General features: G+C 39.3%; 2 protein-coding genes across 2 annotated transcripts; one reads left to right on the top strand and one right to left on the bottom strand.

Moving 5' to 3' along the window:
• The first annotated feature begins 4,316 nt into the window (after nucleotides 1-4,316).
• LOC109039889 (NFX1-type zinc finger-containing protein 1-like) lies at nucleotides 4,317-8,030 on the top strand. Its single transcript, XM_019055599.2, has one exon. It carries the CDS (start codon nucleotides 4,317-4,319, stop codon nucleotides 8,028-8,030), a length of 3,714 nt encoding a protein of 1,237 aa, XP_018911144.2.
• Nucleotides 8,031-10,162: 2,132 nt separating this feature from the next.
• LOC109039890 (serine palmitoyltransferase 2) lies at nucleotides 10,163-55,140 on the bottom strand. Its single transcript, XM_019055600.2, has 12 exons — nucleotides 54,434-55,140; nucleotides 37,968-38,068; nucleotides 32,354-32,512; nucleotides 29,330-29,527; nucleotides 28,420-28,580; nucleotides 27,768-27,913; nucleotides 24,382-24,600; nucleotides 19,239-19,402; nucleotides 16,862-17,023; nucleotides 16,252-16,378; nucleotides 13,301-13,566; nucleotides 10,163-11,738 (listed from the first exon to the last, which is right to left on the bottom strand). Exons 2-12 carry the CDS (start codon nucleotides 38,016-38,018, stop codon nucleotides 11,634-11,636), a joined length of 1,758 nt encoding a protein of 585 aa, XP_018911145.2. The 5' UTR covers nucleotides 38,019-38,068; nucleotides 54,434-55,140; the 3' UTR covers nucleotides 10,163-11,633.
• Between the last annotated feature and the right edge of the window lie 16,949 nt (nucleotides 55,141-72,089).

Raw genomic sequence — 72,089 nt, forward strand, 5'->3', positions numbered from 1 at the left:
TTACTTGTCGGACAACCTACATAGATAATACTTCTCTTGTTGGCAGAAATGAACTCTCTTTGTCACTGCTTCTTTAGTTTTAAAACCTCTGTACCAGTCTCAATATTGCCAATTCATAACTCAAGTATTGAATTATTTTTTTGAATGAAACAAGAAATCTTATGGTGTGATTACACCAATTGAATTTTTAGCTTTGAATCTGAAAATGGTATCCGTCATTTTTCCGCCCTCTCACAAAGATTTCCCAGAAGGGTTCTCCCAGAAGCACGAGATTTTCCTAAACATTATAGTGTACGTCAAGGAACGATGGATAGGTAGCGTTTTGAAAGTCAGCAGCCAAATATACCATACGGCAACACTGCACCTATGGCGTGCGTAAAAACTTTTTCGCGCTCTTTTCGATACGGAAATTCTCTCGGTTAAACGACGAAATCCGCTTCTTCATGAAATGTGAATCCTAGGCGTTCGTTTTCCGTCCAATAGAAAAGGTCAAACTTTTTTCAAAAGGCATTATTGTGATAGTTTCATAGTTTTAGCTACTGAATATGACAGTGACCTTGGTTTTCTCCATCAATCATTTTTCCTTCTTCCCCCTTTTTTTCAAGATCAAGTTTTTCCAAACGCTTTAAACTGCTTTTAATAGAAAATTTGATTTTCCGGAAAAAAGGTTATTCATAGATAAAAAAGAAAGCATGGTCATCTTTGAGTTCAGTAGCCAAAATATATCAGGGTAAATTCCATCAGATATTTAGAGCAAGATTTTTGTTCTCGTTCCGTTTTGGCGTCAGACGCAAAAAAAAAAAAAAAAAAAAAAAAAAAAATCAAGCACCTATGATTTCCATTGGTGGGTTTAGGGGCGGATTTTATCGTTTGCCCGAAGAAACTTTCGTAACTGGGAAATAGTGTTTTGGCAGGCTAAGTGTGTGTCTTCTTCCGTATTTTTGGCTGCTAAATTCCAACAAGACATGCATTTTTTCGCTGCGCACGCTGGTTTTCAGAAAATTTCATTTTTACTCATTACATTTTCATTACTCTTTATACTTTCTTGTTGACTCAACTTTCCAAGAAAGAATGTACTTTGACAGGATTTTTTTTTTTTTTTTTTTTTTTTTTTTTTTTTTTTTTTTTTTTTATCGCACAAAGACGTGAGATAGTATCAAATAATTTCATCTCAAGAAACAAAATTCCATCATAAGTAGAATGTGTCATCATAACTAGGTAACATTTTATTTTGCACGTGGACCGCATCCTTGACGCAACGAATATTGCCCTCGAGGCGATGAAAAATTTTCGAGGAACCAATGATTCATAAGCGGATCCAAGAGGGAGTCGCGGGGGGCGTATGCCCCTCCCCTTCCCCATTGCCCACAAAAAAGAAAGAAGAAAAAGGGAAAGAAAGAACGGAAGAAAGGAGGACGCTTATATCTGATAATTTTCCATGACAAATTGACTCAAATTGCAAATTAGATGCTTCGAAATTTTGAATTTTCTCTGGGGAAAGCCCACTAGACGCCCTTTCTTTTCGTCTTCCTCCTGTTCTAAGCGTCTGGATCCGCCTATCCAATAATTAAGAGAAGGCAGGAAGGAACTGAGGAATGAAGAAAGGGGGACGATTATAATTGATAATTATTCTTGACTTAATTTATTCGAATTGCATGTAAGATACTTCAAAATTTTTAATTTCTCCTGGAGGAAGCCAACCAGACCCTTTTTTTGCCTCCCTTCTGTTCGAAGTGTCTGGATCCTTCTATGCAATGCTTGTGATGTAATGAATCTACATATAATTTTTAAATCAAACTCTCTACAGCCGAAGTGTAGCTTCATGCAGGGTCGGACTGGCTCACATCTCAGGGCGTAGACCCTTAGCCAGTTAAACGGGCGTGAAGTGATATTTTGCTGTAGGGGGGGGGGGGGGCACCTAGACGTGATAGGCGGTCCAGAAATTTCTGGCAAATCAGCACAATTTTACGCTACTTTCAGGTTCGAAGTTTATTAAGTAATCGCACAGAGCAAAAATTGCAAAATCGAAAATTTTTAAGTAACCGGGAGACTTGCAAAATGAAAAAAAAAAATTAAGAATCGAGCCAGAGCTTGCAACATATAATACTGCTTTTAAAAACTAAAAATCAGAAAATGATGCATCATTTATGGGTTTTCGGGTTCATGAACCCGAAAATATGCACGCCAAAAAGATACTTTTAACCTCATCGAAAAATAAAACATTCAATGCCGAAAGTATCATGTAAAATTTTGAGGGAGAGACAAGGTGTTCAGTAAGAAAAGTAAAATACAGAGTTAGGAACACATGTGTATTAAATGCACCAGAGACCTAAAGCAGGCTGCAGGAGGTTCCATTCAACAATCATGTCGGTGGCAATGACAATTTTTTGGGACGTCACCGAACAATTGGAGCCTAATCTTGCAAGATTAAACATAATAAAATTTTATTAAAATTCACTGACTGATTGTGAATGGCTTCTTTTGGCTCCCCTCTTGAATCCCGAGTTTTTGGCGAACAAGGTGCAGGCATATTTTAATGATATTTTCATTAACCCTTAGATGCTGAAGCCCGGTCAAATTGACCGGAGACTTGTTTAAAAACCTAGCCGCGCGAGTTGTGAGGGACCGCGGTACATACGAGCCGTATACGTAGGTCTGTAAATATTTGTGCATTAAAAAAAGAATCAAACCTCAAATTGAAAAAAGAAGAAAAAATTGAGGAACAAGAGAGTCGAGACGTAGTCGGGCATTTTAAATGTTTCTCTCGAATCTGAGCGACACCTCACCGGCAGCATAGAAAGGAGCATTGCGAGTTCACGCATAGCGCCATCGCGCCTTCAATTTTGCAGATGCAACACGGACATCCATCATGTACGTTTAGTTGTATCTCTGCGCCGTCATCAATGCGCCTCCTTTTACCTTGCTCTATTTCCATACCGTGTTTGTTTCAGTTTGTCATATTTGTATTTTTAGCGGTGCTTTAAAAACTGTATGAGCAACTCCGTTGTAAATAGGAGAGCCGTAATAATCGAGCCTCGTTTCTTAACTTTTCTCGCGACACCTCATTGGCAGCTATAAAGCGGACCTGCGAAACATCGCGAATTCACAGCTCGCACCATCGCGCCTTCAATTTTTCAGATGCAACACAGACATCCATTAAGCACGAATCGTTGTATTTCTGCGCCGTCTTTCCATTTGCTTCATTTGCTTCCATTTGCTTGCTGTCAGTTTCGTTTGTCTCGTTTGTAGTGGTGCTTCAAGAGGCTACGTGAGCAACCCAGCCGAAAATAGGATGTGCCCTAATCAGTTATCAATTGATTATTTAAAGGGAATATTGAATATTTTTAAAAGGAAAGGCACTTACTAAAAGGTGAGAATTGACGATAACCGTCCCAAGTTTCCCAATAGTTACCATCATAAATGTGTCTGCATAAAAATGACTGCGAGGATCCCGGAGACTCAAACGAGCGGATAAGAAAGCAAAACGATGCAACTATTCGTACTCAGTGGTTGTCCGTATTGCATCCTAAAAATTAAGGCACTCTACCGGTGATGTTTTCCTCCTGTTATCCTTTCTCTCCCTTCGTGCTTTTAAGAGGCACGTCATTGCAATTCGCTGGCAAGGATTCAATATTTTTTAAGGGCACCTGAATAACCACAAAGAGTAAATCTTTACAAAAAAGTCGCGGTTAGTGACCATTCGATCAGTGGCGTGGCGTGCTTTGCGATGTATCGATTGATCCGGCACTTAAACCTATACAAAAGGATCCATAAACAGGATTTTCGCAACGAACACCTCAATAATAGATTCTTTATCACGGCTTTAAATGAGGAGATATCGAATCGACCGTTCACGCCTCGTCTTTGCATTCGATTTAATAGGCATGGGCGTTGCGCAGACTGATGCTTAAAAATGTATTAGTGATAGATTTTTTGAAAAGTCATTTGAAATCTCGCGGAGTATCATCGCATATAATCGTTATATTTTTTAAACTCGTGTATTATTCAACGTCTGACTGTGCCTTATCTTTGCAATTATAGGTAATTCTTCTTTTATCTCGGAAATCTTGCCATTACCTTTACCCTTTTTTTTCACTTCCAGGATTTAGTCCAGAAATTCCTGTATGTCACTGTGAAATAGCCCGTAAGGAATTTTAGCATGCAATACGTATCTAGTTGAAGTATGTCACTCCTACATTCATGTTCAAGAAATTGATTGGACGGTCTTTTAATTGCTAGCAAGTGCAAGTCTCTACTGCACTGTTCTAAATGCACGAACATCTGATTTTAACAGTGATACTACGTTCCAATTAAGCATGAGTGAATTACGAGCTCAGCGTTTGAAAAATTTGTTCGATGCAGTTCTGGAAGGTAAGAAAACTATTACTCCCATAACTTCAAAACTTTTTCTAGAGGCCATTTGCGAACAGTCACCGGCAGTAACTACCATCTCGTCTTTAGTGTCCAGCCCACATGGTCTTGAGGCTTTACTGTTAGCATTTAGCAGTGATACTTCAATTGATTTTCTCAATGGAAAGCTTACCATGTTTTTGGAGCACATCAAAGCACCAGATTTGCAGACTATTCAAGATGGTAAAGCGGTTCAGGAGATCATTGCAAAGCTGATGGAAGCCCCTCTAACGTGGAAAAGTCTCGTGAAAGCGGCACACGATCGGGCTTTGAACGAACGTGCTCTTGGCGTATTTGCATGGCTTCTTGTGCAGTTGCTATCGTTGCCGAGTAAGGACGCCACTCAGTACTTGACCGTTGCTCAGGATCCCTTCATTCAGAAAGTTCTTCTCGAGTCTTCATCGTACGATATCAAGAGCCAAGGAGAACTAATCAAGCAAATCGCCGATAAAATAGCTGGGAGCTCAGGCTCGGAGGAGCTAGTTCTGAAGATTACACAACGTGACCCTGGTGGACGACATGACAATGATTTTCCTGAGATTCACAGGATCTCCATCTATCCGACCCCCGATGAGCTGAAAGCAACGGCTAGATACTTGCCCAGGCCTTGCGATGCCGAAGACAGAGCTCAGGAATCGGATGCTCTTGCTAGTCACATTGACTGTCAATTCCGTCTGCTCCGTGAGGATATGCTTTGCGAATTGCGTGAGGACCTTGCAGCGGTTACGCAGCCCAAAAATAGAGGCAGAAAACCCTTGGAGATCTTGAACCTCGAGTTAGAAGGTGTGTATTGCGACCGACGCTTACCCTGGTCCGTGCAACTTCATTGCACAAAAGGCTTGCCGCAATTACGTGGTTTGAGATCTAATCAACGAAAGAATTATTTTAAAAGTAAACAAAATTTTTTAAGGACTGGTACTTTTGTTTGCCTTTGCGTTGGCCATGAGTTTGTTACTCTCGGCACTCTATTTCGAGATGAGGAACTTCTGATGGAATCTGTTTTGTGCGTGCAGCTTCCCGCCAAGAATTTAAAATCGGTGTTGGTGCAACTCAAAGATGCTCGTTCAAACATACGCCTTGTACTGATCAATAGCGCCATTTTCGCTTATGAACCAGTTTTAAAGCAGCTGCAAAATATAACAGTACTCTCTCTTAGCCAAGAGATTATATCGTGGCGAGTTGGAACTGCTATCTTGCCCCCAGAATACAGCTTAGGCTCTTTAAGTACACGATTAAAGCGGCGATCAGAAAGCCTTGAGTGCAATGATAATTCGGCTAACCCATTACCTTCTATCAGACTGAGAGGGTCAAATGTTTCTCTCGATGAGGCTCAAACTAAATGTTTCCTCGCAGCCCTCCTGCAGAAAGTGGCCCTAATCCAGGGACCTCCGGGAACCGGTAAGTCCTTCATAGGAGCACTTATTGGTAAAACCATATACCAATACAGCACGGAGACAATACTTGTTGTTTGTTATACCCACCATGCTTTGGATGATTTTGTAAAAGATCTCTTGCAGCTCGGAATTCCGAAATGTGATATTGTTCGTTTAGGCTCAAGTCAAAAGGCAACCCCCATCACTAAACCCCTGGCTCTGCGAGAACAGAAAGCTTTCCTCTCTCATTCGCAGAGGGATTTGGTTCGTGACCTGAAATGCCTTCTCGCAAATAAAGAAAAGTCTCTTGAAATTGCTTTCAACCAATTCGCTGCTTTCAGATTTTCCTATCAAGATGTCCTCCACTTCTTGAAATGGGAGGAGGAATATCTCACATTCTACAATGCCTTTAAGGTTCCTGAGGAAGAAGATGGCATGATTCGAGTAGCGGAAGGTGGGAACACAGTACAATATGACTACTTGTTACACCGTTGGATCCGTGGCATGGATGCGGGTATTTACAGATATAGTGTCGTAGATAAATACCGAGCTATTTGGGATATGAGTATTGAGCTTCGAAGGAAAACATGGCAACAGTGGAATTATGAGATGTCAAAAGAAAGGGCAGCTCTAGTAAGGGACGCAGGGAACTCATACAATCACATAATCAAAGATTTAGATTATTTATTTTTGCAGAGAGATCTCTCGGTCATGCGTTCAAAGCGAATCATCGCCTGTACTACCACGGCTGCCGCCAAATACAGTGAAGCTCTCAGTCGCATCTCAGCTGGAGTCGTATTAGTTGAGGAAGCAGGAGAAATCCTTGAAAGTCACGTGTTGACAGCCCTTGGTCCAAGTACGAAGCATTTAATTTTAATCGGCGATCATAAACAACTACGACCAAGGGTTAGTTACGAATTGAGTGTAGAGAAAGGTACAGGGTATGATTTGAACCGTTCTCTATTCGAAAGGCTTATTCTTAAAGGCTTCCCGCACCACACGCTCTTCACACAACACAGGATGAGACCTGAGATCTCTTCTTTGATCCGGAAAATGACGTACTCGGAACTAAAAGACGCTGATAATACCTTAAACAGGCCAAACCTCCGCGGTTTCTTGGACAACATAATATTCGTGAACCACAAAGAACCCGAAACCGAGCTCTCAGTCGCTCGTGAGTTTGGAGACTCGAAAGCCGCTACTTCGAAGCAAAATCGGTTCGAGGCACATATGACCCTAAAATGTGTCCGTTACCTCGGTCAGCAAGGGTACACAACCGAAGATATTGTTGTTTTGACACCGTACCTTGGTCAACTGCGTCTGTTGCTCGACGAGTTGAGTGTCGACCATTCCCTTCAGTTGAATGACCTCGATGCGTATGACCTAGCTCGTGCGGGTTTAACGAGAGAACGAGAGGATACCGAAGACGCCGAAAAGCCTCGTCTCCGAGTGTCCACGATCGATAACTTCCAAGGAGAAGAGGCGAATATCGTCGTCGCATCCTTGACCAGAAGCAATGCGACTGGTGATGTCGGTTTCATGAGTGCCCCAGAGCGTCTCAATGTTCTTGTTTCGCGTGCTCGTAATGCACTTATCCTAATCGGTAATGCCGAACACTTCATGGGCTCTCGCAAAGGTAGTGATCTTTGGACACGATTCATCGGGTTGCTAAAAGATGGCATGCATGTATACAATGGATTTCCAATCCGTTGCGAGCGACATCCCGACCGTACTAGCATCATACAGAAACCGGCCGACTTTGACACTGAATCCCCAGCTGGGGGCTGTAAAGAGCCTTGCGGGAAGATGTTGCATTGCGGTGATCACAAGTGTCCATCCACCTGTCACTCGTCGTCTGATCATAGAAAGTTGAAATGTAAGGTTCTTATTCAAGCCGAGTGCATCGAAGGACACGCCTATACGGCCGAATGTCACGAAGCAAGAATGAGTGATGAATTTCGTAGAACATTCGGCTTTGAAGGAAACTGTCCCATGTGCAAATCGGAAGATAAAGCGACACGTGAAGAGGCCAGGCGAAAGCATGACACCAAGGAAGAGAAAGAAAAACATTCTTTAAAGATGATCGAACTCGATAGAGAAATCGAACAAATAATGAAAAATTCATTAAAGACAATTAAACTTGAACTTGATAGGAACATTGAACCCACCGAAAACCTATTATCAACTTGTGACAAGGCTGGAGAGGAAGATGAAATGACCGCCTTAGATTCGAACAATAAAACATAGCTCCGCAAAACTGAGCGAGGAAACCTTGGCTTCCAACGGAGGCAGAGTTCAAAGGAAGATGCAGAATTTCTTAAGAAATCTTCCGATTAAATTTCATAGAATTCGTAAGTTATTTTGGAAAATGGGACAGATCGATCTCGTGGAATTTGTCCTAAGTCCAAAATCCATTCTCCCCCTCCCCTTAATTCCGTTAAAACTTAAAAATCCTGAACTTTTGCTTCAGCGTAGTAGACATCGTAAATATATCTTGAATTGACTGTTTCTAATATTTTCTTCATATTGACGCATATTTTAAATTATACATTTTAACTTTTAAAAAAGTTTTACTGAAAACAGACTTTTTTGAGTAATGAATCTAAATATTAAAGTATTTGAAATTATGATCTCTGAATTGTTTACGACCGACATTTATCAAAATTTTGGAATACTACACTGCGAAAAGTGCGTTTAAATTATGTCCTTTCCGCTTGAATTCAAGTTTTATCCGCTTAACATTCAACGCAAACTAAGCTAGCATATTCATAATGTATATATGTATATTAATGGCCCTAAGTATTTCGATGGTGAAAGCGGAAAACATGTCTCTCAATCGCAGCGTTCCATATTATCCAGTGGCGTGGCTTGAATTGCGATGTATCGATTGATATGCCATTTAAACCCGTGGTAAAGAATCGATTATTAAGGTGTTTGCTGCGAACATCCTATTAATCGATCTTTCCTACAGGTTTAAACGGCATAACAATCGATTTTTCGCAATTCACGCCACGCCACTGATATTATCATGTTTTGCGTTATTTTTCAAAAAATATCGAATGAGTGTAATCGTTGAAATTCTCCCAGACTTTTCGACGTAAATGAAGGAAAAGTAAATGCCCCAAGATGTTACGTTCGATGTAGCATTTCTTGCAGAAAAAAGATACTAAACAATGAAAATATGTAAAAACGTGACAAAATACAGGTGCCAAAAGTCCGTACCCCCTCGTAACTTTTGAACGGTTAGAGATAGAAAAACGAAACTTTGGGAATGTTTCTATCTTAAAGGGGTCCATCTTCTGGGGGGGTCAAAATTTTTGTCCCCCCCTCAAGGGGGGCGCGGGGGCCCCCAACTTTTTTTTTTCAAATGGTAACCCCTATCTTGTGATACATCATTAGAAAGAGCATAAAAAACTAAGAATTTTGGCGCAAACCGCAAATCAATATCTTAATTTTTGACCGAGTTATGATAGGTCAAAGGTCAAATTTGACCTATTTTCAAAAAATCATATCTCCGGTTCAAATTATCGTAAAGAAAAAAATAAAACGGGAAAATTTACCAAATTGTAAGCACTTTCAAGTAAAAATCACAGAAATTACTTCAAACTAATTTTAAGGGGGGTTTCGGACCCCCAAATACGTCATTTTAAAGGTCATACGATATTCTCGCGAAATGAGCCAATTTCTCCTTACTTTTCCTCAACATTATCTTAGTAAGTTCAAAATTAGTTCAAAATTGCGTTTTCAAGTCCCCAAATTTCGAACAAAGTTTTAAAAAACGAAATTTAAGGTAATTCAATTCAACCATTTAAATTTCATTTTTTTTTAAAACTTTGTTCGAAATTTGGGGACTTGAAAACGCAATTTTGAACTAATTTTGAACTTATTAAGATAATGTTGAGGAAAAGTAAGGAGAAATTGGCTCATTTCGCGAGAATATCGTATGACCTTTAAAATGACGTATTTGGGGGTCCGAAACCCCCCTTAAAATTAGTTTGAAGTAATTTCTGTGATTTTTACTTGAAAGTGCTTACAATTTGGTAAATTTTCCCGTTTTATTTTTTTCTTTACGATAATTTGAACCGGAGATATGATTTTTTGAAAATAGGTCAAATTTGACCTTTGACCTATCATAACTCGGTCAAAAATTAAGATATTGATTTGCGGTTTGCGCCAAAATTCTTAGTTTTTTATGCTCTTTCTAATGATGTATCACAAGATAGGGGTTACCATTTGAAAAAAAAAAGTTGGGGGCCCCCGCGCCCCCCTTGAGGGGGGGACAAAAATTTTGACCCCCCTAGAAGATGGACCCCTTTAAGATAGAAACATTCCCAAAGTTTCGTTTTTCTATCTCTAACCGTTCAAAAGTTACGTGCAACATCGCTATAAGCGTGGTGCGCGTCTTTCGATTTTCACCACCGACCTGCAATGCAGCTTCAGCTATAAGTAAGTGCATCTTTTTGATAGTCAATTACAAACAATGATATCAGCCAATTTTAATTGTTGGCTGAATAGGTATTCCATTCCCACCTTTTTGCAATCTTATGTCACTTACCTCACGACTCCCAGCAGTCAGGTTATTTGAAACCTTGAATTTTAAGTGTCCTAGTGGAAGTATTAATGTGTTTTCAGTTTTAAGAACTAAAGGATTCAAAGCATTCCCTTACGTTTCTCTAACTTTCTTTTAGAATTAGCAGGACTTATTTTTCATCATTCATCTTTTTTTCTTCTTTTTTTTTATTCCTTCCCTTTCATTTGTTACTTGCTGCTTGCTGTTTCTTGCAAACACCAATTTTGTCCTCAAAATGGTTTTATGTATCGTAACGCTACAGTATTTAATTGTTATCAAGTAATTTTTAAATATATTTAAACTTTTAATTTTTTCAAAATAACAATAAAGACTAATTAACTTCTTTAACACTCAATTCATCAGAAATACCTGAATATATTTTCTCACTTAAATCTGGTAACAAATCCATGTTCTCAAATTTTTTACTGAAAATTCTTGATTTCTGATTATTTACGGCTTTATCACGAGTCCCCTTACGAACAACTTCTAAGCTTGTAAAATTTATCATTTTTTTTTCTACATGTAATTTTACGGGCTGTGCTATCAGAAACAATACTAGCAGACTACAGGAAATTGCAAGTATTCTCATGTCAGGAAGTGAGCGAGGTGCTGACAAAACTCTTAAAGGTTAGTCGATGTAACGTACATGACTGGTGAAAAAAAAATTTATTATACAAAATATTTACATTACAAAGATGGCTCACTTGTTTCAGACAACCCACGTGGGCGTTTGAATAGGATACAAATACTACTCAGGAAGCTATCATACACTTCATTCACATCTAATAACAGAAGAGTGTCATAGAGATTTCAAAGAACGATATTCTCGTATTTTTTTCAGAGGAAAATATTAATTTCAAATGTTGGTTAAAAAGTGCAGCTAAAGAGAGGCCAAAGACAGCCCATTACGCACAGTCAAAAAATCAAATTTGAATTGAAATGAAAGTATTTTCTCAAAATTTCGTGAAGCAAAAAATTTTAATGAATTTTTTAGAGATTTAATCCTTAGAGAGAAAAGAAAAACTCATTTCAACAATGAATTTTAACGTAAGTCGGTTTGTTATCCGATTCACTAAAAATTTTTGCATTTTGTCTCTGAACTTCAACACGCTATACGCGCCTTAAAGACTGCCATCGTCTTCTTCTTTATTTTTTGAGCGTTCACCAGTTCAGTAAGCGGTTTCAAAATACCATGTACGTAAAGGTTATGGTTGGAATAGTGGCCGCTCTGAAGTTAGAAGGATTGGTACGCTGAGGTCATCACATACTTATCACAATGATTAAAATTTAATTACGTTTTCGTAATGTATTCTCCTTTTTACGCGTGCTTTCGGATTATATCTCAGTCCCAGCTCGTCTGCAGATTCATCGATGATATTTATGATCTGAAATTAATAACAAATGACATTAATAACAAGCATAGTGTATTCCAGGAGCTATACACGTACAATATACATGTAGTAGCAGTATATACATATATTTTTTTTCTCTTTTTTTTCTTTTTTTTTAACAATTTTCTATTCTCTAATTTTTAAGATGAATTACTTCTAAAAATGTAACTCGGAACTATAGCGATTTTTGCAGATTGAAAAAACTGATTCTGAGGAAAAGCTATTTGACATACTTATGTGCTATACTCTGCCGTGCTAAGGAAGAACGCCGTATGAACATTTGAGTGTAAACAAATTTCCTTTGATAAAACATATATTTTTGACGACATTCATGCACATTTTTCTTTGAAAAATTCAGATTGAATTGCGTACAAAATTGTCTGAAAATTTTGGGAAAACATATTCACAATTTTCCCAGTAAATTCGGGTTTTATCGAAGAAAATTTGGCAACGTCTGAAGGTTCGTACGGCATTTTTCCTTAGCACGGCAGTACTCAAGTCACGCCGTCAAATTTCGGCTAGCGAAGAACGCACGCAAGCGTATAGATGCATTTTGAGCTCACAGTATTTTGTGATTTTTGACACAAAGGACCTACCTTAAACTTTCTACGACCTGTGATCTTTTGTTTTTATTTTCTTGGGTGTGGTAAATCATTATTATTCTTCCTTTAAAAGGATCTATTTCCAAAGTGAAATTTTAAAACTTTGCTCGTGGTTTGCAAAAGTTTTCCTCCTCATGATAAAGCGGTAAAGGCGTCCTCGAACCTTCCCTATTCGAAACGGAAGACATATCTTTGGCCAAGTTGCCAAGTACACAATTACGTACTTGAGACACTGCAGATCTTCTGTCATGCTTCATTTTTTATTGAGAAAATTACACGGAGAAAAAAACTTCGTGCATGGGACCCGAAGTTGAAGTCATATTGGATATCTGAAGTTTTCTGATCACGCAACCGAAAACTTTAGATCGAGCTGCCAAAGTTTGGGTCAGACATCGAGGCACTTCGGGATGTACCAGAGTACTTCAGGTGTGTGACCCGAACTTCGGCAGCTGGACCTCAAGTTTTTAGATACGTGATCTGAAAACTTCAGAGATCCATAGGACCTCAACTACGGGTCCCACGCACGAAGTTTTTTTCTCCGTGCAGTCGACGTAATTTCTTGAACATTTCCTTGATTTTTTTTTTTTTTTTCCAAAACGCTCTTTATAAATTTTAAATCATGAAGGTCCGGGAAAACCCGCAAAAATCGGGAAACGTCAGGGAATTTCAAAAAGTCAGGGAAAACCGGGAAATGTCAGGGAAAATGTGTTAAATTAACTTCATTTGCTTTCTAGAATGGGTTTGAGATTTCGAACTACAAATTTTGCCTGAAAACTATTTTCCATGGTGCCCTCTTAACCATCCGTCACATCTTCAATTGTCAGGGAATTCCATCAAAATGTGTCAGGGAATATAATTTTCTGAATTCTGTGGCAATCCTGCTTCGAGTATTTTGATTTCCCGTATTGAGGTAATATGTAGAGTCTAGGTCTCAAGAGAGGACAGAGGTGGTACCTTGTCTAAGTGCTCCTTGGTGTGGTGGGCGGAGAGGCAGAAGCGAAGTCTCGGCGAGAGGCTGGAGGTGACCGGGAAGGCGACCATGACGACGGCGATGTTGTTCTGGAGGAGCCGCTGGTTGAGGAGGTAGAGCTTGCTCACGGAGTAGACGATGAGCGGCACCACCGGCGAGTTGTCGCTCCCGAACACGACCAGGCCCAGCTCCTTCAACCGACGTCGAAAGTAGTTCGTGTTGATCCGCAGCTGGTGCACCCGTCGCAACCCTGAAGCCAAAAACCAAAATTCAGGAGCCTCATCGCTGAGATGCCGTCTTTGTCGACCGGATGAGACGAGATTGAGGAGAGTTGAGTTCCGAGATTGCTCAGCTGCATCCTTTGTCCTCTTTGTCGTGTCGATCAAGGATGGATCCAACCAGATTGTTGAAATTGATAGACAAGGCGATAGACAAAGAAGATACAAGGAGTATGGAGCTATCCTATCGGTCGAAATGGGTGGTTCCTATTGAACTAAGAGAGAATATGATGGACTAACCATAGGGTCTTTTATGGGTTGCTGTTAGTTAGTCTATTAATTACCTCCATTGTCCATTGCAACCACCCGCCTCTACCAATAGGGTCCCTCCATATCCTGTCTGTCCTCTTTGTCTATCGCTTTGTCCACCAATTTCAAGAATCAGCCCGCCGGATTTGACGACATCGTACTCAAGTACTCGTATTATCGGCAACTCGTATTATCATCTCTTACGATCTCTCACATTGAGGAGTAATTGTACATTCTCAAAAAAATTAATATGAATCATTCTAGATATTAGATTTTTGACAGTTTTGAATCAAAATTAGTGCTAGTATGAAAGTGCCGGGACCTCCATATGATGATTTGAAGGATAAATTATAAGATGAAAATGAGTTCTATCATAGAAGAACCATTGTAAGGACAGAAAGCACCTGTGAAAATGATTCATTTTGATGGGTTCCTTCCTAACCCATGGTCCACATCTCAAAGTGAGGCACTTCACTACGAAATTCGTAAGAAAACCACATATCTCACTTTTACGAGGCTTCAAAATGTGCCTCACAGCGTAATTTCATGGTGCCAGAGGGCCACTTTTAAAGCCCCACCCCGGGGCCGCATGGACTCAAATTTGTCTGTCAAAGTAAATCATGGCATAAATATGTCTATACTCAAGGATAATGCACGAAGAGATTGTTAGATAACGGATTAAACACTTTTGCAAGACTTTAAAGTGACCCTCCCATCCGCTTTCAAATTATTTTTTTTATCCCTCTTTCGAGGGCGTAGGGGCCAAAGAAACAGGTTGCGTGACCGAATATCACCCAATTGGTACTAAATGGGTCAGAGCTGTTGGAAAAATACAATTTCAGTCGTTAGTATCGACATAATTTTTCCCATTCATGTTTGTGAAAATCGCTCAAAAGTCCATCTTTAAAGTCAAAAATTTCAATTTCCTCAGTTTTCCTCAGTCTGTCACCCCTGAATCCTGAAAATACCCACTTCGGACTATAACATCCCGCCTCAAACTGCTTGAGAACAGTTGAGAGAAAAAAGATATCGGCCTCTGAATTTCGAAAAAAACGTTTACTTTTACATCACTTTTCAACCTCCTGTGAAAATCACTAAAAAAAGAAATTTCGAAAATACTGTGGTTAGTTGTGTAGAATATACCCCTAAGAATGTGTTGCATATCGCCGAACTTCCCTCTTATGATCGCACAGTTGAAGTAAACTGATCGACCGGCACAACAAGGAGGACGACGAATAAAGCTGACCAATCATAGAACTCAATTCTCCTGAATCTTGTCTTATTCGGTTGTCAAACATAAAATTTCAACAATCGGGCTGCTCAGTCGGGCACACTCGGATTAGACCCACATTCTTAACAAAAGCGGGGTGACAAGTTCTGGCATAGTCACGGGAAACCTGAGAAGTCCGGGAATTTTGCACTCAGCCCTGAAAAGTCACGGAAAAGTCCGTGATTTTGTTTCGGAATCTTGACATTCTTCTTCCTGCCCAAACATTGCATTCGTCAACTTGAAGACTTTTATCCTGAAATTTTGTGTAACATTCAGATAAATGTGCCCCTCCCCTTAAAAAAGAACACCAAAAAAACATTGGAAAGTCTAGGAATTTTATATTCAAAATCCCCGAAAAGTCCAGGAAAAGTCAGGTAATTTTTGAATCCACGGAAAAATTACTTTGATTTAAGGAAAAATAGGAAGGTGGTCAAATATTTTCTAGAGCTCGGAGTGCGTTTAAAATTGCAACGAGATAGTGAACTAAATTTGCCCGTATTAAAAAAAAGTAAGTCGAGTGTAATGAAGCACAGGACAGATTCGTGACGAAGAATACAAGTCTGTGTTTTGTTGCATTATATTCTAGTGACTTTTCTTCAAATTGCGCATACCCAACTATGTGACAGCAATTTTACACCAACTCGAAGATTTCGAAAATACTCGTTTTTGAGCCAGTTCCCGTGTATACGTAGTTTGATATTTTTAACAGTGCAAGTAGCGCAATGCAATTCAAACATTGAGATAAAATTGCGATTTAATGTAATGAAGTTCCAATGTTCGTAACATAAAATTGCCTTTATTTACATGGTTTGGTGTAAGAATGCCACTTTCAAACGACCAGTTAAGTGAACTCACTGCACATGACTCATATGCCATCAGCTATACTTCGAAAAAAATTGGAACCTATTTCAGTTTTATTACAGTAAGTATGCATAGGAGGAGCCCCTTCAATTAGTAGAGAGGCAACATAGTACACAACACACCACTGCAGGTATCAATAATTTTACCGCATGTAATCTCAATTTATTCCAAACTGTCCTACTTGAGCTGCGAATTTTATTCCATTTGCGAGCCATCGTAGCTAAGGGTGACTAAATCCCTAAATGTAGTTTGTGACAAAAATGACTGGAATACCTACCTCCTGCAGGGTTTGTTGGATCCATCAAAATCTTCATGACCGACGAAATGTAACGTGCTGTTGGCACAGGCATCGAGAAAGAGTAATGAGTATCGTGACTAACTCGTCGTATATGTTCGATTATTTTCTGTAAAATAGAAATAAAGCAACGTTTTACATTATCATGTATTTCAACGAAGAAAAGAGGTTCTTAGTATCATGCACAAATCGTTAAGAACTGACCATCGTGTATAAAATTCAGTTGTAAATGACAATCCATATAAGATTGACTAGAAATAGCGATAATTTAACAATTTTAAAGACATTTTTTTCGATGGAAAAATTTTCCTCAAGAAAATTGCAACAGTTTGAACCATTATTTTAAAGCTGTTTTATTACAGACACTCGCTATCTTATCTTCATAATATCCGTGGAATTTGTTTTAAATACCCAGAGAGGTTTCAATTAATGAAACTGATCGCAGCCTCACCCATAGCGTTAATATTTGTTCGGATTTTTTCAACGACGTCGCAGAGTGTAAAATATTCTGATTACACCATCAATGTTCATCCAAAATGTTGCTTGACTGTATACAAAGGGCAAATGAAAAATAAAAACAGTGCTCCGTTACCTTTGAACCTGCTATGTAACCTCCGCCCGCAGCGAAAGACTTGCTAAACGTGCCCATGAGGAGATCAACCTTTTTAGGGTCGATTCCATAGTAATCGGCCACACCTCGGCCTCGGGGTCCTATAGCTCCTATACTATGAGCCTCATCTATGTAAATGTAAAACTAAAAAAGAAGAAAAAAATGCTCTTAATTTGGAACGAAGAAAATAAAATAATATCGAAATACTAATTATATTGAATCGGCGCGATTTCCTCCAATATCAGCATTGTTAATAACATTGTTAATTGATGAATGACGTAGAAACAAAAACTGCATCGGGTGATTTTTAATCTGTACTTCATGAACGGTAACTAAAAGTATTTAAAAAATACCAGAAAAGTGTCATAGAAGTTATTATTAGAGGTTTGAAAAAATTCATCAAGTAGGCAACCACTTTTTTTCAGATCGAATGATACAGGATGGAGGATTTGTAGGTGTCTGAAATTTTTTGAAATTCATGTTTAAGAAGACACATTCACAAAGAAGACATCAATCAAGAAACATCGTGTGAACTGAGCACGAGAGTACGTATTCTTGGTTTCTAAAATGGTCAATTTTTGGAGGAGATATGACCAAATTCCCTAATCTGCTAGAATATATCCCTAGTAGCAGAACAAATTTTTGTTTTTCTAAAAAAAGTATAAAAAAAAAACACATCTGTTATCTAAATGATCGTTTTATATAAAAAACGTTTAACGCTTATATAAAAAAAAATCAAAGTTCAGACCTGACCGTAATCTATGAAAAATGATAAAAGCTAGATAAGGTATTTTTTTTTTATACACACATTTTTTATTTTTTTATATAACGCATGCATACGAAAGTGTTAAAAGTGAACATTTTTATGTAACGATTATATAAAAAAATAGGTCATCATTTTCGTGAGCTTTTCGCGAATTAGAAGAATTTTTAGTATGTTCGCGAAAAGCTCACGAAAATTATAACATTTTTTTATATAATGGTTACATAAAAATGTTCACTTTTAACACTTTTGTATGCATGCATTATATAAAAAAAATTAACTTTCGTACATAATATTTATCTTTTTCTTCTGTGGTTCTGCTACTAGGGATGTGTTTAAATGGGAAATAACGCCCGATGATGTCACAAGGCAGCAGATTTTCTCACTTTTAAATTTATTTCATCCATACAAGTTCCCATATCGGGAAAAAATCATGAAAAATACTGCGAATGCAGCTCATCGGGTGCAGCAACAACATTTTTTCATACAAATTCTCCATTGCTGATTATCCGAAGTGTTTTTCTCTTAAAAATGTCGTCATCATTGACGGAGTTTCCTCAGAATATGTTTGAAGTGCAACAAACTTACGAGCTTCATCATGATTACGTCATGTAGAAAAGGGAATTTGATAAGTTGGAATCGACTCTAGGCATTCTTTTTCAAATTCATGTTTCCAGTCTACTTTTCTACTCCCGCGTTTAAGTCGCCGTTGTGCGTGTAGATATTAAGAGCATATGGACCGTTCTCAAAGGGCAAAAACATCAGAACTCGGGCTAACTTATAGTCATTTCACGTAGGTCATTCATAGTCTCCCAAAGAAATGTGATGCCAGTAACTACAAAATGACTGGACTTATTCTGGAAAGAGAGAATACTTTTACATTGAAGAGCGCCTTAGAATCCTGGCAATGTCAGACATAGTAACAACGGACGACGACTGACTTTCTCTCTTGAATAAATATTAGCAAGCATATGGATAAGATTGAAGTAAGTCAAGCGACATTACATGTAGGTGCAATGATAATTCGGACGTATCCCAAGTAGCACCGTGCAACGAAAATATTGAAATTATATCGCAATTTGATTTCAATACAATTGTAATTTTTTTACCATTGAATTGCAATATTTTTATATAATTTAGTCGATTTATGCAGATTTTTAACAATCAACAAAATGAGTTCCACAAGTCAGAAAGATATAGGCAATATGCAATGCATTGAAAAATTGCAAAGTATTTCAATTTTATTGCAATAAGTTTCAGTAAACGGGGCCCCTTCAAATAGGAGCTAGGCAACATACACAACACTCAGCGGAATTGCAATATTGTTGTAATTGCTACTTATTGCAATCTGTGCTACTTAGGATGATTCTAAAAGGCAAACTATCTGAATATTAATTGAATCAAATCGAATTACGAGCATACGGTTCACGTGCCACATATAATTTCTTTCCATCAAATTCATTTAAACATAGCCCTTTTTTGTATAAATTCGTCCACTTCCGATTTATGCAAATAACGAGGTGGATTCTTGAATTTTCGAGGTGGAATAATAATCGAAATTTTTAGTTGCGCGAGGCAAATGATTTGAGTACTCACGTTGTATTTTTCTTTCAAAGCTATTATTCCGGGCAAATTTACAATGGTACCGTCCATGCTGTAGATGCCCTCAACAACGACGTACATTTTCCTCCACGGTTTACCAGTCTTTGGCTGTCCATCAACAATGGCTCTCCTGATTTTCTTCTCAAGGTCATCAATGTCTGAAAAATAAAATGATCCATCAATGTGATAAAATTTATCACTAAAAACCACGTAAACATAGTGAATGATCATGCAGATAAAAATAATCGACGTATTGAGAATAGAATAATGCATGATTTCTTGATGTTTAGTAAGAATGTAGCAAGAAAAATTCGCCCCTTTCTAGCGAAAACGAACAGCTTCCTAATCAACTCTTAAGCTATACATTTGGCAAAACGTCCGAATAAAAGTACACCCTTCCCTCTCTGGAAAGAGAGATAGTAACGGAAGTAAACTAACCAGAACAATTGATCACCAAGCCCTAGCTGACGTAGAGTTTTCTCTTTTTGTCTCTCTGGCTTCATCTGAGAGATTGTCGAAAATTCCAGAGAAATATCTTGAAATGATGGGGGGGGGGGGGGGGTGTGGCGCAGGGCTAGTGCGAAGGTTGCGTGATTTTGGATTCCTTGCTCCACACTGGCCTTCCCGCTTGCTAGAAATACGCTCAGTGCACATGCCATGAAAACGATGAGTATGAACCACTCCGGTAAGTATGTCTACACAGTATTTCCATTCATAAAAATCCCAACCATCCACTCGGCTATGCCACCCACTTCCGATCGTTTTACGCCAGCGCTCTCGCGCGCGCCTGGGAGCATTGTTGGTAGTTTTTCTCCACTTTTACAACTTATTACCTATATAAATGCTACTCCACTAATGCAATAAAAGCAACCTTCGTTTTACGCCTTTTCTTGAGTTTAGATTCTCACGCGCTCTCTGCACGCAACAATAAATTCAATTAGATTTAAAATCTTGTTTATTCGGAACATATCATACGATGCTTTTTGAAGAGAGCTCGAAACATTCTTTCATAAAATCTAGTCAATTTTATTGTCCCAACGAAGGGGACGAGGACTGTCCTCTAAAGAAGTTATGCTCTAAGGGAGAGAAAGCGGGGTCCAGGACCACCCGACAAAGTACGTAGTGTCAATAATTTGTGGTTCCAAAGGGATCAAGCGCCGAAATGTGTCGAGCCGTGGTAGTCGTGAAAGATGAGACAAATCAAGGATCAAACTTTTTTGACAGTTGGACCCTGCCATGGATTATCGGATCAAGCAACTGTTTCAAACCGTGAATCCGATTGCGTGCGAACTTCTTGCAGATAAGTTTCCTCTTTTTTTGAACGGTAAAATTTGGTGGCCCCATAGTCGCCTGTTCCACCATAAAAACTTGTTCACGGCGTCGACGTTGTTATAAGATCCCGCAAGATGGCAGCATTGCAGGGGGATAACCCGGAACAGTGGCGGTGCGAGTAGCGCGGACGTATTTAGTTATAATTGCGCATGCGCCGAGCCGAGATTTTATCCCAGACGGGAGTGAGGACGAAGGCGTTGCAGGATAACGTGCGTATTATGATTAGGTTCGAGGATATCATTAGAATCTCTGCATTTTTCCGCCGAGCCATGCAGATGTTCCCTCTAACTCTTCTCTGTCGCTCCATGGCCTCGGGCATGCCGTATCCGTAGTAACTCATTTTCCTCCGCTCAGAGAACGCCATGGACCATCCACAGATGAGTCGGAACGCTAACTATTGAACTGGACTCGTTATGGTTAAATAACACCAAAATGTGGAAAATCTTGCCAAACGCATCGGGATTTTTGCTGTTTTCCATAGAATTTTAAGATCGCCCTACAGTCAAAGAGCACTTTATAAAGACTAAATTTGAAAACCACATATCTCAATCACAGAAAGGAGCAGTTAGAAATGTTTTAAAGGGGGCCACCCCCCCCCCCACTGCACAATCCGTTGAGTGATTGAATATTACCTACCGAATAGAACCTCAAGAAATATACGCATGATCCCAGAGATGGAAAGGAACCCAAGTAGCACATTGCAGCGAATATATTTAATTACAATTGCGATCTATTGAATAAAATTACTATTTTTACCACGAAATTGCAATATGTTTACATTATTTGGTGAATAATTGCCGATTTCAAAACAAAATAAGCTCCATGTGTCAGAAAGGTAGGCAACATATAATGCTATGAATAGTTACAACTTATATAAATTGTATTGCAATATATTTAAATATATTTAATGTCTTTAATATATTTAATTAGAAGTGTCCCTTCGATCAGCAGACAGGCAACATACACAACATTCCGATGTAACAGCGATAATATTACCATGTAATTGCAATTTATTGCAATTTGTGCTTACTTAAGAATGGCACAACATCAACATCAAGGATGATATTTACCGATGATGGGCTCACGTCATTATTTACCGGTTGAATGGAAGCTATGGTGCGATATATATAAATGTAAGTTTTGCGAATAGATTATTTCCGCGCTCTCTTAAGTACGTCTCTTGCCCATGGCAAAATGGAAGGCGATCTTAAAAGGGCTGGTGTCTATCAATAAGTTTGCGCATAGTCTACCCGTTTAGCTACGGTCAGGGAGCGAAACTAATTTGTGTTTTTTGTATGATTGTTGCCTATGTGGCGAAATTGAAGGCGAACTTCAAGTGAACAATATCTCACGGAGAAAAAAAATTCGTGCGTGGGACCCGAAGTTGAGGTCATATGGATCTCTGAAGTTTTCGGATCACGTATCTAGAAACTTCTGGTCCAGCTGCCGAAGTTCGGGTCAGACATCTGAAGTACTTCGATGTATACCGAAGGGTTCGGGTCACACATCTGAAGTACTCCGGTACATGTACCGCGGTGCCTCGATGTCTGACCCGAACTTCGACAGCTCGACCTCAAGTTTTTGGATGCGTGATCAGAAAACTTCAGAGATCCATATGACCTCAACTTCGGGTCCCATGCACGAAGTTTTTTTCTCCGTGTGTTGTGCGTATGCGAAGATGCGATATCAGAAGCGCATTGACACCCCTCAATCATAGGTAACGTTATACAGTCCCATTAACTTGGCTGCTACCCAGGGCTTGCCGCAACATTGTAGCAGTCAAATACCGGAAAACCTTGTTAGTCCTTGTCTTCTCGTTGATTTTCCTATCCATACAGGCAAGCCCAAGGGGCCTCACCACAAAAGTTTTTCCCTTTCCCCTTCAGTATAAACTTTTGACTTTTTTTTCGACCATAATATTTTCCCATTGTATCTTATGGACCTACATGTAGATAAGTCTGTAAGGGACCCTATCCTTTTCTATATGCCCTCACAATACGTTTCATAAACGCCTCAAATCGCGTTTCAAACCGTAAATACCTCAACTTTTATCGAGGGAGACCCTGACCCCCTCTTTACGGGGTTAATTTACCACGAAACTTAGGAGAAGAAGCAATTTAGAGGAACCCGCGAGACTGTGCCCATTGGTTGACAATTTTTAATCAGGCCCTGTTCCGCCCGGTATCAATGTAGGTCTGGTTTTGATACCAGGGGGTTAGCAGCAAAACTGCGAAAAGTAGGAAGGTGGATTTAATGACCTAGAAGCAAATCAATGTGTGTATAATCTTGTTGCAATGTCCATGCGACATTACACCAATACAGCTGCAGGTCATACGGCAGTAGGTATTGCTTAAATGTTGAGGCAAGTCTTATTAGGTGGTAACCACATGAATGGAAATGCACTGTTGTGATCGAAGTTGGTTCTTTGAAAATCAAAGTTGTATTTAGCTACTTTGCGGAATATGAGTCAAACTTTTCCTATAATCAGGCAAAGGATATTCCCGAGTGATGAGCTTATCTATTCTCTTGGTTTTATCATTTAGCTCTATTTTGTCTCCGCTGGCAGTTCTATACGCCCATATTTTTCTCGTTTAGGGCGGTTACGCTCGGGACAAGATTTACGCACGAGTGAACTGAGGCGCCAACGTTTAGGGGCCTAAGACTTGGGATTTTGCCAGAAATGAGAAAAGTTTTTTAAGGAAAAAGGAATTTTCTCGCTTAAAGTGTGAAGGAAAAGTGGAGAGTGAAAAAACTACTGCTTCCTCACGTGAGCGATAAGAAACGCTGGCAATCTTATCTCGCTGTTCTCTGCCCCTTTTTCTGAGCTGACCATAGATTGCATACAATAGAGTCGCAATGTTCTGGAGCGATGAAGTCATTTTATGAGGCTGTTTTGTCCAGTTCTCCTGAGACTAGTGTGCGGCAATGCCGTATGTCCGGTCCTAGCTTCGGTCTCCGCTCAGAAAATACAGGTATAAAACGTATTTCATAAAAACCGGGAGTGTTGTACATTTTTGAATTTGTGATGACTCCGCACAATTAGCCAAAATTTGCGGAAATAATGATTGATTTCAATGAATAAATCCCGAAAACCACTCGCAGCCCGAGATTCTCCCAAGCCGCTGTGTTAAAAAATGTCAAATGGTTCCCACTCTCCGGCGAACAAGGGGCTCGGAATGGCCCGTTCATGGATTGACATAATCGGCGCTCCAGTACATTGCGACTCTGTTGTACTCTATGGGGCTGACGAGACAATTTCGAAGAAAACCCATTGGCAATGAACGCATAGACGTATCTAGACATTGAGAACTGGGGACCGGGAGAGGAAGGGGGCCCGGGTCCGGGGGCTCACCCAGAGAATTTGCCAACTTTTAAAGCAACTAATATGCATTTGGAGTCAATTTTGTCCTGAATATAAAGTCCAAACAAGTCTCTGCGTCTTTTCTTCTTTTTTCCTCCGTTCCTTTCTTCTTTCTTTCATTGTTTTCACTTTCTGCTTTTTAAAACATCCTCCCGCGATCGGAAAGGGGGGCGCACGCCCCTTACGCCCCCCTCGGATCCGTCTACGAGTGATCGTGTCATGGTATTTCTCCTCTCCTGGTAAAAGGAACATGAGCCAGGAAGGGGGTTTTTGAGGACGTAACAATGCAGAGTGTCTATAGTGATGCCATTCCCTGTCCCGCGTTAATTCCGGTTACGTTAGCCTTTTCTTCAAGTTTCTCGGACTTAGGTCCCTTTTCCTGTTGACAATCGCATTTCGAGCTCTAGACACGGTTCCTAGAATTGAAATTATATGATTACCTACCGTCATGCTTAAAGACAATGCAGGAGGCATTAGAGACACGGATGCTGAGGACTAGGGAGGCGTGGTTCTTCTGGTCGCTGAAGACAACCGACTCCTCGGAGAGGATGCAGGGCAGGTTGAAGAAGTTGGTGCCGAAGCCCATGCCAAACACAGCAGCGTCTTCCGTCTGCAGGAACCGAGCCGTGATCTTCTCCAACTCCAAGTGCACCGGCGTCAACCCTGCGTCAAAAACATCCAAACATGTTTTATGAAGTTGTGTCTCCACGGGACGTTTCATGGGATTTGTTCCAGGGAAAAATCTCATTTCCGAAGTTGGGGAAAAAATTGAGTTAGTCAATGCTAATCAGAGTACCACGAAGAGTCCTTGTGGAGTCCTAAAGCCTTGTCTCCACGGGATGTTTTCATGGGATTTGTCCCAAGTTCGAATCGCAGGAATGAAACTTATGAGATTTTTCCCAGTTACCGTCTCCATGGGACGAGGCTCATACGGTCGAGCGACAAGTTTGCGTGGAACGATAAGTTAGTAAAAATCGAGTGTTTAAGCGGGATTAAAAATAATAATTGAACACGATTGACAATTAGACTCGTTATTTCAACGAAACAAACAGGGCCGGATTTACCTACTTGCCGCCCATGGGCCGCCTGTATTTTGCCGCCCCCTTCTCCCCCTTCTCATTCGTTTTGAAACATCAATAAAAACCATCAAGTGAACGTGCCGGAGGGGGAGGGGTGCATAAGACGCGTTTACCTACTCGTAATGGATACATTTTTTGCGAAAGCCCTGTCAACACTACAAGCAAAATTTTCACGGAACTTGACGCGAAAGTTAAGTTCCGTAAACCTATCTCTGTGTGTAAAGGCCCTCATAAATAAGAAATGAACCAAAAAATTATGAGAGAACAAACATAAATGTGGTTTAATAATTTTAACTTCCGCCGCTGCGCCGCGCTGATCGCACTATGTTTGGCGCAATGCGTGAAGTATTCCAGCAGTCTTGTAGGCGCTATGCGTTTCACGCCAACGCAACCGCTCCTGACCGCACTGTGTTTGGCGCAGTGGGTGAAGTGTTCATGCTGTCTTGTAGGCGCTAATATGTGTTACATGCCGACCGCCACGCTGAGGGCTCGTCTTTTTCATCTCAAGTCCTCGTCATCATTCCTCTCTGCGCTGAGCTCTAGGCCAAATTACGTGTTTAGTTCCTCTCTTAACTCGACTGATTAAAGATGCTGTCTCTTGTATCACCGAAAAACGACAAAATTAAAAAGCACTATACTTTCAGGAAAGAGAAATTTTGTCCCCTTTTCTCATAGATAATCCGATCTTTTTTACACCTACATTGAAAAAAATTGCAAAATTTGCCGCCCTCTAAATTTGCTGCCATGGGCCGCGGCCCATGTGGCCACCCCCTTAATCCGGCCCTGGAAACAAACACACAGTGGAGTAACCAACAAAATATTGTATGGTTCGCTTCCACTTCTTCTTCTCTCGGTTCGTTCTAGGGGTAAGGACCGTACTTGGTACTGGGAAAAATATTGATTAACTCAATATTTTTTCCGACCTCGTACCTAATTGGGATTTTTCCCTGGGACAAATCCCGTGAAACGGCCCGTGGAGACAAGGCCTAAGGGAGATTCAGAGAGAGTGGGAAGAAATTTTGTTGTTTTGTTTAACGGGATCAATAAAGCCAAGAAGTTTCATTCTTGCGATTCGAACTTGGGACAAATCCCTTGAAAAGTCCCGTGGAGGCATGAAAAATAAGCATTATTCGAGTATGTGATCGAGGCCTTTTTGTCAACAGATGGACGCACTCGACTATCAGTTTTATTGGACGGATTTAAATGACTTCAGCCTGATCGCTATTTACTACGATTAATTCGACTATATTTTGAAATTTGGAACTACAATTTCTAGCGTTTTATGGATACAACGTATGTGTCATCAATTTCCCTATGTAGATAGGTGTTTTCATGTATGGGTCAGAAATCGAAGTACCGAATTACAAAATGCAATCCAACTGTCTCTTATGTTTGCTTTTTCAGCAGTTGTCAAAATTACTACATGACGGTTTGAAAATTCTTTTGAATTTTAGGTACATATGTTTAAAAAAATATACTCTTATAATTTCAAATTAGAATACTTTTAGGGACCGCTCATAAAAAACATAATTTGAAGAATTGATTCTTTAACTCCCTCCTCCCCGTTGTAATGCACTCGTAACACAGGTCTACCAGTTTAAACAACTTAAAGACTTAAATCCGCAGGTGTTTGCAGAAATGAATCAATACGGTGAGTTTAACGCATAGATAGAAAGGTAGACTATACTTATATTGCGTATGGTTATCGATGACGTCACGGACTTTCATAATCGAGGACATCATAAAGTTTTTCTCGATAACATTATTCAGAGTGACATATGAAAACGATCACTTCTCTGACATACATTTTTACTTTTGCCTCGTCTTTTTCTCGATTTCTCCTGTTGTCCACGAATTCTATAATCTCTCCAACCGCTGTATCACTCTCATTACGTATGTAAGAATTGCTGCCGTGGTAAAATTATCTCTCCTTTTTTGTCACACGCTCTTCAAAATTCCAAACTCCTCGCTCTTATTTCCCATCTCTGAAATGACTGGTACAGTAAGGTGGGGGGGGGGGGGGAGGAGATACCCAGGGAGTTGAAGCACTTACCCTCCTCTTCATCAAAGATCTGAAATTATTTTCAAAATGGGTCGATTTTTGTTGCGTTTAACAAATTTTCACCCTTTTAATTGAGACCTATTTTCGCCCTGCGGGAATTTTAATCATGAGATCTCCAATTATAACTTCAGAAAGGGCACCTTTTTTACACGATTACCTACTGAAGACAGATGTAGAGGAGCAGTAACTGAAAGCATATTATCGACTGCATTAGATTGGTGGTCCCTCAAGATCAAAAGGCTCCATAAAAATTATTGCTTTAAATTTTAGCTTTGCACGATTTAGTTCACTCCCATATTTTTGTTTAAAATAAAGTCGGCCGAAATTGATTCAATGATAATCAGAGGACTTTCGTAACAGGCATTATCTATAGCTATTTCAAGCTTATTAAGTTGCTTTCATCGGAGCTTATTATCATTGATCACTGATTGATCGAAACGTCGCTTGAATTAAGTATGATTCAACGTTTCACTATTCTATGGCATTTTATTGATCATATCCTGCATATTGTAGGATGCAGTTGAAGCGAACGGAATGGCGCAAAAATCACAGTCGGAGCAGGTTGTCTCAGCTTATAATGAGCGATTATTACATCTGAAATGCTGCTTGTCAGCTTCCTCAACTTCAACTCGAACCCTTGCACAAAAGCCTCTCAAGCGCTAATATGAATTAATTGCTGTCAATCTCACCGTATTGTTTTGCGGAACTGCAAGTGGATACTCCGTACTGTTTCACAGCTCTCTCGCAGTCTCGGATATTAGGACCATCCGTCTCGGCAAAGCCAAGGTAATTGAAAGACCCTAAGTTGATGCATCTAGATGTGGTCCCCTTGAGGCTGCAATCAAAACACGCGACAAATTTTAAATAAGTGTACACATCGGGATTTGACGCTGATCTGCAGTTTCAGAGAGTAAACTTTTGAGAGCAAATAGTGTGAAAACCTCCAATATTTGGCCATGCAAGCAGCGTTAACTCTCTCGTTTGGCTGTTAAACAATTTACGATGTTGCGGAATTTGTCTCGACTTTAATCAAACGAAGTAACAAAATTTCTCAAAATTTCTCATGGTTATGATTTATATTTTTATAGAATATCCTGTAAAAATCGTAAATATTTCAGTTGACACAGCGACTTCACAAAAAAATTTAAAAAAGGACGAAATTTTCAAAACATTACCATTAGGCCGCGTGATTTTTGAGTTATCATTTCCTCGATACCTGGTGTTTAGGTTTTGAGGTTTTTTTTTCATCCATAGGAAAAAATCCCATACTGTCCCAACGGTTAAAAGTTTGTAAACACGAATAATTGCAAACTCTAGTTGAATAAAAGGAAGATTACTTACTTTCCATGGCAAGTTGACCAGAAGTCATTGTACGTTTCCATCAACGTGATTTCCGAGCCTGGTGCACTACATATTGGCCGGTGAAACACGTCTTTGAAACGTCTGAGGTAGTAATTGTAGATTAGGAAAACTTTTTCTTCCAACAACACTCCAGGATAATCCTACAGATATCACACAAGTATGTCACGGGGATATCAAACCTTCAGCAATCTTTATAAATATCAAAAACATAGTGGTTCAAAAGAAACATTTCCATTGGGTTGAGGATAAACAGCTCCATCCAAATAGCCTAAAGAATTCTAATAATGCTTTTTATGTCGATCTCGACAGTAATTTGCTTTGTTACTTCGTTAGGGCAGAAGAACCCAGAACGCCTTCAATTTTTGGTTACGCAACACAGACATCCATGAGGCACGAATAGTTGCATTCAGGAGTTAACATTGGCAACGTTGCGTAATGCGTTGTGTCCATCAGGAGAATTGGATTCCATTTTGCAATAAGTATATAGTGGTACCAGTATTTCTGGCTCATCCACAAAATACCTATACCTATCTGCATAAGGCACTTGTGTTGTTTCTGAAATAAGTCAACAATATAAGTCTCTTATTGTTAAATTTCGTCCAATGAGGGCTAAAGCCAGGTCCTTACTCTTAATTCCAACATGGCAAAAAAAAAATCTTATTTTTTAGGTTTTTCGGTTTTTCAATACACGTGGTCACGATGAGCCGCCGTTCTTTGTATAGTGTGCATTGATTATGAAAGCCAGTATCAGATTTTGTGGAACATGTGATTACCTATTTAGTAGATAAAGGCAGATTTTGATGCAGTTTAATTTTCTGCACAATGCACGATTCGTTCATATAAAAGAAGAAATGATGGAGGATTTTTAAATGTAACGAGGAATTCTTACCAGCCTGTGGTCTCTCTCCTCGTGATGTTTCGGTTTGAAGAGGAACCTGTTGATGAAACCTAGAAGAATCATGACGTAAAATCCGAGAAGACACACAGCAGCAGGTATGACATGCACTTGCGCGGTACCCCTCTCCTTCTTATCCTCGGGGAGGATGGCGTATCTGACGTTATCATTGTGGTCCGCCTCCGCGCAAAACTGAAAAATTACGACGAGTACAAAAGACATCTTACCGTAAATCTTAAGACAATCATTCTTCACACCCCTGAATCCAGAATTTAAGTGTTCGCACTATCTTGGTATGGAAGTGCACCAGTATATTGGCGTGACAAAGATATTTTATGTGGACCATTTGATTTTAAATTCTGACACTAAACGTCTGTAGGATCCATAAAATGCAAGAGTAATAGGATGAAATTGAAACGTGAATGTGTAAAAAACGAGGATAAGCGTGGAGCTGGGCCACAAGATGTGACCGAGCCAACATAAAAGTTGATATTTGCTTTTAGTCTCTTCTTATGCATTCTCTTCTTATTCTATCTTCATATGCATTTTGCTTTTTCCCAGCGGGTAAAGTAGTGTTTTTTTTCTTATTATTGTTTTTGTAACCGCCATTTGAATAATGTAGATATAAATACATCCAGGAAAAGCAAGTGAATGATATCTTGTGTCAATGATTTCCACAAATTTTTATAGACATTTTTCTGAACTATCAAGAAAAAATTCAATGGAAAATAGTTCAAAAATAAAGACAGTCATAGAAATTGCACATTTGAAGCCATATTTCTGAAGACTTTTTAACTATTATGAAAATACAAGTTTCTCTCATCTTTCTCTATAAATCAACACTTCTGGAGTTACGGTCTTAATTTAATTTAATTAATTTTTGGCAACTTTTTTCAGAGCACTCCGAAAAGTACTTATATCTGCAGGCCACACCTTCAGCGCAAAAGCTCTATAATACTCACTGTGAAGTTTTTATTACTCAAAACTGATCCATTATTATCAAATTACGACTGCTGCAACAGCGACTCTAATTGTAGGCAGTTAGAGATGGCCGCCAGTCTCTGAGATCGCCGACGCGAGTTATGCACATTTTTCTCTCTTTGAGTTGCCTATTTGCTAATCATGATTTTTTCTAAGTTCAAGTTTTTTTCTTCCAAACAATTCAAAAACATAACACATACTCCAAAGTTTCGAGTCAACCTGGATTCATAATATTTTTGCTGTTCTGGATATATAATGTAAGATGGAAAGATATTTAAAGATTTAATTCACTCGTACCTCCCCCACGACTTGAAAGTTTCGTCATAAAATGCGTCAAAATGGCATACAAATGAATTTAACCGTTCCTAAATTAAAATTCTGATTACGATTAGGGCACATTTCTCACTGAAATCTCGAATTTCGATTCGCCGATCTGACTGAAAATAAATTGCTTTCCTGGAAAATTTGTATTTGCGAGGAGTCTACATTGCTGCAGACACTCATGTACAATGAGCTTCATCATAGAATCTCAAACTTTAAATGATAGGTGGTACTTTATTGAAGATTTCCTTGCATACGAAAAAGAGAAGAGTATAGGTTACATTTTCTCGGCGAAAAAATCGGGGGAGATCTTTTTTTCTCGCGAAACCGGAACTAACAATAAGTTGGGAGCCTTGAGGAGCAGCGTTGCCAGAGAGTCTCCGGAAATTCCCTCGATGACTCCATTTAACTGTTAAGAATCACTATTTAGAATTTGACAACAACGGAAGAAGAGCACCGATCCCACGTTGATCATTTAAATGCATAATAATAATTACGAGCCAGCGCTGTCGAGTTGGAACAGATTTAATGTATTTAATCATAATATCCTATCCGCGTTTTTCATTAAATAAAACTCCCTGTAAAAAGATCGGACACCAACGCATAGTACTTGCTCTGTCCGTGAAATTTTATTCACTAAGACCAAAGTCTAAAAGAATCACCCTTTCACAAATGACCCCATACCTTTTTGGTAACTCAAAGCCTCAGCTATATTATAATGCAAAACAACCATGAATGTTTTGAACGTATATTTACATCAACTTATCTCTGTAAGTACATGTAAACGAATATATTAACGGAGACATAGAAATTTACGAGTCCTTTGAAATTTATAATTTGACTTTAATGGTCTTCGCAGTAGTTCAGAAGGCAGTGCCGAATTTGATAGAAAAACTGTTTAACAAGAACAACCCCCCAAACATTATTTATTGATGATAGTTAATTTTACGAAACGGTCATTTTGTGCAAAGTTTATTAACCTCGATTTTTTTCTTTTAGGTATTCGAAAAGTCAGATGAGGAAATTGATGTTTTTTACCCCTCCCCTTCGCGGGAGTAATTGTTTGAAAAGACTTAGTTTTTGAAATATTATATGATTGAATGTAAAAGCCTCTTTGGAAGTACCTATATCGCCAACCATGGCTATGATTGCCCATCAACGACGATTTATGTGATCAACACGGCTGTCAAATTAGTGATACGATGCCAAGCTCTGAACCCTGTAATTGTCTAAATAATTGCTTTTCAGGTCTCTAATGATGATCTTCTTGATGTTTAACAATGTTTGTTTTTGAGAGGGCTGAGGAAAATGCATTTCTTTCCTTTAAGTGTGTGTGTGTGTGTGTAAATGACTCTGTGAAGTAAAATGATAATTTCTTCTCAATATCTGAGCAAAAAACCTATTGAGGTTATATTTGCCGGTCACTTAAATGGATTAAGCATAAAAGATGTTAAAAATTGTAGTGACAGTCGACTAGGTGGATATTTTTGCGCGCTAATAGGCTCCAATAGTCCCCGCAAAGTCTCTTAATTCTGAAAGACTTTAACGCAGCATAAGAAAAGTAGCGACGGTAATCACTCAGTAGTAACCGACAATTTAACTGATCATGGCTTAAGCAATCCGAATATTCTAAAAAAAACTCAAATCGATCCCAAAAAAATTGTTTTAAAGTATTTATTTTTGAATTCGAGATATTTTGTTCTTTTCATGACTTACCTTATCTGTTGCGAAGTATTTATTCCAGTATTTTTGAAAAATAATGACTAATTTATCTATCACATCCTGGATTACGGATTGCTGTTTCAGAGCAGGACGAGTCACTGTCCTGTGAACTCTAGTTTTTTTAACTGGGATGTAGTAGTTCTGAGGCAGAAACTGAAAAATAAAAATTACAATTATTGCTGGAAGTAAAACAGTTCTTCTAGTTTGAATGTCACAAACGAGGAGGGGCCCAACAAAAACCGGAATTTTTCTGTAACTTGGCAACAATGGAAAATATTCGGGGATTAAAAATTAATAAATAAGGAAAAAAACTACTTTCAACTTGAAGAGCTTCCGTATCACAAGTGCCAGGAGTTCTCAGAATGCCCCGCGAACGTGGTATCACAAGCGCCAGTTTTCAAAGAATTTTTTTTTTAAAAGACATTTTATCAAAATTCAAGGCAGAAAGCTGTGCTGGATCAATATTCCAATTTTCAAACCGAAATTCCATCTAATACGGTCGTAAATCAGTTTTTTGTGACTCCTGAAAAGTTGGCAAAGTGGCGCTTTTGATGTGTCGGCCGGAAGGTTATGATGTGGCCTTTACGGGTTACGGGATAGAGGTGGGTACATAGAGCATCAAAAATCGAGAAAAAAGTCCTCTTCTAAATAATCAGCTTTAGTGAAAATCAAATTAATCTCCAAAAAGATGAGCGTAATGTTTGTTTAAGTTTCAGAAAAATCAACTAAATTTGGAGTTAGAATGTTTTATGTGCGCCACCAAAATCGACTACAAGAAAAAGACTTTTAAGAGGTCTTGTGATACAAGTTATGAAGCGCAAAATCTGTAAAAACTGCTACAAATCGGGAAATCCGTTTTCTCTTGATAGGGGGAGCCTTCCTCCCCTCAAATTATGAGTTTTGATGAAAATCAAGGTCTCATCACAGACTGAGACGCGTGGAAAATGTTGGATGGATTTGTGCAAATTACGGACTCGTCATTTAGCGCATGATTGAAGTAGAATTGGGTTTATGTAACTCTCTGCGTCAGAGTCGACGCAGCTTTGAGCTGTGAACACGCGAGCAGCCGCGCTACTATTGGTGGAAGGGCACCGGCCAAACGACCACTAAAATACGATAAATAATTCGACAGCAATGCTGAGAATGGTTCTATTTGCATAAGTAATATTTCACTGAGTATCAATCGCTTGTTTTGGGAGTGAGAGATCCGGGTAATTCACTTATCATATCAGCGGGGAGACACGAAACTCCGCCCTCTGATTGCGTCATGCTCCTGTCAATACCGCAAAATTTCTTTTTACAACCAATGAGGCTAAAGACAAGGTTTGAATCAAAGCGCTTCGCAACATGCCTTCTCGTCAAAACACGAGTTAAACGAATCGCAAAATGAGGATTGTGGAAATTAACTCCTAAACAAGATGTTTGTATTTATAATTAATATTTTGGTTAAATAACAGATTTAAGTACAAATGGACGTATTTCTGTCAAACGGAACTAAGCGCCGTAGGGGGAGGAAGGATGAGGGGGGCTTGGATTGGCCGCGGATCCGGGCGTCAAGCTCATTCCGTCCTATACTCGCAATGCTTTTCCGTGGCGCTTAGTTCCGTTTGACAGAATGCGCTATCCGGCATTCTAAATTCCTCAAAAGGAACTCAAAGTTGCGCTTAGTTCTGTTTGACAGAAATACGTCCGAATGACGTCATTGGTCGTCATCGATGAATCTAATCTCCATTTGGACGTATTTCTATCAAACGGGTCTATGTGCATTATGAAATGAGCTCTGAGACCCATAAGAATACATGCATAACAGGGCTCACGTCATAATGCACATAGGTGGCCGTTTGACAGAAATACGTCCATTTGATCTGTGACTTGCTATAATCTGCTTCACAAGTTGCTTTTCAAATATGCTGAATGATTCGATTTCTGCGTAAGATTTTAAAGAGAGCTCATGTGACACTTTCATTCTAGTTCAGACCTTGTTTAGTGGTCCATTGCCTGGAACATATGAAATGTGAAAATTCAAAACAAACCTCGTAAAATTGAAAATATCGCTAAAACAATTCGAAAATATTTCATACGTATCGTGAGGTCGGAGCTAATGACGATATTTTCAACTCTTTAAATTAAGGGCTTGGAGGACAAGGCGCATAAGTGTAGTTTTTGCTATACCGAGAAAAACATGTTTGAAGTTTCGACATTACATGAATATTCATGGCGGTAAAAAATTTCAAATTGACTTTTTGATGCTTGAAAATTAGAATTTCTTAACTAATTTCTCTCTGCAGAATATGCATTAAGACTTATTTTACTTGAAATCATTAATATCTCATTTTTTTCAAAAAACTGCACTTATGCGCCTTGTCCTCCAAGCCCCTCACCCCTTTTACCTATTAAAATTTCACCAAAAACATTTTTAAAAATTGTATGCTAAAATATTCCTGATGTACCGGATAGGGCGCTGTCAGGTGTTGGTGATGATGATTGTGGTAGACGTTTCACCTCAACAATCAAGGATGTATCAATAATTTATCGGGAAATTTTCAATAAATTTTCGTCCTAATTTTAGAACAAAAGCTGCTCCCAAGAGCCCCCTGAATCAAAGAAGAAGTCGCTCAATTTTTGGCAACATTTGAAAGTTTTTGGAAAGTGTGTGTGATTGGGAATCGATGAAAGCGCAGGGCTTTATGGGTCAGTCCATAAAATTTCTCTTTCTGTTGTTTGCTCAACAACGTGTTTAACAATTTGTTTGAGGAAACCCGGCCTGGTAAAAATTGGCGATAGGAGCTGCGTTTCAAAATACCACGGAAGTTCTTATAGCCGACTAAAGAAGGCTATTGAAAATCATTGTATAGCTGGCTGTAGAAAGCGGAGCAAATCATATAGCCGGAGCGGCTATACGAAGCTACAGTCGGGCTATAGTTCCTATCGCCGGGCTTTACACTTTATCGCCATTGGCTATAAAAGGCTATAAGAAATTGTGTAGAAATTCGTGTACTTTGGAAATCATTAAGTTTGATACGGAACTACCTTAATATTTACAAAACACACATTATATTTTCCTTTAAAACATATTTTTTTTTCATCAATTAAAATGAGAATAGTCCATACAGAGTTTGCAAACATTTCAAAATCATGAGTTGAAAAACGCTGGCTCCGCGAGATTAAATATTAGAGCCTAATACAAAGTGGAGCGGCGACGCACTGGCGCCTACAAACCTAACAGGGATACTTCACGCATTGCGCAATGCTTGAAGTATCCCTGTTAGGTTTGTAGGCGCCAATGCGCGTTTCGCACTCTCTGCCCGCCCGCCGCGCCGCAGCGTGCCACGGCGTCTGAAGCAACGATTTCACACCAGAGGTATTGCACAGTATCATAAGAAATTGAAAGCGCTCCAACATATTAAGAATGACAGGCATCCTTCAAAAGCACGGAGCTTTCCTCGCAAAATAAATCAAGATACTACTGCACGAAAAGAGAACGGTAGTCCAAAAACTAACTAAGTCCTGGTATCCATATTTAGTAACGTTTAGTATAAACTTTATCGTCTGGCTGTTGCTTAATCGCCATCGGCTATAAAAGGCTATAAGAAATTGTACAGCCGGCTACAGAAGCTATTGGAAATCTTACAGCCGGCTTTAGGTCTATGGTATTTTGGAACACACATTCTACTGCCAATTTTTACCGGGGAAACTACATTGTTTTCATAAACTGTCTCAAAAAGTTCTATTTTCGCTCAACTACCAACTAGTGAGCAATATCCGGCGTTGAACAATGGGGTTGCTTCTATAAACGGAGAGTGTATATCGACGGTGAAAGTTGCGAGATTTAGCTCAATAGCAAAAGTATTCCCGTTAGTTGATTTTCATCGAAATGAACAGAAAAGTCTTGATTTTGTTATTTTAAACGTCTTTCCATGCAAAGAAGTTCAACCATGTCGTTGCTTTATTCATTCATGAATTGAAAGTAAGCAATCTACATCCCGAAAATCTACTGATTTGCCGTAAAAAATTGCAGAAACTTGATATACCAGGTCGATGCACCCACTCGTTGAATTTACCAACCAATTTTGTGAGTGCAAATGTGTAAGAATCAATATGCTATAGTCATTTTGGGTGCATTTATTTTTCATGAAACAATAATAATTTCAATCCCGAAAAACCATCAATTTTCCGTATAAAATCGAAAAAATCAAAATATGTCAACTCCCCGACGTGAAAATTAGATTCTACGTATGTAAAATGTAAATACTTATGTATCGATATGCTGAACAGAACTATGTGTGGACAGTCAGAAGCCCGCGGCAACATTAATTCAACAGAAAAACTGTAAAAATTAGATAGGATTTTAGCCGCTTTGCCCGCCTCTCCTCGCTACTTACAACAAACCGTTCTTATACTCATCTCAAAATTTTTCTCAGAGCTTTGGGTTATTATCAGCTTCCATTTAAACTCCGGTTCGATGGCCGAATCGGCTGCCAAAAAAGCAAGCCACTGTTGAGGGGTTCTATGAGAAATTCGTGATATTATCGGCTCTCAGGAAATCACCCCATGGCTAAAATTGGTGGTATAAATGTTTAAGTGCTTAAAATAATCGTATTCAAGAAACTAAGGAATTAAACTATGGAGTCAATTTCTTTTTAATAATATAACGAATTTACTACCGGTGATTTAGCTATTATAGCCCCAGAATACTTTTAAAGCGCCTTTGCGTTCCAGAATCTCGACGGAATTTTTTTTTTTTTTTTTTTTTGCTTAAACGATTCAAGAAACATTGTAGTTAAAAATATAAAGATTTTTCGATTTGGACGTATGAAAAATGTTTAACTCGTTCAGGCACACCGTGTATTGTATGGAGTACTGCTGTTATTCGACCGTTGTCTTCAGGTCAAAATTCTTACAAAGAAGCCCCTTGCAAGAGGCAAATTTTTTGTAATTTCTCCCAGTTTTTTCAGCGTTAGGTATATAAATGAATTGTTTGTCAAATTTTGAGGTCAATTATATTTAATTGTAATTTATACTTTCTTTTTTTCCCCTTCATTTTATTTTTCGTATCGAGGAGTCGAGGTTTTGTTGATTTCTTCGGATTTCGATTACTGTAACTTCTCTTCTATTCGGCCGATTTTTATGAATGAGGTCTCTTTTTATTTGTGTTTTAACGGAGAGTAAGGAAAAAATTGCTAAATACATGCGAAACAATTTTTTTTGAAAATTGGATGAATCCTAGCGTGACGGTGAAATGGTTAATGAAGCGTGAGTAATTGGGGTACGGGTATCGGCCGCGTTGGGACCCAAGGCCCATTGTTCTTCGTGACGCCGACGCAGTGATCAGGAGCGTGGGGACGAGAGGGCTTAGTGGACTCCTGTATGAGCCACGTTTAGCAAATGGTCTAATGAAATTATTTCTCTGAAATCTTATGTCCGGCGTTGTTTCTCCATCGAAATTGATTTTCCCGATCCTCAGGATTTATGATAATTCTTTTCCTCACAATCATAGGGTAAGCAGTAATTTATTTTAACTTTAAAGGGCAATAATTGATTTTCCTGCTAATCGCTTTTATCTACTCCACTCGGATTGAAGTACGAATTATGAGACCGGGTGACGTACCTGCTCTGCATGACGCACGTTCGTAATTGCTACCATCTTCGCCGCCGTCATTTTGTCCTCTGCTCATCAAAAGAACGGAAGTAAGCCCCGCATTTTCCGGCCTGAAAGAAAAAAAAAGAAAATCATCATTTAGGCGGAAAGGAATGGATTGATTGAAGGAAGGAATTAATTACCCACAATGAATGTAGTCCTATGTGCTTCAATTCAGCAGCGTATCAGTATCGTCCGGTAAATTTTAGGTACCCCACGAGATTTCATCTAACTTGATCCCCGATGAATAAAGATTCTTCATTTACGATTGAAAATTGCTCTTGGCCTCAAAAGGTACATGAAAATACATCAATACTACTGTTTGTGACTAAATCAACGTAGACGGAACCAGGGAAGATCCGGCCAAGGGTGCTAGTGTGCTTCAGCACCCCAGAAACTCTGACAAGTGGCGCAGGGGGCCCCTTAAGGACGCCTCCAGGGGCCCCCAAAACGTGAAAACCCCACATGAAGTAGGTTAATTAGGAGGGTCCCCACCTAAGAAGAGAGGCCGCGAAGACGTTCCAGCACCCCAAAAATTTTCGAAACAGACCGACACAGGACGGAACAAGAAAATCTCGCAAGGTACGGGAATTTGAAATTCAACCCTCAAGTTTGATCGATAAAAATACAAACTTGGACGAGAAATCCGAAAACACCTCTGCATTTTACTAAAACTCAGGTAGGTACCTTTTAATTTTAAAGTAAGTTTTCTGCCTCAAGAGTATCATTTCAGCCCCATCCGGGCAAAAATAGGGGAGGCGATTTCTACATGCCCGCGTCGGCTACCTCGGCATAAAACGCATTCTTCATTGGAAATTTTACCTCCGTGAACTGAAGTTCCCTCTCGTATAGACGGTCATCATTACTATAAGTTCCTCTAAATTTTCATTTTTTATCACAATGGAGATCTTGCATGTGTGAGGAATTTGCGATTTGACTATTGATTCTTCTGTAAAAGTTCGCGAGAAACACGATAGTGCCACTGGTTTAGCTCTCAAAGTTGAGGGCATGATGGAGAAGATATCCCACGCTATCCTGAGAGCCTACCTCTAAGTCAAAACAAACTCTCCATGCAGAGATAGGGAGCAAATACATTGCAGGGCTGCCACTTTACCTATTTGGGGGCTCTAAAACTGAAAACACGCCAACCCTGCTAATGTATTTGCTCCCTATCTTTGCATGGAGACTTTGTCTTGATGTAGAGGTGGATTCTCGGGATAGCGTAGGAGATCCCCTCCATTACAGCCTCAACTTTAAGAGCGTTTTTTGAGCTTGGGAGTTGATTTCAGAGAAATTTAGTGAAAGCATCGTGTTTCTCGCGAAATTTTACATGATAATCAGTAGTCAAATCGCAAATTCCTCACTCATGCAACATCTCCATTTTTCGAGCTTACTTTAGACAAAATCAATGAAGCCCTCATGATCTTCGCGAAATAGTATAAACCTTGAATGCTAGGACCTCGCCTTGGCTCCACTGAATGGAGAATTCCAAGCGTGACGTCATAATTCGAAGAGTCCGCAATCGTGTGTGAACGATGGGAGTTCAATCAAGCCGGGTCGTCAATGTCTAATTAGAGGCAAAATAGGCCTCGGGATCTTTTAACGCTTTTCCCTGTTATTTCCCCTGTCCGAGTGCGACCGAGCTCGTAATTTGCTCATTGCTCTGATCTCCAGATTCTAGAGGAAGGCGTCATAACTCGCGTTTATTATTGAGCAACGCGTGTAATTGGAGTGATGAACACTTGAGGATTTGTATCGACGCCCTTGACGTAATAACCATAAAAGATTTCATTCAGCTGGAAAAAGGGGTGGTATCCGCATCAGCTCTAATCTCCGAGTCTTAAATTTGTTCTTTCCCAGATGAAGGAACGTTATAATGGGCCTGTTGCAAACTTTTGCTAGAGAAAATATAAGAGTTGTTTCCTACAGATGATGCCTCAAAAATCACGATGGGCGCATCGGCAAAGTCTGAAATGCACTCATAACTTCACAATCTGCGTAAGAAATTTGCGTTTTTTTGAGCTTCCCGCTTCAAAAATGATACTACGGCACAGGTGAACATTTTGTTAGAGGAGTCGTTCCATCGTCGGCAATGTTCATCATGGCCGACGCTTCCGCAGTTCCGCGCGTAATTCGAGGTGAGTTCAGGGTCAATCAAGGCGGGCGAGAAAAATATGAACGTAAACACGCCGATTGTTATCTGGTCTAATGCTGTTCAGGTGTTATCTCGTCTCATCATACGTGTTTTGGCGAATTGGCGTCGGCCATGATGAATATTGCCGACGATGGAACGCCTCCTCTAACAAAATGTTCACCTGTGCCGTAGTATCGTTTTTGAAGCGGGAAGCTCAAAAAACCGCAAATTTCTTACGCAGATTGTGAAGTTATGAGTGCATTTCAGACTTTGCCAATGCGCTCATCGTGATTTTTGAGGCATTATCTATAAGAAACAAATCTTAGTTTTGATATAGCAAAAGTTTGCAACAGGCCCATTGTTGAAGTAACACAATAAATGTTGAAGTAACACTACCTATAAAAAAGACCGGTTTATCACTGAAAGCTTATGCGGAGGCACTTTTATTTATTTACAATACTTTTACAACTTGATTTCTATTAAATAACTTCTACAACTTGATTTCCACTAAATAACTTATACAACTTAACTTACTGCGATCATGAGGGGAGAGCGTATGTATTAAGTTGATAAGAGGTGTAGATGACCAATGAGGTTCGGCACACCGATTGATCAATGATCGCCGGGAAATTACAAATTCAGCAATACTATTTGGGCGCATACTGCTGAAAGGAACTATGTGCCTATGCACATAGTTCCTCAGGTTTGCGTGCAACACACTTCCTTTTAGCAAACATAAGTCCATTTGTTGGGATTTAACAGGACTCAGCCTAACTACATTCCACACCACTTTGTGTTCTCTCTCTCTCTCTCTTCTCTGCTGAGCATCAAACTACTGAACGCTTTTAAATCCTCTGTGGATTTGCCCTAAAATATGAGCAATGGTTGAGCATAGCTAAATTTCTTTAAAGAAAGGGACAGGAAACAGCATTTTGCGAAGAATATTGTTAGCTCCATTAAAAATGCTCAACTCCAGTGAGAATGATTCTCCTTATTATGGCTGCTTGACAAGCTGATAGCAAAGTCGTAATTGGACGTATTTCTATCAAACAGACCTATGTGGAGGCGAGAAACATGGGGTGTGCTCTAGAAAGCTGCCTATGAAGCAATGTAAAAGAGGGCGTGGTTCCTTTTGAAGAATTGGAAAAGCGGGATATTGCATTCTATCAAACAGACCTATGTGCGAACTGAATGCGGAACTCATGAGCCGCGGGCATGGCAAGAGAGCGTTGTGGACAAGGCTCATGAGTTTATAAGGAGGCGGGCGGACGGCGACGACCGCGGAGAGGGGCCTCGTTGCCGCTGACGTCACTGGCGCTTTATTATTCTCATTCACTCTTACCGCCAGAGAACTAACGAGCACACCCCATATTTCTCACTTGCACATAGATCTGTTTGGTAGAAATACGTCCAATTGTGAGTGAAAACCCAATTTTCAAGATGTTTGTTTGTGCTTTGCTCGACGTCAGGACTCAGAGCGCATTTTTTCATTTATTAAGTAGATAATTTTCAATCTTAGTTTTCCAACACTGCCATAACGTAGGTATCCGTTAGAGAGGCTGTAAGGAGCCCGGAGATTTTAACGAGCGAATATGAAAGCAAAATGTTGGATGCGACTATTCGTGCTAAGTGGATGTCCGTATTGCGTCCTTAAAAGTGAAGGCGCTTTGCTTTCTCGTGATTTTTCCCATCCTTTACCATCTCTTGTCCCTCTTGTCTCTTGTCCAGTGGCGCGCTATTGCAATTGGCTGGAAATGCGTCACATAGACAAGCAAAAGGAAAGCTATAGTTAAAGTTAAAAAATACGCATCTCCATTCCAACGTTTAAACATTCCTGGTTGTATTTTCAAATTTTTAAAACTGATTATCCAAGAACCAACCAATTATCTCCATGAATTTCTGGTGAATATTCTTCATTAAGTAAATTCACTCATAATTCCGAGAATAACTGTAGGTGAATTATCTTTTAAAAAAAAAAATAAACACGAGCGAAGACTACAACAGCGGAATCTAAAGTTAATCGGTTTTTTTTTTTTTTTTTTTTAAATAACGTCATGCGCAGAAAATAGTTAGCGCATGATAAGTTCTTAACTTGTCATAATGTTATTTCTGTTCTCTGATACATTGACATATCTATGACAAAGTCGTAATTGTGAGCAAAAAACCAATTCCCAAGGTGTCGGTTTGAGCATTGCGTGTCAGCGCTTAGGGCGAATCTTCTCATTCATTACACAGAACCGTTTATCTCCTCGCGATAGTTACTGTATTACTATTCAAAGGCTATTTGTAAACCAAGCATCAACTGAGTTTTTCCTTAGCTACCGAGACAAGCTAATGAACGAAAGTTGCAGGATCATTCTCCTTATTTCGAGAGATTTTGCAAACGATAATACACCGATGAAAGATGGAATGCCACCTGCTAATATGTAGACTCAAAATTAAGGTCATTATTTAGCCAATGGAATCTAATCTTCACCTGTATATTTGGAATAGACGCGACGTGAAATAACGCTTTTGTGGGAAACACGTCGAAACCTAACTTCGCAATCACATATCTCGTTTGCAGTGTCTCAAAATCTCCGCCTCTATGTTATTTTTTTAAAAGAGAACAAATTGACGGCATTCCTCGAAGTTTTTACAGAATTTTCTTCGCACAGGGAAGAAAAATCACGGCAGTTTTAAAGAATTGCCGTCGAGTAGTTTTCCGATTAAAAAATAAAGTATGACAGGAAGTCTGCGGCGTCGCAAACCGAGTTATGTGATTGCCGACCCACACCGTCGACGTGTTCCTTCAAAATTACGCGGTTTATGTACAGCTCCCGCTGCGCGCTGGTTCATTCAATGGATTGATTGCGAGTAACCGATTCGAAAACTTGAAGCGCCTGCATTTTTAATAGATACAAAAAGTGTAACACGATCTAAAGGCTCCGCACGGAGAGGCACGACTCACGAGCACAATAATAATATTATCATCTTTCAAATTGTTGCGAAAAATATATGTAGTACACGTTTCCAAAGAAGAACTAATCGCGCACGTGAAGAAAAAACGAATGTTAATTTGTTTGATTTCAAGTTGATATCCATGAATCAATCTATTTCATTCTATTTTAAAATGAAATCAATGTATATAGCTGTATTGCTTTAAATGATATCATTATACTGAATTTAGGTATTTCATACTGGGACTTACACTCAGATTATTTTCTCTTGCTGCTGTTTTATTTTTGGGCTCATAAGTATCTTCCATGTTTCTGATCAAACCTTTTTTCCGTGTTTTTCATGTTTCTTCTTTATCTTAACCAAATGTTAGCTGAAATCTCTTTTGTGTATTATTTTTCATAAGATTCTTTTTAAGAATAATATTCTATAGTAGATTGATAGTTGTAAAATTTTTCATACTTGTATAAATACTCGAGTCTTTGGAATTTAGATAGAGAGTCCAAAATAACAGTTATTTTTGTGACATTGCAAACTTTCGACCTTTTATCACTTATTTTTACAAAAACCAACCGTTTACCGTTTTGACCTCGTAGAATTTCGTACGACTGATTTTTTCCTGTGTTTATGTGTGCTTTAAGCATAGAAAGTATACATTTAGGTCTAATAAAGCATGAACAGACATTTTGAAACGCAGGAATAGAGATACATACCTTTTTGTTTCACAGTCTATAACCACTGCTTCAATTTTCGTCTCATATTTTCATCATTGATATTGCCTCTCGTGTACCCATACGCTGTGCAATCTTATCGACAGTGAAATTACCAGACCACGTATCTCGCTTTGCGACGACGTTGCAGACTTCTTCTCATACTTTATTTTCACATGGAAGACCACTCAGCGTCAATTCTTGAAAACTTGCTCGATTTTTCTCCTCTGAGCGAGGCAAATTTTGAAAAAACTCGAGGAGTAATGTTGCAGATTTTTTTCTCTCTCAAAAAAAAAAAAAAAATAAAATAAAAGAGGAGCGGCGATTTTTAAACACCGCAAACGATATACGTGCTTTGAGAGTTTCTCCGTCGATATTTGGACGTATTTATGACAAACGGACCTATGTGCATTATGACGTAAGCCCTGTTATGCATGTATTCTTATGGGTCTCAGGGCTCATTTCATAATGCACATATAGACCCGTTTGATAGAAATACGTCCATTTGACTTTAATAGCGAATGCCCAACTGGTGCCCAGTGGCGATTTGACGGAAATATGCATCGTTTGATGCCGTCATTGCAAGGCACGCCATGGTAAAATTTTCATTTTCAGGAAAAAAGCACACGATATTCAGTACCTACCTAAGAAGAATGGACTAAACTGCAAGTTTGTTGGCACCCAAAATAATCCTACACCACGGGGAAAATCTTTTAAATCTGATGAAGAGACGGTTCCCATAATCATCTTTGCCTAGTTCCTAACCGTGTTCATATGCGTAACATCATGAGGTACAAATCTGCAGCTGACCACGGGTTCCCATATTTTTCCATAATCATCTCTTAAAATTAGGTTGAAAAAGCCATCGCGCGTGTTAAAATGGAGCACGATGCTCAAGTCTTTTCCCGCGTTTGAGCCGGATTTTTCCTAAGCCATCATCGCCAGCGTTAGCACAGAATTCCCCGGTTCCGTATCTACTCATACTCTTGTGTCCATGAAGAATGCCGAATGCCATTTCTGAATGTTAAAAAATTTCTCATAAGCAAATGTCTATTCATGAGAGGATTCATTTTCTGTTTTTACATTTTATTTCTCAGATACACTCGGTTTAATTTCGACTTAAAGTCCAGATTGATTCCAAGAAATAAATAAAAAATACAAGTTTTTCGCAAGAGTTTTAAAGAGAATTGGCAACGTCAAAATGCTCCAACAGCGTTTTTCTTTAGCAAAGCAGCATGATCTGAGACTCCAAATGGAATTTCGTTACTTTGATTTCGAACACCGTATTGGCTTGTAACCGAAGTCGAGTATTTCAGTATCCTGACCCAAAAATCTCAGCGGACCGTTTAAACTGCTTTGAACTTTGCGGAAGTCAGAGGATTCTCGGTACATAATTAAATGACACGGCATGCCAATCGGATTATGAAGTGTTGCTCAACGCTTAACCATCGGTAATTACCGATGAATGAGCGTTTCATCCGAGTGAAATTTCAGGAGCCGACTTGCTGAACGTGAGAGACTTTAGGTACGGCGATGAGCACGTTTTCAGCGGATGGTGCTCCATGGAACTCAACGGTAACTTGCAAGCAAGTACTTATACTCTCGATGTGAAGTTGATGAACGTGTCTTCCCATGTCGCGTGAGTTAAGGTCAGGGTTTTCGCAATGCCCAAGAGCCTAGAATCGCACTCCAGTAGAACTTGAAAATGACCTACAGACAGGATGTAAAATTATGCACTACAGTACACGTTTTCCTCAAAATTTTACGTAGAATATGATGGAAGCATTAAAACTTTCCAGATACTATTCATGTGTGAGGATGTACCTTTTCTGTTTATGTCAGTTCACACTTCCCGCTAGTAATTGAAATTTTGTGTTTTTCGGGCAGGCGGGTGACGTAGGTTAATTGGTGTGGTGTGCGGGTGTTTGGCCGGCTACGTTTTACTGCTGCTTTGCCGTGCCTATGTCAAGTAGATGTAGCGACATGCTTTCGGGAAATCAAGAGGTGCCATTCGCTTATCGCCAATTCCTCCCGACATAAGCACGACAAAGCAGCAACAAGACCAATCACACTACGTCATTTAATCTAACAATAAGTCATCTATGTCCTCCTGACAAACACAACATTTCAATAATCGGCCTGCTGAGCCTACTCTAGTCAAATCGAGCTTTGAGCTACTTTCGGTATGACTTATGACAGGGGCTGTTCAAGTATTACGTAACGCACTTAGGGGGAGGGGGGTTTGAGCCAGCATTACCGTGCGTTACAAAGAGAGGAGGGGGTCAAGCCTAGCGTTACGAAACAAATCCGAGCCGGAGGGAAAAAAAAACTTTGAAGAAAACGTGCAAAAAATTGAAAATGCCGTCCTTCCCTTATGAATCCTTTCGGAGCGTGACCCAGTCAACGCAACGGTTTTCACACCTTTGTTGATTTTCCCATCGCATTTCAGCGAGATATCTAAAAAAAACCCGAATTTTTCAAGTTGTTTCCACAGAGTTTTCTTGATGTTTTTAAAATCGGGGGAGGGGGGGGGGAGCTAGAGCTGCGTTACGGGTGCGTTACCAGGGGGAGGGGGGGGGGGGGAGGGTCCGAAAATCGGAAAAAGTGCGCGACCTAATACTCGAACGGCCCCATATAGAGGATTTTTCCTGTGTGGTGCATATCTTTTATCCTTTTCTTTTTCCTTCAAAAAAAGGCCAGTAGGACCATGAATTATCGGAAGAGGAGAATGACTTTGAAACCATGATCCAATAAAATGTTTAACTTATTGATTGTTTCAGTAACTGATTCGACCCATGTTAATTTGATATTCTTGCGGGAGAGGGGGGGGGGGGGTTGATTAAGGTATTCATAATGTGAAACACAAATCTTAATTTCTGACTTGTGAGTTAATTTTTGAATGCTCGGTTTCGATGTGTTTTTTCTCTTTCGAAGTTTCCGTATTCCTCGTAGGTATGCTGCGTGAAATTTTAATGAGGAAATAGGTCTTTCAAAGGTCTTATCCTTACCTTGCTTCCTGATTTATTTACGATCGAATGATCGGAACTCCGGTTAAAAGCAAGGACCACAACACTGAAAAAAAGTATGGTAACATCTCCTATAAGTCTACTTAAATTTTTACGCAGTGATACCATTTGGTGAAAATAACCAGAATTATGGTAGTATTCAACAGAATGCTGTTGATACTTACCAAAGTATAGTAAATACTACCATACAGTCCAGTATTATTACCATACTGGTTTCGCTGTGTCCGAGTTTGGTACAATCTACTATATTTTTTTCCAGTAAATGGTATTACTCGGGCGAATTTTTGCAAACGAAATCTACAAAAAATACCGGTGTGAACACGAAACCAAATTCTCTACGGAAGTTTTGATAGGTACATCCCAATGCAGCGGTTCATATCTATTCTTATCCTCGATTTCGAGGTCAGCTCAAAGGTAAACCGTTGCAATTTTCGACCTGAAAGCCGCGGACAACAGTTGTTTATTGATAGTCGACTTGTTCCAATTATTTTGTTTTCAAAATTAGTGTAAGCCGAATTTTATCAGTAAAACTGTATGTTAACCGACCGAAAACTGTTATCCGATCATGAAACTTTGCTTATTGTCCTTTCTAATTGTGAAAATCCACTTCTGCATCACTCGAATCCTTCTTGAAGGGGTATGGATGATTAGATACGCTGCAGGGCTGTCACTTTTTTTAGGGGGGGGGGGGGGGTTGGAAGTGTCAGGTATGAATAATGTTTAGCCGAAAGTCAAGCCATCCTTGCTTATGTATCTAGCCCCCCATTTCTGCATGATAAAATGGACTGATCACTAATATGGAGTCTCCTAAAATGCAACACTCGGTTGTCATTAGGATCTCCATTTCAGGAGATTCTATCTCATTTTGAATGAAATGCAATTGCTCCAATAGAGGGTTCCGGTCGAAGAGATTTGAAATTTAATCTGAGTTTTTTTTTTTTTTTTGCGAAAAAATCGCAGTTTTGATCAGGTTCAATCTTCTTAATAAAAAAATTACCATTAAACTCTGACGCGGCGTAAAGAGGCCACTACTTTTCCCTTGATAGAAAATCACTTCCCTAACTTACGCAACAAATCAGTTTATTACCGTTTTCAATTAACTCCCCAGGAAGTTATTTGACTTTATAACCTTACTTGGTTTTTTCCAATGGTGATAACACAGGAATAAATACACCGAGTTATGTAAACTTTACAACTCCTCGTTGCCTTTATGGTCATTTTCTGACTCACATAAATATGCTAACATGGACGCAGAACCATGGATCATCTGCAGTGATAGAGATAAATGCATGGTTCAAGTGTGCTGTTCCCAGGAGTAAGAAATAAGCTGCAATTTCATTTTGAAAAAGATCCAACTTCTCTATTGAGTCTACCTTCCGAAAAATAACCTGTTTTGAACGGAAAATTGCTTTCATCACACAAAAACGGGAGATGGAGTCGAAAACTCGTAATTTCATCATTGGTAAAGTTTTGTTCTCGTAAATAACGTTTTCTTTTGCATACTGAGTTACATCCTTGACGCAAAAAGTATTTCTCTCAGGGCAATGAGAAACTTTTGAATAAATTGTCTTGCTATCATCATTCTAGTTAGTAGTTCTTTTTAAATCAAAACCTGTCTACTCAATGTGCTCAAAAGTCCTGTTCTCGGGAGTAAGAATTGAGCTACAATTTTGTTTTATGAGAGGAACAAGTCTATCCTGTTGATTCTACCTTCCGAAAAATAATTTACTTTGACATGCACAACAATTGTTTTTGCCGCATAAAAACGCGAAATAAAATATAAAATCATTCCATCACAAAAAATAAAATTTCATCAAAACTAAAATTTTGTCGTTATGACTCAAATTGTATTTCACATAATGGGTCACATTCTTGACGCAACAAGTATTTCGCCCAGAGCAACGAGAAATTTTCGAGGAATGCATTTTCTTGCTATATGAATCTTGTATTGTTTTTAAAAATCCCAACCTTTCTACAACTCAAGTGCAGCTTCACAGAAATGCTGTTTGAAAAAAGTTTGTCAAACTATTTTTTGAGAGAAGGATAACTATTCAATGTTGAGAATTAATGAATGAATAAGAATTGATAATATTTAGTCCAAGTTGGCCGCAATATACTGCCATAAATGCATCCGCAAGAGTGGCCGTGATGAGTTCAGAGACTTTAACGAGCGGATAAGAAAGCAAAACGATGGATGCAACTATTCGTGCTCATTGGTTGTCCGCATTGCGTCTTGAAAAATGAAGGCGTTTTGATTCCTCGTGCTTTTTCCCTCTTCTTACTCTCTCACATCGCTTTTGCTCTTTAGTGGTATACTATATCGCCATTCACTGGCAATACGTCACTTAGGCAAGCAAAAGCAAATCGATTTAAATAATAATATTAGGCCCAAGTTTGCCGATGTCGTCACTAATGTGTCCGCTAAAGTGGCCGTCATGAGTTGGGAGACTTTAACGCGGGGATAGGAAAGCAAAACGCTGGATGAAACTTTTCGTGTTCAATGGTTGTCCGTGTGGTGTCTTGAAAAATGAAAGAGTTTTGTCTTTTCGTTGCTATTTCCGAACTTTTTAACCTCTATTGTTTCTTCCTCTCCACTGCCGCCTTTGAAATTCTCTGGCAACGTGTCACTTAAATGCCAGCATGTACACTCTCAAAAGGACTCAAAAAGAAAAAAAAAAGATGAGCAATCTCTAGGTTTGTTTTGCGGTGGTTCTGCCGCACGCAAACGATTGCGGAGCGTTGCAAAAATGAGGCGCGCGCGCGACCCTGACGTCAGCGCGAAACTCGGCAACCGAGCTGTGGTCGTCACGTCACTAATGAGCGAGGAGAAATGATTGATAAAAATATTGCGTCAAATCGGCAAATTGCACGTATGTGACGTGGAAAGTGGCGTCGTTGCCCTGCCGAACGTGGAATGGCGTTATTAACGGCGAAAACTCTGGGAACCCTAGAGCAGAGCGGCAGAGGAGGAGGCGCCAAGTCCAAGGTTTGGGGTGTACTACGCGAGTACACGACGTGCGACGGTCACCGCCCGCTAAATGCGCGCGTCGCGCCGCCCCGCGCCGGCTCCATAATTCGCACGCCTTAATTGTGGTATTTCCGGAACGGAACTAGCTGCTGAGTCTCAAGCCTCTGGCTCCTCGCAGCAGTACGGAAGAAGCTTTGAAATCTAGGGTCCCAGATGCCTTTCACGATGGCTTTTTCTCACCAGGCTAGCTTTACACGATCAATACAAAGAAAAAAAAAATGCGGTTCGTATGTAACAAAAACATTATTGATTCATTTAAAGGACGTTCTACAGCACTTTGTATTGGATCGATCAACTGATAGTTTCTGAACCTCAGGACATTTCTTAAAGATTTCAGAACATCATATTATGGAAAAGTCGTAAGGTAGGGTATTTCTACGCAAATTTTGACCCAGAACTATTGAAAGATGCGCTTTTAAGAGTAGTATCGAGTAAATATCGCAAATCGATGGGCAAAACGCACCGTACAATTCAAATCTGAATGTAGAAAATTAGACGAAAAGTGCATGGTGTAATATTTGTTTTTGTTAGGTTTGACAACTGTTTTTAATCCCAAATGTCCAATGACGGTTAAGATATGTCAGTGGAGCCACATTGAAAATTTGGCCAAAAAAGAGGAGTGGAGAGGGCGCCGGGCGGCCTAGCGGGTCTTCTTTGACTCACCATCTTATCCTGACGTCATGAGATAAAGTAAGAAAAATGACTTCAACTCCGATTGCGCTGTTGCTGTCTCCATTCCTGTTTTCTTTCTTGAAAAGAACACTAACCGAAAACTGTTCTCAAAATTCTCTGCGCATTTACTCATATTGGAGAGTATATTCACAGGAAACCTCAAGAAGATGTTTTGATTGCTTTCATTAGTTTTAAAAGCTAAAAATATAACCTGAAAATTTTAAATTGATTTGCTTTTGCTTGCTTAAGTGACGTTTTGCCAGTGAATTGCAATATAGTATACCACTGCAAACGCGATGAGAGAGCGTAAGAAGAGGGAAAGAGCGCGAGAAAATCAAAACGCCTTCATTTTTCAAGACGCAATACGGACAACCAATGAGCACGAATAGTTGCATCCATCGTTTTGCTTTTTTATCCGCTCGTTAAAATCTCTGAACTCATCACGGCCACTCTTACGGACACATTTATGGCAGTATATTGCGGCCAACTTGGACTAAATATTATCAATTCTTATTCATTCATTAATTCTCAACATTAAATAGTCATACTTCTCTCAAAAACTAGTTTGACAAACTTTCTCCACACAGCATTTCTGTGAATCTGCGCTAAAGGCGTAGACGACTTTTCATCTGAAAAGAAATATTAGATTCATTATAGGAAGACAATTTATCGTTCGAAAATTTTTCACTGTTCTAAGGGAAATACTTGTTGCGTCAAGGATGTAACTCAGTATGCAAAACAAAATTTTACTAATGATTAAATTTTTTTTCTCGTGATGAATTATTATATTTGATTCCATCTCAGGTTTATGTATGATAAAAAAGTTCCTTGTCAAAGCCGATAATTTTCGGAAGGTAGAGTCAATAGGAGAGGTGTTTCTTTTCACGATGAAATTGCAGCTTATTTTGTAGTACCGAGAACAGCACATTTGAGCCATGAATTTATCTCAATCGCTGATGACTCAAATCTAGGTGTTCTAATTGTGTGGTTTCTTGAACCCTTCATCCCTGCTTCCATGCAAGAGATCGTTCAAGAATTGCGTGCCGCACTTTTTCTGACACTAACGTAAGGCTTCAACTGAATTCCCGTGTTATCATGAAGCTATAGTACTGCTTTTACCGCTTTCGCGACGAGAGAATGTGCACTCTACACTGTAAGTCACTACGGTGTACATAAAAACATTGATTAATTGGGGGGGGGGGTGGAGGAGAGCGGGCAGGGGGGGTGATTTGACTCTCGATGTATGAGTCAGGGTCTCAATCTGAATGGTTTCTCTCTAAAAACCTCGTTTGAGCTTTCTCTCTGCCCTGTATAAGCACAACTTACGAGTTTCGCAAAAGTGGCAACACATTTAATTTTTTTCAATTTAACGCAAGATAAATTCTTTATGCATGCGCCAGGTACCTACTTGCGGTCAAAGCACCATTTTGTTAGTGACATTTCGCGAGAAATATATGGTACCACAAGTTTTCTCTGAAACGAACTCCCAAGCTCGAAAAGAGCTTCAAAAGCCAAGACCTTATGGGAGGGAATCCCTCACGCAACGTTGTCAGTCCACCTCTACGTGTTGTCAAACTCTCCATGTGTGCGCAGACGGGGAGCAAATACATTAATAGGGGTGTCACTTTGTTTGGGGGCTGAACGGCTGAAAGGCTAAAAACACGGCAATGTTTCTAATGTATTTGCTCCCTATATCTGTGCATGGAGAGTTTGACTTCGTAAAGAGATGGACTTTCAGCTTGGCTCGATGATCCTCTCCATGACGGCCTCAGCTTTGAGAGCTATTTCTAAACTTGAGTGTTCATTTTAGAGAAACCCAGTAGGTTTATAACGCACTTCTCGCGCTTACGCAAGATACCTAAAGTACTTTCATTGGACGTATTTCTGCCAAACAGAACTAGAGACGGGTTGGAGGTAGGTATGGGGTGCGCTCTAGAAAGCTGGATATGAAACAATGTTAAAATGGGCTTGATCCCCTCTGGAGAAATGGAGAAGCGGGATTTTACATTCTGTCAAACAGAACTATGCAACACCCATGAGCCATGAGCATGCAGAAAGAACGTTGTGGACACGGCTCATGACTTGAAGACGACCGCTGATGACCGCGCAATGACGCTGTGGTCACTGGCGCTTTATAATTCCCATTCATTCTTACGACCTTCGACTAACGAGCACATCCCTTCTTTGGCTCTGTTTGGCAGAAATACGTCCAATTGTAAATACCAGACGTATAAAAGAGCTGCATTGAGTCTAAAGTTGGGTCTGAGGTAGTTCAGAACCGAAGTTCCGGGCGCAAGTTGAAGACACACTATAAACATTCGGAACTGTGGTCTCGGGCAGAGAGAGAATGTGTTTACCTTTCGTCAGTTGGACTCGTTCGACTAAACGATGTTTTAGCAGGAATTTCATTCTGAAGAGCGGCTGTATTTTCAATACGGCGTTAACCTCACCTACGTGGTTTTGGAATTCAGAGGAATCTTGCGCGTAAATTTTGCTAGTGATACTCGTCTCTGCCTGGAACTCCATTACTTATTGCATACCCGCATACTGCCTTACTATTGTGCACGCCCATGTCTGACACATTTTACCAATTCTAAACAATTTAACTTGTGTCATTTTTCAAAACTCCTAATGGAAAAAGCTCTGTGCTGCTGAGTGCCATCACAATTTACAAAGCCTTTTTAATCCTAATGGATCAGGGAAAAATAAATGAGCTTTGGCCTCCATGAGAAAGCGAGAAAAGTGCAGATAAGGAAAGAAACCGAGCGAGCCCAATGAAACTTCTTAGGTGGTTTCGAAACTTTTAAGCCGCTTAAAAACAATAAAAATACAAAACGTCGCGACATTAGTCCCATAGTTTTTTCTGTACAAAATATGAGAAGTTGTATAAACTTAGCAGCACTGCATGGCACAGGAGCCTTAAATGCAAAAGCACTATCATTCCACACGGGTTGTTTTTATGTACGTGCGTTGAAGTAATTTATCTCAAGGCTTTTACACCTTCATTGACTGGTTTTTGGACTTCAACCTCTTGTGTAGTTATTCATGAATGAAACAACGAGATAGTATTTAAATAGTGGAAAGTCTATGCATTTTTATCAATACCTGATGTTCGCTGCCCCCTTCCCACATCCCCCGCTAATATCCTGCTATAAAACTCTATCTGAATAAGAAATTTCAAAGGCAGAGAGTGTAGTCTCTGGAACGAGCCCCCCCCCCCCCCCCCCCAAAAAAAAAAGAAAATAAACTTGATCTCCGTCAGTTTTGAGAATACACTAACTTCGAAAAGAGAGGGTAAGCTGCTAGATACTCTTCCCTTAGAGGAATTAAGCCACATTAGCTGTTGCCAAATTTAACTGGGCAATTCAATTTTTTAAAAGAGAACGTATGTGCGGATTCCTTTGAAATTGTTAGGGAATTTGCTTCGCACTATGCTAAAAATTCACTGAAATGCACAAAAATCCGGACAAACGTTTTGCATGTAATACATTAAATTTCCCAGTTAAAACTGTCAACAGCTGATGTAATTTGGTTCCTTTCTGCTTAACTCGATCCAATTACTCCGCAAGTTGGAAATTCGCACCTTCTAAGGCATTGACGAATTCAGACCGTGTCTTATACAGCATTACTATTGGGGAACATAAAACTTCTCATGTCTTGTGCAGACAGCTATAGGTAATGGAAGAAAATTTGTGGGCACAGATTTGAGTATACCTATGCCTTTTGGCCGATCTACGCATGGGCCAAAAGTTTACGGGTAACTAAAACTAAATAATAGAAAAGAGCCTCCGATTCATTGGCTTTTTGAACATTTTGAAGGAAAAAGTTGGACAGTCACTTCATCAATTTCACACAACATAACCCACCAACAGTGCATATGTATAAGTATTTTAAAAGTTAAAAATCATTCAGATAAAAATTGTACTTACTCAAATTGAATCGTATCCAATTTTTTTCTTCGTCTCAGACAGACCAGCGATTCGTAAACTTTTTGTCACCGTAAAAATCAGAAGATAATTTACAAAGACGCACGACAAAAATAATACCATAAACCGTCCGTTTCCGTCGGTTTTTTCACAAAAAAAAAAACTGAAACTAAATTTAGGACAGCGCACTAATTTGCGATTCAAAATCTACACTTGTCCTGGTATTAAATTTCCTTTTTAATGTTAGAATTTGCTATTTTTTTTTAAAAAAAAAGTACGGATGAAACTTCTTACGAATTCAAATAGCGCCCGAATTACTTTAAGACGTAAGTTCAGCCGACGAAAGTCTCGACGAGCGACTGTTTTGACCCCCACAAAATTTTCCAAAATGAAATCACTTGGATTTTTTTTTTAAAAAAAAAAAATTAGAAAAAATGCCCGAGAAACTTCAAATTGTTTCGACCAGAATTTTGACCACTTCGAGAGAAATATTGAATTTTTTTTTTCACTCAACTGGCATAAGCCGACCGAAAACCCAACGCGAAATCAAAGGCTATCGAAAGCGAAGCCTAGAATCGAAGATTTGGTCCAGGGTGGCTCTTGACTGGGTAAAAATGATCAATTGGCGTGCGATTCTTTCCCAAGTCGGAAGCTCTTGCACACTTACATGGCGCTCTTGAACTAAGACCCGATGTGAATTTTCCGACGGGGAAACCGCAGTGGATGCGTGTGTATTTTAGCTCCCCTCCGCTAGTCTTCGGTGCTATCGTGCAAAAGAAAAATCACTCATCTACGCGACGCTATGAATGGAGTTACGCGGTTCTCACGCCCGCGCCACAGAGTCTAACTACCCTTCGGCCTTGGCCATCGCTCTTCGCGTACACACCGTCTTGTGCAAATGTAATTGCTGCATAGTATTCAATTGCAATTTTCAATTACCTTATCGCCACAGCAAACTGTATCCACCGTTGCCAGTTATCCGCGGAGTCTCAGGTATTTTTTAAAAATTCCTTTGAAATTGATGCCTATACAAGAGGGTGGTTTCACGATAACTAGAATAGTTTTGTCGCCGTAACAGACAACACATTATTATCGGTCATATTTTTAGTAGAAATGATAATCACTCGAATTGTTTCGCATTATAATCTTCAAAAAATTACCCTATGTATTATAACGCTTTCTAATGATTTATTACCTACTCTACTTCTCAATCAATATTATGTGAATTCCGAAAATGTGCTGTCTGTTTCGCGATAAAAAGTCAGCGTAACAGACAGCACATTTCCGGCCATTTATTTATTAAAGTTGGAAAGTAGAGCGATAAATCTTTATGCAAAAAAAATTCAAATGATTATCATTACTATTAAAAACTAGCGGAAAGCCCATGACTGAAGTTGCTCCACCAAAAATTATTAATTTAATAACGGGGAGCATTAGGCCCAATCTATCGACGAAAACGGAGATGTAAATTTCTGTTATTTTGAAATTTGACAAAGGGGATGTTGCCATTTGAAAAAAAAAGTTGAGGCCCGTAACCCATCCCCAGGGGGGGGGGGGACGAAAAGTTTGGGGGGCCCTGAGAGTAGCTTACATTGATCTTTGAACATTCCCGAAGTATTCTTTCAAAATATTAATTAGATAAAATTTTAGAGGGGGTAGAAGAGACTTTGGGGACACGGGACACCCTGTATAGTTGAAGATAGAATATAGGTGGGTTGAGTGGAAACAAAACGAATTTTATACGAATACAGATTTGTTTTAGCTTTAAAATGCAGAGAGAAAAAATAGGGAAACTTACTTTTGGAACGACCCTCGTACGTATGGTCCGTAAAATGTGAAGAAGTGACAGCCAGAAGCTCTTACTTTTTCTTAAGGTTCTCTTAAAGTTTCATTTTTCAGTTAATTTATTTATAAAAATTTGATTGAAGAATTTTTAGAAAATGCGTTGTTTGTTTCTTGATCTGATGAAAATTCCTTGAAATCATTCATACATATAAGCCATGTATACATTGATGAGTAAAAAATTAAGAAGACAGCTACGGAACTCTGAAAATTCTGTTAAAGATATTTTGAAAAAAGAGGAACTTTCGTCCAAGATCCTCAGATGGATTCCATGCCTTAATTAACAATCGCTAACAATCCGCAGTTCTCAGCGCAGGAGGAAGAGTGAGATCTGCATGCCAACCTTGTTGACATGCTTTTTGCGGATCTTTGATTTTAAGGAGTTTTTTGACGCGGGCCTTTCTCCACAGTAATAACTCATCTGAAAAACGTTTAAGACAATGGGAGTAATCACTTAAGTTCACAAGATTCATTGAACTTACTGCTACTGAGAAAAAATTTCAGAAAATGTTTTATGAACCTCAATATATAGACTACATGGCATGGATACGGTGATATTGGCTGTCATACTCTTATTTTAAGTAAAGTTAATTTTTAAACATTGCGTGGTGAATTTTTAATTGATTTTTATTTTGTTCATTCTAATTAAATTCTGAGCACAGCCTCAGTTTTAAATATAGTTCCACTTTTATGATCGAGGCTTCAATCTCCTGGTGTCTTGATGATATTACTTCAATTTTTCTAGAATGACGGTCGCAAAGTATTTGCGATGTCAACATACATATTTACTTACATAACGTGATTCGCTAGAGTTAGTGAACAGATTTTTCTATGCCATAAACTTTTGACGCAGCGAGCTTTTTTCATCTCAGCATTCATATTTTCAATATCCATGATTGAGATTCTCAAATTGAAATTTTAAATACTTTTATGAAAGATTCAGTTTTTTAAAGAAAATTGTCGGTCGAATAATATCGATAGTGGTAGCAGAAATGCTTGAAGCGGAATTAATATTTTATTTTAAAGCAGCCAGGTTAACGGCGTAAAAATGAGTTTGCGTGCCAGACCACTCATAATTGTGTAATAGGGAGTGGTTAAGTAATAGAAATAAACTAATCAGATTTTCTAGTGGTATCCATGCAATTTATAAGAGCATTCAAAACTTCGGAAGTTAGAGATGTTGTCAGGAAATTTACATAGCAATCAATGGAGAAGATCCTATAAAACTATTGCATGGCTCCTAAATTTTGCTCCTATTTTTCAAAAATCAAATCGAGGCAACATCTTTGACTATGTTTTTTTTTCAAACTAGGTAATACCCTAATAGCAGAACAAATTTTTGTTTTTCTAAAAAAAATATAAAAAAAAAACATGTCTGTTATCTAAATGGTAGTTTTATATAAAAAACGTATAACGCTTATAAAAAAGAAATCAAAGTTCAAACCAGCCCGCAATATAAAAAATGATAAAAGCTAGGTAAGGTAATTTTTTTTTATAGACAATTTTTTAATTTTTTAATATAACGCATGCATACGAAAGTGTTAAGAGTGAACGTTTTTATGCAACTTTTATATAATAAAAGTCATGATTTTCGTGAGCTTTTCACGAATTAGGAGATTTTTTAATAGTTTTGCCAAAAGCTCACGAAAAGTATGACTTTTTTTTAATATAATGATTACTTAAAGTTTTTAACTTTTAACACTTTCGTATGCATGCGTTATATAAAAAAAATAACTTTCGTACGTAATCTTTATCTTTTTCTTCTATGGTTCTGCTACTATAGGCACTATTAATAAAACGAGAATAGTCCCCATTCGTTGGAAAAGATAATAAATGATAGGCAAAGGGGTCTAACTTTTTACTTATTTCTCTTTAAACCTTTCACAAAATCTAAAATTCGCCATTACCATAGACCCCAGGCTGCAAAATGTTGACGCTTTTGGAACGACCAATTTAGTCGAGAACAGATCTTACTATGTTACGCGGTTCATCTTCACAGTTTCAACCAAAATATTAAAAAAGGAAAACATGTGTTGGTTAAATAGTATTTTTATGTACGGTTTGAAATAAATCAAACTTTCCATGGCAATAATGACTCGTCACATGTCTCACGTCGTTGCCGTAGACTACATAAAGGAAATCAAAACTGTTAACTTTTAAAAATACTTTTAGACGGACCGATTTCAGATTAAACCCACGAGGAAATGTAAATTCAAGCGAGTTGCAGTTTGAAGTTGATATTCTCAGGGGTAGGTATTCCTTGACTTTTTTCCTAGGTCTCCGGGAATTCCGACTGGAGATACGTTTAAGGCTCAGACCCTATGGGGTCGTCCATAAATTACGTCATCCAAGTAGGGGGGAGGGGGGTCTAGCGGTGGATGACGATAGGTGATGCGGTGATGAGGAGGGAGGGAGGGGCCAAACCAGAATGACGTAAGCTCTCCTGAAAGCAGGAAGGCTGAAAATGCACATAAATTACTATTTATGGAAGAGTTAGAAGCATACTTAGGTGGTCAAATGTTTAACCCTGTACGATCAGGGGCGGACTGGACAAGGGGACGATGGTCCCCTGGACTTGTCAAGAGGAAGAAGGAGCCCCTTTTGACAAGTTTTGACATGATTGAGGGGCTCTTTTGGCCCTTTTTACGAAATCCCACTGGGGTATCTTTGAGCCCATTTTTATTTTGGACCATTTTTTTCAAATTAATCAATTTTTTACATTTAAGCGATTCTGAAGTTGCCTTGGAAAGACTTGACCTCTAGATGGACCGATTAAAAACTTGAACTGTTGCAACAGGACACCAAATCCATTAAAGAAAATAAAATTCCCCTCTATTTCCGTGCGTCCATTCTCTGATTATCCGTGCAATGAAGTCCTGTTAAATGTGGAAGAAATGAATACGTCATATCCTTAAGCTTGATCATTTCTAGGCTTTATTGGAATCTGGAGCCATGTAAGCGAGAAATCTGTCGTAAAAGGTGGCCATGACGGATGGGTTTCAGTCGGTTAAGCCGTATTTTAAGAAATCGCTCTTCTAAAACATTTTCAATGTTAAAATCGAATTCAAGGCGGCACCCGCTGTAACATGAGAATTCTTCAGGTACCCACTTATGTGAGTCTAGGGTTTACCGTTATTGCGGGATTAGAATGACTTTCTCAGGACCCTGAAATTCAAATTTTCCCACTAGACGGCCCTTTGTAACGAAAAATTTACGTCGTTTTTGGCCTTTAAAATGCTTAGGTATAACTTCTTTAAAACTCAATAGATCTCGATGAAATTCTTCCACTTTGTAGTCTCCATTTAGCTGCGTCCGTTGACACCAAGGTCGTTGGAATCCGTGCGCAGGCCCTCCACAAGGGGAGGGATACTGGGTCCCTGGTACCGGGGCCCGAACCCCGGAGAAGGCCCGTGTTACCCGTGAAAAACCACTACGAATTCACATGCAACCCATACGGCGCAATGATACAACTATTTGAACTCTCCGGAATGCGTGAGGTATCACGCCGGATTTGCAGGCGTTTTCAAATCAGCTTACTTCCGATACCCGGATTATCGTTTTGCATAGTTCATATTCTTTTGTTATATTCCGTACCACTCGTTTATTTTTAATCCTCGTAGAAAAACCACCCATTTGTAATTACAATTTTAGCTGAAGCGCACTTAAGCGCATTCATGACTGCAATAATGTTAACGGAAATCGAAAAGGCCAGCGTGCATGAAGGCTATTTCAATTGCAATCTTCCGTCGCATTTCGAAGGCGCAATGATACAACTATTTGAACTCTCCGGAATGCGTGAGGTATCACGCCGCATTTGAAGGCGTTTTTAAAAAAAGCTTACTTCCGATACCCGGATTATCGTTTTGCATAGTTCATATCCTTTTGTCATATTCCGTACCACTCGTTTATTTTTAATCCTCGTAGAAAAACCACCCATTTGTAAATATAATTCTAGCTGAAGCGCACTTCAGCTATCCATTCACCACTGCAAAAATTTCAGAGGAAATCGACAAGCCCAGCCTGCATGTAGGCAGGTCCGCCACAAGGGGGGGATACTGGGTCCCTGGTACCGGGGCCCGGGCCCACAAGGGGGCCCGTGTTACCCGTGAAAAATCACTACGAATTCACATGCAACCCTTGTTACGTAAGAAAAAGTGAAAAATTTACCCTAAAAATTTCGCAAAAGGTGAATAGATTTTCAGAAACACGCTGGGGCACTGTAGAATTCCTCTTAAATTTTCAAAGAGGTTTACTTCTAGGAAAATGTCTATCTTTTTTCAAGATTTTCAGTACAGAGGGATATTTTTAGTAACTATACGTTTCATTTTCTTCCGTCGTCAGATGCGAAGAGTCTCCACTTCTCCAGTCTGGGCATCCTCGACTTCAATGGCTCATGGCTCAACTCCCTTGCCATAGACAAACGAAGGGGGAGTCCAAGGGCGCCTGCCCTCATTGAACTGAAAATAGTATAATACGCCCCCCGCCCCCCCCCCAAAAAAAAAGAAAAAGAAAAATTTTCCAGATTTTTTGAATGCAACAATTCGCAAGTATTTTGTGCTGAAATTAGAAAATAGAAAACATAATTATTCCGCAGAAATTGATGGAAAAATTCTTTATGGAAGCTTCAAAATGCGTCCGATTAGTCGCATAAATTCTAAAATTTCTCGGGGGATGCCCCTCGGACCCCCCCCCCCTCCGTGCTTGGGGCCCGGACCTTAAAACTGGTAACAGGGCCCGAGATGGGATGTGGCGGACCTGGTTAGATGCTTTGAAATTTCGAAAATTTTCTAGCGGAACCCTCCCGGGCCCCCTATACGAGATCCACCCGATTCATTTTGAGATGAGGAAACAGAAAGTTATCACTCGGTGCAAGATCAGGAGAGTAAGGCGGTCAAACTGGTACCAGGGCCCGAGATGGGATGTGGCGGGCCTGTCCGTGCGGTCTAGGGATGGACGAATATCGAATTCGAATGCGAATATTCGAATATTCGAAACTTTTCGAATGCGATTATTGCGAATATTTGAGAATTCGAATCTTGCGATTGCGAATAGTTCGGATGCGAATATTCGAATATTTTTGATTATTGCTTCGATTTTTGATTTTTTATGAACCGTGAGAGATAAATTGGACTGCATTTTGCAATTTGGAACTATAGATTCTGGCCCGGTTTAGAAACAACGTATGTCATTGGTTTCCCTATGCACATAAGTGTTTTTTCAGATGAGCCAGAATCTATAGTTCCAAATTTCAAAATGCAGTCCAATTGACACTTTTGACACTTTTGAACGCGATTATTCGAATTTGCGATTTCGAATACTTCGGAGCGAATATTCGAATGTGATGCGATTATCTCGGTGCCGATGATTCGAATATCGAATATTCGAATATCTAAATATTCGAATATTTAAATATTCGACCATCCCTAGCGGTCGTTTGGGCTGCAGTCGTGGGTGACCCGAATTGACTTTCAGATTAAGGGAGTTAGGTGTGTCGCGGTTGGCTCCCACCTTTCTTTCACAGGCCGCTTCCATTGTTGCCGAGTTAGGCTTCGTCCGGAGGTGGCTACCGCCACTCATTAATGTCAGATCTAATCCTCATGGTATGACGAAAAATCAAATTTTTCAACTTTACTCCTCATGGAGTGTGGGCCTTCAAACCTATCTATATTCACGAATTGAAGATTTGTAAGGATTTTCGAGATGGAACGATGGAATTGCACCTCCCCTTGATTCGACGATTTGTTGAGGAAATCTTCTCTTAAATATACAGCACCACGTGGAGGTTTTGCCTCTCAGCACGTTACACCGATTGACTCTGACGTGACAAAATGACCTAGTCACAAAGCTTTTAATCGCACGTAATCGTCCGAAAGTCGTTGTGCATCACCAGATCAAATATTTTGAAAATTATCACTCATTAAACCATGATTATACGTAATTCGCTGACAATTATTTAAAGATCAGTCTCACTTTTCTGATCGAAGGGGGGGGGGGGGGCATGCGTAATGGACTGTTGGACTTTACCGTCCTACAAATTGTTCATTATTCTTCTTTGCAAAGGAAAAACTCAGTGTCAATGTATAAAGAATGGGCTATCACAGTAATTTTATTTAACCGTTGCTCGATTGGCGTTTGATGGACTGGTATCAGATACAATGTTTACGCTCATTTCCCACACTTTTTTCTTCAATTTTTGTCATAATGCTCGCATATATTGTGACAAAGGCAGGCACAATGTGCCTGAAGGTGAGGAGGGGGTATATCTATATCATGGCCTAGCGCATGGCTGGACTTAATTATCTGTAGATCGTTGACGCCGTGGCCCAGGGAGGCAAATTTAGGGAGGCGGCAAAAAATGTACGAAGAGAAAAACGTTAATATGGTGCCGCACTGCCGCTGCAAAGGCCCCGCCCTGCTGCCGGAAGGGTGGCGATTCAAATCCAGAAGAATTAGGTGCAAGATGCATGATGACCAATATAAAGCGAAAAATGAGTGATGAGAGACTTGAACTATGCATAAAAAAATCTGTTGAGCACGTCATTTGCGAATGGCATGAACCCCCCCCCCCCCTCTCGCGCGCGGGCGCGCGGCGACGAGTCGTGGGGGAGGCAAAATTTTGACGGCTCAGGGGCGGTAATTATGTAAATCCGATCATGGCTTAGTATGGATTATTCTACACCGTTCAGCGCGAAAAACAAACACACATTTAAAAAATGGATCCTTTAGCAGCAATTCAAAATTTATGGACGAAAAGTAAAGAATCTGAGAGCAGATTTTTGAAGCGCAGACCCCATGAGGTTTAGACGTGGTAACATTTTTCCTTACATGTGTTACTCGAACACTCACCTGCAAAACTATGCTGACAAACTTGCAATTAAAATAAAAATCAGACGAGATGCGTGTCGTTTTTTTTTTTTTTTTTTTTTTTTTTTTTTTTTTATTTTGGCAGTGAAGATTTTTGCATTCAAAGACTTGATTTTCTTCTGGAAGAACTTCATACTTTACTTTTTTCAAAAATGCTAAAACAAACCGCTCGTGATCCTGCGATTTTGACTCATGTGATTTTTGTTTTCATTACCTATCTCTCATTATTTTACTTTAATATTACCAAAAATTGAAAAGAAATTGTTTTCAAATTTTTCACCTATTTTACCTACTGTTCAGCCTTGGAGTACATTGTACTGGACATATAAAAATTTTCATGAAGGAGGGGGGGAGGGGGTAATTTTCGAAAAAATTCAGGTGTGTTATTTGGGCCTGAAATAACATACAGTAAACTCCAAATATTTTTTTCCACCTCTACCTGATTCTCAGAGGTGAAAGGGTTAATTGGCGGGATTTTTACCTCGTACGGAGCAGGACCGAATTTAGGGGGTGGCCACCGCCACATGGGTCCCAGCATGGCGGCAAATTTAGGGGACGGCAAATTTTGCATTTTTTTTTAAATGTAGGTATAAAAAAAATCGGATTCAGAAAAACAAATTACAAACGAGAAAAGGTGACAAAATCTCTCATTTCCTGAGAGTATAGTAATTTCTAATTTTGCCGTCTTTTGGTGATACAAGAGGCAGCACCTCTAATTAGTAGAGTTAAGACAGAAACCAAACTCGCAACCTTTAATTAGTCGAGTTAAAAGAGAAACCAAACTCGCAATTTGGCCTGAAGCGGCGCGGCACAGAAAGTAATGAAAAGGAGAAGCCCTCGGCGCGGCGGTCAGCATGTAACACATATTAGCGCCTACAAAACTATATGAATACTTCACGCATTGCGGCGAACACAGTGCGGTCCGCAGCGGTCGGCGTGAAACGCATAGCGATTACATGACTGTAGGAATACTTAACGCATTGCGCCAAATACAGTGCGGTCAGCGCGGCGCGGCGGCGGAAGTTAAACTTATTAAACCACATTTATATTTGTTCTTTCATAATTTTTTCGCTCAATACTTCGAAATGGGAGGCCTTGTCCACACAGAGATAGAGATAGGTTTACGGAACTTAACTTTCGCGTAAAGTTCCGTGAACTTTTGCTAGTAGTGTTGACAAGGCTTTTGCAAAAAATGTGTTCAACACGAGTAAACGTGTCTTATGAACACCCTTCCCTCCGGCACGTTCACTTGATGGTTTTTATTGATAATGTTTCAAAACGGATGAGAGGGGGGCGGCAAAATACAGGTGGCCCCCATGGGCGGCAAGTACGCGCGTAAATCCGTCTCTGGTACGGAGAGCTTTTTTGCAAAAAACATAACGGTACTATTATTAGTAATTTGATGCAAATCACGCGACAACTTTAAGGAGAGGACAGAAACTGCATTTCAAGAGCTCCGACAGATTATTCGTTCTAAGGTAAGGACGAGAGTTACTCAGAAGGTTGTCTCCTCAGAAGGAGAAAAAATTGCGGTTTTAAGAATTGATATTGAGTAGCTGCAGACTAACTGCTACAAAAAAGTGGACTATAGTATATTAGTCCAACAAATTGATGCCGATTACGTCCGTTTACGTGTTAAGGAGAGGAAATGAACTGCATTTTTAAGAGCTCAGACAGATTATCTATTTTGAGGCAAGAAAAAAAAAATTGGACTCAGCGAAGGAAAACTTCGCGGTTTTATTTGATTAAGCCGATTAACTGCTACTCATAGTGCACTGCAGCTCCATGTTTTTTTTTCAATTCAATTTAATTTGTTTCCTGATTCAAAATTCAATATTAGGTATGTCATTATTATTTGTCTATTTTTCCCCTTCTTTTCAAATGTCAAGTACTACAAGGAAGATTTTCACGTCATCTTGAAGCTGTTTTTTTGTTGGGTGGGGTCATGTCCCGACGATATACTTAAACCAGAAAGAAAAGGGATCACTTATCTATAGCATATCTTTCTGCTGATTCGTGTATCCCGTGCTACAGTGATTGTAGCAAATGAGTGAGCCAAAAAAAGATCACATCCTCCAAACCCGAGTTTCCATATTATATATCCAGTAGCTATGTCTACAAAGAAATCGTCTTTCGAAAAAACCTGGTTGGCGATCCATAACATTTTTTAACAACCCTTGTTGTTGCCTCCACCATCGCTGAGAGGAAGAAAGGTTCAAGAGGTCGCCCTACAACTGGAAAATTTTATCCAGAAATGTCATTTTTCATGATTTTCAGACATTGGAAATCTTGCTATGGCACTTAGTAACCACCGTCACCGTCACCACCACCACCACCACCACCACCACCACCACCACCACCACCACCACCACCACCACCACCACCGTCACCACCACCACCACCACCACCAAGAAGTCTTAGTACAGCAGCTTGTGACAGTTTTATTTCTCATTTATCGATGAAAATTCAGTGGGGAGACTCCTTTTCATTCACCAAACCGGCAGATAAGATCCACCAGATTGGCAACGGATTGTGGAGATACATCTAGAGGGGAGAGGCGGGCAGCATGGAACGGGCGGGCAAAGTGGAATTTGGCCTTTTAAAAAATCTGTCAGTCCTATAGCGACTCCAATGGTTGAAATTGAAACTAGAGAGGGTACCTATCTATTAGAAACTGTTTCTATGCAAAAAAAAAACACAACATAACCAATAAAAAATGACGGCAATAGAAAACCGGTCCTCCGCAAAATTCGACCATCGGACCAAGGTTTAAATGGAAGCTCATATTAACAGAAAACTCAGGAAAAAATTTCAAGATGAGTATAGGAACCGTTTTCGAGTTACGGGGGGGCAAAGGGGTCACAATCCGGCCTAATTTTTTGCTGTTTTCTTGTAGAATTGATGTATTGGCGGGGTTCTTATCGTTGTTTACGCATGTGTAGCACATGGATTCCTACGTGCTTTTACACGTAGAATCGATTTTTAACGTTGCCGAATCGATATACTGATCAGTTAAATCGATTTTGAACGATTTATTAAGGAAAATCGATGATTTTTCAGGATCGAAATTGTTTATTTTCGATTCATGAATGAATAAATGCACCTGAAATGACTGAAGCACACGTGACCCTATGTATTTTGATACGTAGAATTGATTTTTAACGTTGACGAATCGATTTATCTATCGTTTGTATCGAATTTTTGCGATTTTTTACGGAAAATCGATGACTTTTCGGAATTAAAATCGGGTTTGCTCCATCCGAGATCGGAGATATGTACCCAACATGATTGGAGCACATTGACTCTTACGTATTTTTATACGTAGAATCGATCTATAACCTCGATAAGTCGATATATCGATCAATTGTATTGAATTTTTGCGATTTTTTGCGGAAAATCGATGGTTTATCGGGATTGAGATCGGTGTCCAACCTTAAAAATGATTCTACGTGTAAAAGTACGTGGAAACGGCGTGCTCCGACCGTGTCAGGTGCATATCTCCACCCTCGGACCGTTAGTAACCAATTTCATTCCTGTTCAAAAAATCGATTTTCCATAAAAATCACAAGAAGTCAATATGACCAGCCAATGTATCGACTCGTCGACTTCTTAAAAATTGATTTTGCGAGAATAATCACAAACGAATCGATGTGCTCCAGTCATGTCTGGTAGATGTTTCCAATGCCAGTCCAAAAGAACCATCGAATATCCGTAAAAAATCGCAAGAGTTGTGTATGTCAGATCGATATATCGACTCGTCGACGTTTAAAATTGATTCTACGTGTAGAAATACGTAAGAATTGATGTGCTCCAATCATAAAGGGTACATTTCTCCGATCTTGGATGGAGAGACACCGATCTCAATCCCGATAAACCATCGATTTTCCGCAAAAAATCGCAAAAATTCAATACAATTGATCGATATATCGACTTATCGAGGTTATAGATCGATTCTACGTATAAAAATACGTAAGAGTCAATGTGCTCCAATCATGTTGGGTACATATCTCCGATCTCGGATGGAGCAAACCCGATTTTAATTCCGAAAAGTCATCGATTTTCCGTAAAAAATCGCAAAAATTCGATACAAACGATAGATAAATCGATTCGTCAACGTTAAAAATCAATTCTCCGTGTCAAAATACATAGGGTTGCGTGTGCTTCAGTCATTTCAGGTGCATTTATTCATTCATGAATCGAAAATAAACAATTTCGATCCTGAAAAATCATCGATTTTCCTTAAAAACTCGTTCAAAATCGGTTTAACTGATCAGAATATCGATTCGGCAACGTTAAAAATCGATTCTACGTGTAAAAGCACGTAGGAATCCATGTGCTACACATGCGTAAACAACGATAAGAACCCCGCCAATACATCAATTCTACAAGAAAACAGCAAAAAATTAGGCCGGATTGTGACCCCTTTGCCCCCCCGTAACTCGAAAACGGTTCCTATACTCATCTTGAAATTTTTTCCTGAGTTTTCTGTTAATATGAGCTTCCATTTAAACCTTGGTCCGATGGTCGAATCGAATTTTGTTTCGCGCCCATGAAAACTTATGGGGCCACGGGCAAAGTGGAATGGGCGGGTAAAGTGGAATTCGGTCATTTTAAAAAAAGTATTCATCATGTGGTGCTTGAAATCGAAAATAGAGAGGGTACTTATCCATTAGAAACTGTTTTTATGCAAAAAGAAAAATATAAGCAATAATGAATCACGAAAGTAACTAGCCGGCCCTCGCCAGAGTTCGTGGGAGCTTGTTCGTATCTAAAAGTGTCAAATTAATAAATCCATGAATCTTACCTAATCAGTAATTGCTCTAGTTCCGATTTCAAAAACAAAATCTAACTGAATCGGTTTCTCCTTTTAATTATTAATACAATTTCAAGGGGCGGTGTCTCGAATTCCACTTTGCCCGACTTAAGTCGGGCAAAGTGGAATTTGGCCTCTTTTTTTGTATTTAATTTTCTTGGCGCTTTCTGGAGACTTTTCCGGCTTCTTTTACCTTTGTTTGATAAAAAAGCGATGAAACTTCAATTATAAATAAACAGAATGTTTTAGGTAGTTGAGACAAATTTTCTGTAGCGCGTTGAAAAAAAGTGTTCCACTTTGCCCGGCTCTCCCCTACGGATGCGACGAGTCAGGGTCCTGATGTCCAAACATAGCTAAAATATTTTTTACCACATTAAATTAATTTCTTCCTTGGGCCTATTGTTTCATTCACATTCCTCTCTATCGGATGAGGAATAATTACAAGGTAGGTAATTAGCGATCACCAATTAGAGTACCTTAGGTAACGATAGATCATCGGAAACACGGTCTTCGAGAGAGCGTGCGTCGTGCGTCAAAACCCTGATGAAGCTTCCGATAATTGCACAATGTTATTCATGCGCAAGGTCTTTTGTTACTTATACATGTATATATAGTTTGAAAAAAATAAAAAAAAATATGTCGGAAAATGTGGGCGTAGTTTTATAGGAAAAGGGTCAAATGAGTAATGCTGCTATGATTTGTATGACATAACAGGGCCCATATTAGGCGGATCCAGGCGGGGGATCCGCAGGCCCGTCGCACGGTGGATTGAGTTCATAGGAGAGGTTGGACAAAATTTGGAAACTTTCAGAGCTTATAACTCCGTTTATAGGAAACTTTGAGTTTTTAAAGGTGGTTCCATTGGTTTCCTTGTAAAATTTTCGTCTAGAACCATTCCTCATAATTTAAAATGTGACGAAATAGGTAAACATCAAAATTTGCAGTTTTAGTTAAAAAATGTCAGGTCTGATCTCTCCGATTGACTCGATCCACTGTGCGTCGTCCCCTCCGTCCCATAAGAGGGGGAGCAAAAAGGGAAGAGAGAGAGAAGGAAGGAACGGATGAAAGAGGAATGAAGGACGCTTGTATTTTGTAATAATTTAAGACGAAATTGATTCAAACTCCATATTAGTTGTTTTAAAATGTCGACAAGTTTCTGGGGAAGGCCCCCCGGATGTGTTTAAATGGAAAATGCCGCCAGCTGACGTCACAAGGCTGTGCATTTTCTCATTTTTAAATCTATTTTTCTCCAATTTTCCATGTCAGAAAAAAATCATGAAAAATACTGCGAACTCAGCTCATTAGGCACTCTGAGATGAGGCAATACAATTTTTGTGTGCAAATTCTCCATTGTCTAAAAAAACTTTATATTTTTTATTGATGCTTCTAACAATCGCATTTATACCCCAACATCATCATTGAATCGTCGCTCCTCTAACAGAAAGACGCACCTACCTCAATTTCCACCCGAGCTCTGTGCTCCGTATATGTACATGCTTTTCAGAGCATCAGGGGTGATGAAATGAGGTATAAAAAATACCAGCTATATAGCTTGTTCCATTTACGGAGTCAGGAAGAATGCGCATTTTCCCTAGTAACAGTGGCTGCTGAGAAAAGTTGTAAAAAACTCGTAAATTTCATGAGAACTTAAAGTTCACTTCAAAACCACTTGAGAATTACGTAATAAAACTCTTGAAATATTCGTATCAGGAAACCCCTTTTGGAGCTTTTTTTTACATAAAATTGAAGAAAAATTTTAAGTACCTAAATTTTATTACGTAAATTTTAAGTAAAATATACGTATTTTTTTATAAACTTCCTGCGGGCAAAAACGAGGAAAAAAAAGAGGTGAACGGAAAAGTATAAAAGGAAAAGTTGCAGCCCATAAAAATTGAGGATATACTCGTAGTTTGTTGTTTTTTGCGTAAATTATACGTTTTCTTTTAATTAAAATAACACTATTTTTTATTTAAAAGAATTTCCCAAAAGGATTTCTTGACACGAGCATTTTAAGAGTATTTCTTACTTAAAATTTATGATTTCTTAAAATTTACAAGATTTGTACATTTTTTTGGACAACTTTTTGTAGAATTTATTTAAGCTCCATAGCTGCTAAGGTTGAGGTGCCACACTGCTACCTCAAATTGTTCAGTTCATTGGAAATACAGGTGTGGAGTTAAAAAATCGATTCTCAGTTTTCAATGCTGGAGTCGAATTTTCCCAAAGACATAAAGACGGAGTGCTCGTATCTTAAAGCACGGAGAAAAATTGAAGCCTGGTTTGGCGCTGGGTGCTTGTGTGAGTGTGTAAATGAGCGCGGGAATCCATGGCGGCAAACGGAAATTTGATTTGAACTTGTCCTCTTGATTTTTCCACATTTCCTCTTCGAAACGTATTTTAAAATAATGCCTAAAACAAATATATTAAGAAAGTTGGGACTGCGTCCTACTATAATACATTTACTTTTGCTCGGTAACAGGCAGTAATCTCAGATAAAGTTAGTTTTTCTTCTGCTCATGGTGGTTCTGCCGGTTCAAACAGGCAGTTACAGTCGTAGATGACAGTTACTCCCAAATGAAATTAATCGGTCGACGACGGACCAAAACTAACCTGAAGTTCTACAAATATGAGTGTGTAAGTGAATTTGGGCAAAAATCAACCTAAAATACTTTGTTTCCGCAATTTTATTTAGTTCCGGCCCTACATTTGAATTTCAAACTTGTCCCGATTTCGCCGCCAATCCTATAGCCAATAGTAGAGGTGATTGAAAAGAAGCTTCATTTTTTGCTTTTAGCGCTCCGTCTTTATGTCTTTGAATATTCCTAACCGATGATTTCGAATAGTTCAATCACAATTGCGCCATAGGTACTCCATCCTGAAATCGATCATGACAAGTTCGTCCGCGGCTGTTATGATACCGAAGCGTCATCCCCGGGGGAGGGGGGCTTTCATCGATCCAATTTGCTCGACGAAGGCCAAACACCTCGGTGGGCAGAAGAAGTGCACTCTTCCTTAATTATGCATCTGCAATTCGCCGCCAGTTAAGTGAACGCTGATGAGAGCCTGCGATCTGCCTTCCGGAATTTGCGCGGTGCGTCCATCTGACGGGGGCACAGTTGCCGCATTGCCTTGATTAGTATGCAATTACCTAGATCTTCAAAAGGAAACTTCGATAATAATCTTAATAAAATGTGTCTGTCGTGTGATTTTGGGTCAATTTTTACTTTATTTTTTTTATTTGCCTTTAGTGCACAATATTATATTATTGTATTTTTCGCGTTTAAGAGTTTTCTCCTTTTTTTTTGCGTGTGTGAGAGGTTCATTTTGCTTTATTTCATATTTTTGCAGGTCAATTTTTCCCCCTCCTTCTGGCAACATCTAGTTTGCATATCTCAGAAAACAGTGGCGTAGAAAAAAGGGGGGTTCAGGGGGTCTCCCAAGCCTCGTAATTGTACCTCTTTTTTACTTTTGGAGGGCAGACTTAAAATATTATCAGGAAAGTACACAAAATAATGTAAATTTACCATCACGTTTTTGAATGGACACCCCCCCCCTTAAAGAATTCCTAGTTACGCCACTGCAAGAAAATTCTTTGAACAGGGCCAGACCCAACCGTCTCGTTTCACTCAGAGTCATCCTAGATTAACGAGGAAAGATACATAAGATTCGTACGTTTTTTTACAAGTATTTTACATGGTTTTCTGTTTTCTTACTTTCCTCTCTCTTTTTTTAAAGTAAGTACGGTGCCTTCGTTACGAGGGTGAAATGATGTCTGATGGATGTTGGAGCGAATAATTTGCAAAGGAAGATTTTGTTTGCAAAATAGGTGAGACCCATAAGAATACATACATACCAGGGCTCACGTCATAATGCACATAGCTCCGTTTGACAGAAATGCGTCCAAATGGCAATAAGTTTAGTTTATTTTTGAGACCACCCACTATAATATCTACAGTGAAACTAGCGGAAAGCCGCTCACGTTAGTCACAGACTTCGTCATCAATTATAATTTATATAAATGGTCTCTTCATTTAACTCCGTGTCTATCCCTCATACGACCAAAAAGGTACACCATTAAAGAATTTGAGGAAGTTGACACGAGATTCTAACAAAAGTTATCTTGCGTCTATGAAAAATTCC

The sequence above is a fragment of the Bemisia tabaci genome, chromosome 3 (genome assembly GCF_918797505.1).
Source record: "Bemisia tabaci chromosome 3, PGI_BMITA_v3".
NCBI lineage: Eukaryota > Metazoa > Arthropoda > Insecta > Hemiptera > Aleyrodidae > Bemisia > Bemisia tabaci.

Bases quoted from the DNA above. Each gene is read 5' to 3' on its own strand.
- LOC109039889 (XM_019055599.2), top strand. From the start codon at position 4,317: ATGAGTGAATTACGAGCTCAGCGTTTGAAAAATTTGTTCGATGCAGTT.
- LOC109039890 (XM_019055600.2), bottom strand. From the start codon at position 38,018: ATGACGGCGGCGAAGATGGTAGCAATTACGAACGTGCGTCATGCAGAG. The intron at 27,914-28,419 runs GTAAGTAATCTT...TTTTGATTGCAG, and splicing joins TGGTCAACTTGCCATGGAAA to CCTCAAGGGGACCACATCTA. The intron at 19,403-24,381 runs GTAGGTAATCAT...TTTATTTTTCAG, and splicing joins CATTGTCTTTAAGCATGACG to ACATTGATGACCTTGAGAAG.